The sequence below is a fragment of the Camellia sinensis genome, chromosome 1, assembly GCF_055761805.1.
Source record: "Camellia sinensis isolate YWXY chromosome 1, ASM5576180v1, whole genome shotgun sequence".
NCBI lineage: Eukaryota > Viridiplantae > Streptophyta > Magnoliopsida > Ericales > Theaceae > Camellia > Camellia sinensis.
In genome coordinates this window covers 190,227,059-190,299,147 of record NC_138961.1, presented here as the reverse complement: position 1 = coordinate 190,299,147, position 72,089 = coordinate 190,227,059, and the positions used below count along the sequence as shown (strand labels likewise).

Sequence of the window (72,089 nt, the reverse complement as noted above, 5' to 3'; positions counted from 1 at the left end):
ATTGCGTGAGTGTTGATGTTGCCATCTTTAGCATGCTTGCCATGAGGCTAACTGCTTAAGTGCCATAACTGCTTGAATGCCTGTGGATGAAGGCTAATTGTTTGAATTGGAATAATTTGAGTAATGTTTATATGCGATCACTTTTTCAAGTGGTACATATTCGAAACAATTTTGTAAACAAACATGAATCAAAATGTTTCAATTCTTGCAAAGTTAGTCTATACTTGTATGTGTGCGCATCACATGGTAATGCTAGCCTAATAAACCGGAATAAGAGCATATAATGTAGATAAGAATTATATCATGATTAGTAGAGGCCGATCTTTGATCGAGCGAGCGGGGGTGCTCAAATGCATTCATGACCTTCCCCTCCCGTACCTAAGTTCCCAAGCCGAGACAATCTTGGTGATGACGAACACATGGCCTTTGGCACAAGTCATGGGTATCCTAAATTTTTCAAAAATAAAAATATTTAGGTGGCGACTCTGTATCTGGCAAAGTAGTCCATTTTTGGCAATTTGATTCAAAATCGATTTTTCAAAAGATTTGTCAGATTTGGACTCTTTGGTGTTTATCAATTTCACATTGCACTTGTGAGATTAGATTTAGAACCGTGAGAGTCCGAACTCTAGGGCTTATATTTCGAACTTCCGAAAGGGGGGCGCGAAAAAGTCGAGCTACAGAAATATGTGAATTTGGAAGAATATCTATTGAAAGTAGGAATGTTTGTTGCAATCACAACTTTAAACTGAAATTGAAAGCCTTAGAGGCACAATAAACAAAAATCGACTTTATATTTGTGATAGGCATGATTTATAGAGCTTACAGTGAAATTTTGAAAAATTATGATTCGTAATGATTAAGTTGAAATTTTAGAGTTAAGTCATATATGTGTTGGTCCTCTTGTGTTCTTTATTCTTGTTGAGAACTTGCTAGAGTGAGTTAGAGAGTGATGAAGAGATAAAGCTAGGGATTTTGAAGAGAATTAAGGGGCATACCTTAGATTTGAGTTAAGGTATGTTAATTTACTTTCAATCTTTGTCTTTATCTCATCTTTGTCATGGAATCAAGAAGAAATGGTGAACTTTGGGCTAGGGTTTTGAGTTATGTAATGGCTAGAGTTAAATGTATGAAATTGAACCCTAATCTCTTCATCTTTGTTTGATTTGAGTTGATTCTTGTGATTGAGCCAAGGAATAACCCTAATTATTTCATGAAAACAAGATTTGTTGGAAGATCATTCATGGATATATGTATTTTGAACTTGTTTATGTAATGTATGAATATGAGAAAGAGATGAGACCATGAATCGAAAGTTGAAGCAAGATTGATAGGTTTAATGTGGAATTACCCTTGAATCATGCTAGTATATCATGTTTTTGAGTTATTTTTGCATGAATTTGGGCTTGGAATTGAGGTGGGAGAGTTTGCATTTTTGTGTCATTTTCGGACTGTCTAGGTGTGCCCAGACCGCTTATGCGGCCGTGGGCTCCGCACGAGCGGTCTATGAACCAAGCCAGGGCAAAACCGTTCTGTACGCTCAAGCGGCTTGAATTTTCGCACGTGCGGAGCCAGACCGCTCGAGCGGTTAGACCAGTCGCTCGTACGGCCAGGTAGGAGGAAAAATCTATTTTTTTTGTGTGTTGATACTCCCGACCTCCGAAATGCATTACCAACCTTATTTAAACCCTATTGGGAGTGAAATGATGACTAGAAACTCGTTGAAGAAGATTGTGAATTATGAAAGATAAGTGTACGAATTGAAGCAAATGATTTATCGAATGTATGTGTGAAATGTTTATGTAGGACGTGTGGCAGAGGAGACGCCACGAGATCAAACACACTATGAGTAATAATATTGTACATACATGTTCTTTATTGTATACCTCAAACCATGAACATTGCCAACATTGTAATTTGATCGAAATGAAGAAACTTATTTATATTATGTGACATATGCAATGTGGGCTAAAGGCCGTTTTGATATATGAATGGGTTCGAGGCCGTTTTGATATATGATTGGGCCCGAGGCCGTTTTGATATATGTTGAACTTGAGGCCATTTTGATATATGATTGGGCCCAAGGCCGTTTTGATATATGTTGGACCCGAGGCCATTTTGTTATATAATTAGGCTCGATGCTGTTTTGATATATGTTCGGCCTGAGGCCATTTTGATATATGGTTGGGTCCGAGGCCGTTTTGAAATATGATTGGGCCTAAGGCCGTTCTGTTTATACGATTATGGATATTGTGAGAATCTTATGATTATCTATTTACACTGCTTTACTGTATTGTTACTCATTGAGTTTCGCTCACCCAATGTTATGTATGCACATGTAAGTGATCTGCAGCATGGAGCACACCCCTAGAGTCAGCTTCAGGAGCTATTTTTTGGTTGGTGACCTAATCGAGTCATGCCTCCGAGATGGAGTTTTGTCTTTGACTCACATCATACCTTGGCTTTATTTTGTTTTTGCTAATGTGGTCTTGGGTTTGTAAACGATATGCACAAATTTCCTTTGATACTTATATTTTTTTTGCATGGGCATGTAAATGACGTGATTGTGTTACATTTTGCTCATATTGGCACAGCTCAATGGACTTATTCTTTTGTTGTTTACTTCCACTTTTGGCCTCTTTTCTATAATTACTTTGTATGTTATGACCCAAACTTTTAGGGGTGGGTTCAGGACATGACAACAAGGTTATGTCATGTCCATTATTTATTTATTTTTTTTTTTTTAAAGTTTATGATTAACTCTTAAAAATTTATAAAATCCCTATTTGAAATGTGGATTATGCATAAATTTATTAACAAATGAGAAAAAAAATTATAAATTCATATATAGTACATACATTACCTTTTATTTGAACTATGTTAACTATAGGCCAAATAGTCATTCTACCTAAAGTTACCTACTGTATATATATCGAGGTTTAAGTACTGTTCGTTAAAATGGTTTACTACATTTTTAATCAAATACACGATAAAAAAACTTAAGCCTATGAGTTAGAGTTAAGTTGTTTTATATACATATTCAATTCAATTTCTCGATTAAAAAAAATAATTTATTTGTTTAGTATATTAGTTCTAGGTTTTTTTAATATAAAACAATTAAAAATATATAAAAAATAAAAAATGATCTATAGTGGTAATCAAATTAAGAAAGTGGCTTTAGAGCTTGCAAAATGTTCAATTGGTTTAACCTCCAAAAAAAATTAGTAAATATAATTAACTAATATTTAATGAGACTGTTTTAGAGGTTATACCTAACAACCTAGCAAGATTGAAGTCTTATTGAAGAAGTGGGTTGAAGATTGAGGTCATTGATACTCTATTTTTAATTTTGTTCTTCAAATTTGATTGATTGAATTCTACAAAATAGATAAGGTAACTGATTTTACATAATAGATATGGTATAATTGGTAAGTTGAAAAACTAAATTATGAAATTCATCAAGACGAAATGTATTTGTATTTTATCATAAATATAATTATTATATGGGAACTAACTAATGTTAAATCAATTTTCTTTTATATTATAAGCAAAGTTTTTGTTATAATTTTTATTTATTTATGGGTAAATTATAAAAATCGTCCATGTAGTTTACATGATGTGTCAATTTGGTTCATATTGTTTCAATTTGCTCGATTTTACCCCTTAATTTAACGGATTGTGTCATTTTAGTCCAATAAATAACGATTGTTAAGTTTGGTGGATGGAAAGTCAAACTATGTGCCAATTTGGTCCCTATAGTTTACAAAACGTGTCAATTTAGTTCTTGTCAAAGTCGAGCAAATTAAAATAATAGGGACCAAATTGACACATTGTGTAAATTACATGGACTAAATTGACACATTGTGTAGACTTTCCGTTCACCAAACTTAACAACCGTTATTTGTTGAATTAACATGACACAATTTGTTAAATTAGGAGGCAAAATCGAGCAAATTGAAACAATAGGGACCAAATTGACACATCGTATAAATTATAAGGATCATTTGCATAATTTATCCTTTATTTATTATAACTCGTATAGTACAAATATTATGCTAGTTTTTTTTTTTCATTTTTATTTCAAATAGAAAAATGAGGACACGTGACATATAGAAAAATTGCCAAAATTTGAATGTTGTTCATTTTTAATAATAGTACAGATATAGATAGTATAGATAATAAACCAACACTGCTCCATTTAAGGTGTTAATCCCTAAATCATAAAGCCAATATATGCATAAAAAAATTAAGGGCAAATTACCAACACCTCCCTCGAGGTTTGACTAAAATATGAATTTCTCCCTAAGGTTTGAGAAATTACATCCTGTCCCCTGAGGTTTATATTTGCATAACAAATTGCCCCCTCATTTGCTATGTAAATATAAACCTTAGGGGACAATTTGTAATTTCCCAAATCTCAAGGGGAAATCCGTATTTTAGTCAAACCTCGAGGGGGTGCTGGTAATTTACCCTAAAAATTAACTAAATTTTAGTACATTAGTACCTGAATATCATTTTTTTTGTAAGATTATTATAAAATAAAATAAAAATTAATGTGAAAATTTAATAAGTTATTTTTATGTTTTTCAAATTATTAATTAAATTCCATCGTATTATTGATTAAATTACTATTTCCAGAAATATTCATTAGAGGGGATTGACCAATAAATCTCACATCATGAATTTGTGACCCATGTAGTCTCATATTTAATCGCTGAAAATAAATTTTTGCTGACCAAACTTTTGGTCGCCAAAGATAAAAAGTAAATTTTTATTTTTCAATCGGTGACTAAAAATATTTAGTAGCCCAAACTAACCGTACAGCGACTAAAAATTTTTTTAGTCACCAGCTGTGGCATTTTTACTGACTGAAAATTTTTTTAGTCGCCAATAATCTATATACCCCGACTAAAAAAAATTAGTAGCTAAATCTTGTATTTTTGCCCACTAATATAATTTTTGGTCGCCAATTCCACAACTTTTGGCGACTAAATTTTTTTAATTGCCAAATTTGGTCGCCAAAAGTGTATTTGCTTGTAGTGGTAGAATGACTCATTTGTCATTATTTGATAATATGAGTAACCGTATCAAATCTCTTTAATTGTTGCTGTTTGTTGGAGTATTACTATGTTTGGTTTTAGTTTTTTGAGAAATGATTTAAAAACTATGTTTTGAAAATGATTATATGTTTGGTTTTCAAAAAATTGACTATTGCAAAGAAATTCAAATTTCCCTCCACACACACACATAGAGAGAGAGAGAGAGAGAGAGAGAGAGGGGGGGTAGCCTAAATGATGTATTCAACAATAAATTAAAAAAGAAAAATTTACTGTCACATCAAAAATATTACCATATTTGTTTTATGTATATATATATATATACTATATATGTATCAAAAAATAATTTGGTATGTACCCTTTTATGTGTGCATACCCTACAATTAATTTGTGACTCTATCATAAAATTTTGTGATATCAACCACAAAATGCGTAATTTAATCACAAATTGACATAAAAAACAATTAAGTAACCAGCCTACAAAATTTTGCAACATCAAATACAAAATTATTTTTGAATTTTGTTTTGTTTTTAAATTTAAAATCCCTCCACATTGAATATTGGGTCAACGCAAAATTTAAAATCCTGTCACATTGGACTTTTCGGTCAACTTGCTAGAACCATTCAGCAACACCCAAAAAAAAAAAAAAAAAAAACAAAGCAACACAAAATAAAAGAGAGCAAGTCACATCAAAATTGTAACGTCCTAGATTTTTACTACGCGAATCCATTCCCATAACTCTTTAATTTAAGTCCATTTTCAAGATAATAAGCAAGATTAAAATAAATTAAATCAATCGAGGTTCTCTCTCATATAAATACACAATGGTGATGTGACCAACACAAATAATTTCAAGTGCCCTTGGGCATACATTGAGAAAAGAAAACTAGGAAAATGAGATGAGAGGGATTAACCCTCTTACAACAAAATGGCATCCCGCCTATAGGAAACAGGCCCTTTGGCCACATTTAATGGGACATCTTAGTCGTGAAACAAGCTCCAACTTTTTACCTGAAAAAAAAGATTAACAACATGGGATGAACAATAATGTCCAGTAGGAATCCTAATGATGCTAAACAATAGCAGTTCATAGATAGATATGATCATGAATGCTATAAGTCATAATTATATACATATAATGTGACTTTTCATATCCATATATATATATATATATATGCATAGGTATATCCTTTCTCAAAAGAATCATTCATTTAACATTTCACAAAAATTCATTTCTCCATCCATGTAGTCACCAATTTCTCTTTGAAAAGATTAAAAAAAAGATTTAAAAAAAAAAAAAACTAATCCACATCTCTAACATCATGCACGTTAATTATTTCTTCATTTTTATAATTTATCTCTGATTATTCAAATAATTCTAACTTGTTTATTTTCAAAATCAATTCACATTTAACCCTTGCACTCTCGTGCTACTCATTTACATCAAACAATATGCATATTATTCCCGAACTCAATATTCATCTCAATATGTAAATTTAACAATATCCCCAATACATATATTTATCAATAATTATCTTTACATGTATTCACATTAGCAATCAAAATTCACAATCAAATGAACAACTTAAGGACTTGTCAAGCCTCACATCACCACTGTGGTTTCACCAAACCCCACGTCTGCCTAATTTACCGGTTGCTAGCCAGAAGGAACGCATTACCTCTATATAGCACAACCTGCTTTACCAGATGCTAACCGAAAAGAACGCATTACCTCTATATAGCACATCTACCTGCTTTATCGGGTGCTAACCGGAATGAATGCACTACCTCCATATAGCACTTTCATCACTTCATCACATGACACATTATTCAAAGTTATACCTTTAAACGTTACATAAAACACGTGTATTCACTATCTTTATAGCGATCTCGGTTTTTCCCCTTGGTTGTTTAACTGTAATCCGGACTCGGTTCTGTGGTTGTGTTGTCGTCTTATTCTCGTTTCTATCATTTACTCTTAGTGTTTGAGTTTTAGGATGTATTGGGCATGTTTCGAACAGGTGGATTGAGTTTTGGTCTCTAGTGTTATTGCCCTGAATTTTGGTGTTACGCTCGAGCGGATCATTCTGCACTCGAGCGGAGTTTGGTTTTTGGTTGTCCGCTCGAGCGGGTCTTATTAAGCTCGAGCGAGGTTTACACACTTCCAGTATTTCGTGGCCCTGCAGAACTTCTACAGGTGTGTTTTCTACGCTCAAGCGGGTTTCTTGCGCTCGAGCGAGTCTTGCTCGAGCGGGATTGTTGGCGCTCGAGCGGGTGGTTCTTTTTCTGAAAAGTTCTGGGAGATGAAAATCTGCGCTCGAGCGGACTGGTTCTTCACGCTCGAGCGGATGTGTTTTGCTTTTGTTTCTTGGCGCTCGAGCGGTCATCCTTACGCTCGAGCGGTACCAGATATTTGTGCTTGACGCTCGAGCGTTCTATTCTCCGCTCGAGCTGGTCGTGCGTATATGAGTTATCCGCTGGGTGATTTTAAATCACTTTTCACTTTTCTTTCTCTCTCTTACTTTTCCAAAAAAAGCCATTTTGAGAGTTCCTCTCACTAAAACCCTAACTTCTTTCTTAGGATTGATCTAGTAGGAGTTGTTTTCTCACCTTGGGCCTTTACAAAAGTTGTGTTGATCGTCGAGGGCTATCTTTTAATCTGAAAATTTCGGGATTTGGAGCATTTTCGTTTCTTCATCTCCTTCGTTGGGACCCATCATTCGAGGTAGGGATATCCTACTCCTCCTTATGGATTTTGTCTTTAAATTTTAGCATTTTGATATGTTGGGTGTTGTTGGGTAGATTTGAGAAAGTTTGGGCCTTTTGTGTAATTTTACAAAAATTGGGGTTTTGTTTGGAATAAACCTATATGCAAGTTTGGTAAAAAGGGGAATGAGTTGGATGATGGATTGTGGATGAAAGTGGAACCTTAGAGTTGTTTTGTTAATTAAGATAATTTGCCCTAATTGTTTTAATTAATTAATGTATATAATTGATTAAAGGAAATGAGGAACTAAATTGGAAATGTTGAAATTGGGAACGTATGGGACTAAAGGGTGTAGTTAAATCACTTATTGCTGACCTAATTGAAATGTTAATATACTATCCATTTGTGCATTTATTTCCTGTTTAGAAATAATTGCTCTAGGCTACCGGTGGAGGGTAGTATTGATTGTTGTAGACAATGCATGATGATTAGGCTAACTAAAACTAATCAATCGGACGTGTCATAGAGTATGACGGTTGGTAGAATACATTAACTTTATGTATTGATTGAGTGTATATATGACCAATGTGTTTATATGCACTATGTGTAGACAGTTGATAGAATACATTAACTTTATGTATTGATTGATTATGTATATGATTCTGTGTTTATATGCATTGCTTGTGTATGGGAGGAGATGTGGGATGTACTCCACGGTTTAGGGGAAGATGGGGGATGTACCTCTAAACCGGTTAATGGTTAAGGGAAGATGGGGGATGGACCCAGGGATGCAGCTCATATGCTCTCTCATTGTAGTGATGATACAGCTCATATGCTTATCTGTTGAAGTGTTGATATAGCTCATATGCTTATCTGTTATAGTGTGATATGGCTTATATGCTTATCTATTAAAATGTTTGTTTGATTTGATATAGCACTAAAATGTATATCACCATCGTTTGTGAAGTATGGAAGTGGTCTATGTGTTATTGGTACAACACCAAAATGTGTATCCACCTTGAATTTCGAAGGTGTTCTAGTGATGAACCATAATCTCATCAAATGTTTTGGCCAGAGTACTGAGCCTTGTTTTCAAACTCAAACTTGAATAAGAAATGGAAAGTGAATTGTAACATAGACTTGACTGTCATGGAACTGTAATAAGATGTAAATGGAAGTGTAAGTATTGACCATCTATCAGTTGCTAATCTTTTAGGCATTGTTCATATTCGGTTTAGTATATTTCTACTGGGCTGTGGCTCACCCTATATGGGAACATCATTTTCAGGTATAGGTAGCATGCCATATAGCGATCCCGGGTTTACCCTTGTTGTACAGTGATCCGGACATGTGTCCGTGGATGTTGGTAGTTGTTTATTATCGTGTTTGCATCCTTTGTACTTTGTATATTTGAGTTTGGGATGTGTTGGGCAGGTTTGTTACAGGTTGGTTGTGTTTGGGAGCCTAGTGTTGCTGCCCAGATTTTTGGTCCTTCGCTCGAGCGAGGAGTTTGTCGCTCGAGCGAGAGTGGTGTTGCGTCTGGTTCTGGACCTGAGAGCTGTCTTTCTTGGCTCGAGCGAGCTTCCTTCGCTCGAGCGGTCTGGATTTTTCTTTGCTCGATCGAGAACTTCTTGGCTCGAGCGAGAGTTTTCTGCGTCTGGTCGCTCGAGCGACCAAGTCTTCGCTCGAGCGAGCGTGTTTTATATCAGCGGACAACAGCGTCTAAAACATCACTTTTTCACTTTCTTTTTGATCCAAAACCCTTAATCCGGCACCCTCTCTCTCTAAACTTGCACTCTCTCTAAGATTTGATCTCCCTAGGGTGTGAATCTAGCCTAGGGCCTTTGTTAAAAAGATAGAGGGCGTTGAGAGCTTCGATTTAATCTGAAAAAGTTTGGATTTGGAGCAAGTTGATCTTCGAGTCTTCATCTCCTTTGTGGCTTAAACTTCGAGGTAGGGATATCCTACTCCTCTCTATGGGTTTTGTCTTTAAATTTTGGCATTTTGAGAAGTTGGGCTTGGTTTGGTAATTTTGTGAAAGTTTGGGGCTTTTGTGTAATTTTACAAAAGTTGGGGTTTTATTCATAATAAACCTAGATGCATGTTTGGCATGGAGAAATGGAATTGATGTTGAATCATTGATGAAAATGGGACCTAAGGGTTGAAATGGTAATTACGAAAAATGGCCTAATTACATTGTTTAATTAATTGGGATAATTAATTGTGAGAAATGAAGAAATGAAATGTTGATTGAATATCCATTTGTGCATTTATTTTCTGTTTAGAAATAACTGCTTTGGGCTATCGGTGGAGGATAGTCGTGATTGTTGTAGACAATGCATGATGATTAGGTAAACTGAAACTAATCAATGAAATGCGTCATGGAACTTGACGGTTGATAGAATACATTAATTGTATGTAATGGGTGATTGTATATAGAACCATTGTGTTTGTATACGTTATGTGTAGAGGAGGAGATAGGGGATGTACTCCGCGGTTTAGGGGAAGATAGGGGATGTACCTCTAAACCGGATAAGTATTGGGAGAAGATAGGGGATGAACTCCGTAGACACAGCTCATATGCTTGTCTAGAGAAGTGAAGATAGAGCTCATATGCTTATCTTTGTGAAGTGTGGATACAGCTTATATGCTTATCTGTGAACGTGGGATATTGTTGTTATACATATCTGTTGAGAATGTGGATATAGCTTTTATGCTTATCTGAATGTGAGATATAGTTTTTTTATACATATCTGTGGAAATAATGATAGAGCTAGCATGCTTATCTGTTGAAAAAGGAAAAAAAAATGAAAGGTAACTTAGACTCATAAGTTGTATGACATAAATGTGTAATTTATGTGCATGTATCAGTATTGACCATCTATCAATTGCTAATATTTTAGTCATTGTCCATGGTTGGTTTAGTGTATTTCTACTGGGCTGTGGCTCACCCTATATGGGAATATCATTTTCAGGTGCAGGAAGCATGCCACCTCCAAGGACATAGCTGGGAGGCTAGTGGCGGACATACTTTTGTCGCTTAACTTTTGATGTATTACATGTAACTTCAAGCCTAGGGCTTAATGTGTAAACGAGTTAGTACTCTTTGTTGTAACCAAGTGTTAACTTGGAAAGCTGTAAGCCTGTAGGGCATTTTGTTATGATGTTAACATGTAATACTTATGTAATGAAACTCTAAGGAATAAAGGAATGTGGTTAGTTTATATGCAAATGCATGCCTTATTTGATGGGTTTAATGTTATTATTTTGAGGGCGTTACAACTTGGTATCAGAGCGTACCGGGTTCGAATACTTTGGGTACGTGGGAAGTGATTAGTATCACAATGGGTTTGTCTCGCTTGATAGAGACTTAGATGTAGTATCATTTGCTATGTGCTTAATTGATAACATGCTTATGTGATTATGTGGGTATGGGATTTAATTTCTGGGATGTTGATTGGATCCTTGAGTTTCTGGGAGTCTTGTTGGAAAAGCACTTGATCAATGCTGTTTCTAACCGGAACTCTAGTAACGTCTCGGGACTATCATTATCCGGAAATGAAATTCGTAAGTGCTTATGTGTTTATGTGCTTATGTGGAGTGAATTACAGTTGTCCATGCATTAGGACGTGAGTGTTTAGTTTCGGCACATTTATGAATGTGCTAACGTTCTGTGTAGCCTTTATTAGGATGTCAGGACAAGGAAGAGGTGCTAGGCGTGGTAGACCTACGAGGCAGGAAGTACCGTTACCGGGCGAGATTTCGGCAATGCAGGAGGGAGTTGGGCAGGCCACTGTGGCCGAGCCAGTGGGTCAGCAGGCTATGGGTGCCTTGGCCAGAGAGATAGCAGGAGCCTTGGGTATTCTTAGAGCTGGGAATCAGGCAGCTGAGACAGGACCTTCTTTCTTGAAGAGGGAGTTCTTCCGGTCTAATCAAGATGAGTTTATCGGGGATCCGAAGGAGCCACTGAAGGCTGATGAGCGGCTAGAGCAAATGAGTAAGACATTCGAGATGCTTGGCATTGAGGACGGAGCACTGAAAGTGACCTTGGCATCCTTCCAGCTGAAGGGAGATGCGGGTCAATGGTGGAAGTACGAGAAGGCTCGTGTGGGTGGTACTTGGGAGGCGTTTATAAATGCTTTTCAGGAGAGGTTTTTGTCTGCAGCAGCTAGGGAGAAGCTGAGGGATCAGTTTAGCCGGCTTAAACAGCAGGGCTTGTCAGTGGCCGAGTTTGAGGCTACTTTTACCAGTCTGTCCAGGTTTGCACCGGAACTGGTGGCGTCTGAGGAACGCCGTTGTTATGAGTTTGAGCGGAAGTTGAGGCGGGGCCTCAAGTTGAGAGTTGGTGGGTCTTACATCCGAGAGTATAGACACCTAGTTGATGCTGCTGCTCATATGGAGATTATGATGCAGGAGGAGAAGGAAGAACAGAGGGGCTCCAAGAGGAGCCAGGATAGTCAGAGTGATGGCAGGAGACAGAAGGGTTATAACCCCCAGTAGTCTCAGGGTGCAGTCTCTAGATCGACCTTTCCAGTGCCGAGTGTAGGCTCGGGGAGAGGCAGTCAGGGGGAATTCACTTGTTACAAGTGTGGCCAGCTGGGTCACAAGGTTTCAGTTTGCCCGCAGAAGGGTGGGGGTCAGAAGCTGCTTCTTCTTCAGCTAGACCGCAGAGTCAGAGTTTGGGCAGGGGGCAGCCCTTGACTTGTTATCAGTGTGGACAACCTGGGCACATGAAGAGGTTTTGCCCACAGTTGAGTGTCACTTCGGGAGCGTCTGGTTCTAGGCAGACGCAGGGTTTTCAGCCAGCTCAGTCTGTGCAGGCCTCGAGGGCCAATCCGGGAGCTTCGTCATCCCAGTCTGTGCAGCAGTCTTTTGCTCCGAGAGGTGAGCAGGTAGACCAGGGGCCTACGGGGCGCGTGTATGCTGTTACCGCGCAGGATTTAGTACCGGCTCCATTAGTAGTGAGAGGTACTTTTCTGTTTTGCAACTCGGTTGCTAGTGTATTGATAGACACGGGTGCATCTCATTCTTTTGTATCTGCTGCATCTGCATCGGTTTTGGAATTGGAGTTAGCACAGTTAGCATCTCCTATTTGTGTGGTATCGCCTGTGGGTGGTGAGTTGATCCTGAAACAGGGTGTTAGAGGATGTGATATAGAGGTCGCCGATTATAGGCTTCCTTTTCCGTTTGTTGTCATGCCCATGAAGGGTTTTGATGTTATTTTGGGTATGAACTGGTTATCGTCATACCGGGCTGTTATTGATTGCTACCGCCAGAGGGTCACGTTATGTACCTTGAGCGGGGAGTGGTTCCATTTCTTGGGAGACCGGGTTGGTAGTGTTTTGCCACCGGGGTATGATTCGCGAGGGCGAAGTGAGCTTAGTAGTCTACTTGCTAGCTTTGAGAGTGGTGAGACCCAGCATGTATTGCCGAGGGTGGTTTGTGAGTATTCGGATGTTTTTCCCGAAGACCTTGTTAGTTTGCCACCTCACCGAGAGATAGAGTTCTCTATTGATTTAGTGCCCGGCACGGCGCCGATTTCTATGGCACCTTACCGTTTTGCTCCAGCAGAGTTGGTTGAGTTGAAAGTTTAGCTCCAGGAATTGCTAGATAAGGGCTTTGTTCGCCCTAGTGTTTCGCCGTGGGGAGCACCTGCCCTCTTTGTTAAAAAGAAAGATGGTGCCTTGAGATTGTGTATTGACTACCGGAAGTTGAATCGGGCTACGGTTAAGAATAAGTATCCTATGCCCCGAATAGATGATTTGTTTGACCAGTTGAAGGGTTCCCGTTGTTTCTCTAAGATAGACTTGAGATCGGGTTACCACCAGTTGAGGGTCAGGGATGAGGATATTCCGAAAACGGCATTCCGTACGCGGTATGGCCATTATGAGTTTCTGGTGATGCCATTTGGGCTTACCAATGCACCGGCAGTCTTTATGGACTTGATGAACCGGGTTTTCCGGAAGTTCTTAGACCGATTTGTGGTTGTTTTCGTGGACGATATCCTTATCTATTCGTCTTCTGAGGAGGAGCACGAGGCACACTTGAGAGTGGTGCTTGAGTTACTTAGAGCCCATAGGCTGTATGCCAAGTTTGGGAAGTGTGAGTTCTGGCTGAGGGAATTCAAATTCTTAGGCCACGTGGTATCCGGGGAAGGGGTGTCTGTTGATACATCCAAGGTTGAGGCAGTGCAAGATTGGGCACAGCCTAAGAGTGCGTTTGAGATTCGCAGTTTTCTGGGATTAGCTGGGTATTACCGTCGGTTTGTGAAAGATTTCTCCAGGTTAGCATCACCGTTGACTAGACTGACTCGGAAGGGAGTTAAGTTTGTGTGGAGTGAAACTTGTGAAAAGTCATTCCAAGATCTGAAAGTTAGATTGACCACCGCTCCGGTGTTGATTATTCCGGAGAGAGGGTTGGGTTATGTTGTTTATTGTGATGCCTCACGAGAGGGTTTGGGTTGTGTGTTGATGCAAGAGGGGAAAGTGGTAGCTTATGGCTCACGTCAGTTGAAAATACACGAGAAGAATTATCCCACACACGACCTAGAGTTAGCAGCAGTGATTTTTGCCTTGAAAATCTGGAGGCACTACCTTTATGGTGAGAGGTTCGAGGTATTCTCGGATCATAAGAGTTTGAAGTATCTGTTTACACAGAGAGACTTGAATTTGAGGCAGAGGAGGTGGATGGAGTTCATCGAGGATTATGATTTTGAGTTGCATTATCATCCGGGAAAGGCCAATGTTGTGGCCGATGCCCTTAGTAGGAAGACCATTAGTGATGTTGCTAGTATAGCCATCCGGGAATGGGAGATGTTGGGAGCACTTGGCGAGTTTGATTTGCTACTGGGCGAATCTGTTGAGGCTGCGGCCTTGTTTTCTATTGTTGCACAGCCTACACTTGTGATTAGAGTGTTAGAGGCACAGAGAGGTGACCTTGAGGTAGAATCCCTCCGAGAGAAGATCTCCAGTGGGAAAGTTGAGAAGGGTTTGACGGTGTATCCCGACCTGAGTGTGAGATACCGAGACCATTTGTTTGTACCGGAGTCTTGCCGAGAGGAAGTACTCCGAGAGTTTCATCATTCGCGCCTTGCGGTGCATCCGGGAGGTACTAAGATGTATCAGGATTTGGGTCGCCAGTTTTGGTGGCGGGGTATGAAGAGAGATGTGGCTGTTTTCGTATCGAAGTGCCTTACTTGCCAGCAAGTGAAGGCCGAGCATCAGAGGCCATCGGGTTTGTTGCAACCCTTGCCTATTGCCGAGTGGAAGTGGGAGCATATCACTATGGACTTCGTTGTGGGTCTTCCGAGGACTCAACGGGGTAGTGATGCTATTTGGGTGGTTGTAGACCGGTTGACTACGTCGGCGCACTTTAGTCCTATGCGCGTGAGAGATTCGGTAGATCATCTTGCCGACTTGTATATTCGGGACATAGTGAGATTGCACGGGGTCCCAGTGACGATCGTCTCAGATAGAGATCCTTGTTTTACTGCTAGGTTGTGGCAGAGTTTGCAGAGTGCCTTGGGCACTAAGTTGACCTTTAGTACGGCTTATCATCCTCAGACTGACGGGCAGTCCGAGCGTACTATTCAGATCCTCGAGGATATGCTTCGGGGTTGTGTCCTTGATTTCAGTGGGACGTGGGAGAGGCACTTGCCCTTGGTAGAGTTTGCCTACAACAACAGTTTTCAGTCTAGCATCGGTATGGCACCGTTTGAGGCTTTGTATGGCCGACCGTGTAGGTCTCCAGTTTGTTGGGCCGAGGTGGGTGATGCACCTTTGTTGGGTTCGGAGTTGGTTAGGGAGACGACGGAGAAAGTTGAGCTTATCCGTAGGAGGCTTGTTACAGCCCAGAGTCGACAAAAGAGTTATGCCGACCGTAGGAGGAGACCTTTGGCATTTGAGGTAGGTGATCATGTCTTTCTGAAGATATCACCTAGGCGAGGTTTGATGAGATTTGGGAAGAGTGGGAAGTTATCCCCTCGGTTTATTGGTCCTTTTGAGATCCTTGAGAGGATAGGTGAGGTTGCTTATCGGTTAGCCTTACCACCGCAGTTGTCCGGAGTGCATGACGTGTTTCATGTGAGTATGCTTCGGAAGTATGAGCCAGATCCATCACATGTGCTGGATTGGACTGATTTAGAGGTAGATGAGGATGCCTCGTATGAGGAGAGACCGGTTCGGGTCTTGGATAGGCGGGATCAGGTCCTGCGTGGCAAGACCATTCCTTTGGTGAAAGTCTTGTGGAAACATCACGGAGTGGAGGAAGCCACTTGGGAACGTGAGTTGGGAGTCCGTGAGAAATATCCGGACTTGTTTGTTGATGTGTGATCTTGTATTTAAATTTTACATTTTGTTGAACTTAAGAGCTTTTATATATGTCTTAAGTTGTGAAACATTGAAAATGTTTTGATTATTGGAAGTATGTTTAGAACTTGCCTCATATGGAAGTTGAATGTGACACTATATGTGTTGAATATATTGTTGAAATTGGAAAGTTAGTGCATAATGTTGATGCATGTTGAAAATACATATGTTGTTTACATATTGTGATATGTCTCTTGTTAAAGGGATGGGATAACCGGTAATGGGTCGAATTGTTGAATGTTAAATTGTAACATTGTCTAAAATGAAGGAAAACTTGTTTTTGCAAACTTGTGCTTAATTTCGGGGGCGAAATTCTTTAAGGGGGGAAGGTTATAGCGATCCCGGGTTTACCCTTGTTGTACAGTGATCCGGACATGTGTCCGTGGATGTTGGTAGTTGTTTATTATCGTGTTTGCATCCTTTGTACTTTGTATATTTGAGTTTGGGATGTGTTGGGCAGGTTTGTTACAGGTTGGTTGTGTTTGGGAGCCTAGTGTTGCTGCCCAGATTTTTGGTCCTTCGCTCGAGCGAGGAGTTTGTCGCTCGAGCGAGAGTGGTGTTGCGTCTGGTTCTGGACCTGAGAGCTGTCTTTCTTGGCTCGAGCGAGCTTCCTTCGCTCGAGCGGTCTGGATTTTTCTTCGCTCGATCGAGAACTTCTTGGCTCGAGCGAGAGTTTTCTGTGTCTGGTCGCTCGAGCGACCAAGTCTTCGCTCGAGCGAGCGTGTTTTATATCAGCGGACAGCAGCGTCTAAAACATCACTTTTTCACTTTCTTTTTGATCCAAAACCCTTAATCCGGCACCCTCTCTCTCTAAACTTGCACTCTCTCTAAGATTTGATCTCCCTAGGGTGTGAATCTAGCCTAGGGCCTTTGTTAAAAAGATAGAGGGCGTTGAGAGCTTCGATTTAATCTGAAAAAGTTTGGATTTGGAGCAAGTTGATCTTCGAGTCTTCATCTCCTTTGTGGCTTAAACTTCGAGGTAGGGATATCCTACTCCTCTCTATGGGTTTTGTCTTTAAATTTTGGCATTTTGAGAAGTTGGGCTTGGTTTGGTAATTTTGTGAAAGTTTGGGGCTTTTGTGTAATTTTACAAAAGTTGGGGTTTTATTCATAATAAACCTAGATGCATGTTTGGCATGGAGAAATGGAATTGATGTTGAATCATTGATGAAAATGGGACCTAAGGGTTGAAATGGTAATTACGAAAAATGGCCTAATTACATTGTTTAATTAATTGGGATAATTAATTGTGAGAAATGAAGAAATGAAATGTTGATTGAATATCCATTTGTGCATTTATTTTCTGTTTAGAAATAACTGCTTTGGGCTATCGGTGGAGGATAGTCGTGATTGTTGTAGACAATGCATGATGATTAGGTAAACTGAAACTAATCAATGAAATGCGTCATGGAACTTGACGGTTGATAGAATACATTAATTGTATGTAATGGGTGATTGTATATAGAACCATTGTGTTTGTATACGTTATGTGTAGAGGAGGAGATAGGGGATGTACTCCGCGGTTTAGGGGAAGATAGGGGATGTACCTCTAAACCGGATAAGTATTGGGAGAAGATAGGGGATGAACTCCGTAGACACAGCTCATATGCTTGTCTAGAGAAGTGAAGTTAGAGCTCATATGCTTATCTTTGTGAAGTGTGGATACAGCTTATATGCTTATCTGTGAACGTGGGATATTGTTGTTATACATATCTGTTGAGAATGTGGATATAGCTTTTATGCTTATCTGAATGTGAGATATAGTTTTTTTATACATATCTGTGGAAATAATGATAGAGCTAGCATGCTTATCTGTTGAAAAAGGAAAAAAAAATGAAAGGTAACTTAGACTCATAAGTTGTATGACATAAATGTGTAATTTATGTGCATGTATCAGTATTGACCATCTATCAATTGCTAATATTTTAGTCATTGTCCATGGTTGGTTTAGTGTATTTCTACTGGGCTGTGGCTCACCCTATATGGGAATATCATTTTCAGGTGCAGGAAGCATGCCACCTCCAAGGACATAGCTGGGAGGCTAGTGGCGGACATACTTTTGTCGCTTAACTTTTGATGTATTACATGTAACTTCAAGCCTAGGGCTTAATGTGTAAACGAGTTAGTACTCTTTGTTGTAACCAAGTGTTAACTTGGAAAGCTGTAAGCCTGTAGGGCATTTTGTTATGATGTTAACATGTAATACTTATGTAATGAAACTCTAAGGAATAAAGGAATGTGGTTAGTTTATATGCAAATGCATGCCTTATTTGATGGGTTTAATGTTATTATTTTGAGGGCGTTACATGCCACCTTTGAGGACATAGCTTGGGAGGCTAGAGGCAGACATACTTTTGTTGCCTTATTTTCCTTGATTGTTTTATATATAGATTTAAGCCAAGGACTTAATGTGTAATTAAGTTAGCACTCTCTTTTGTAACCAAGTGTTAACTTGGAAAGCTGTAAGCCCGTAGTGCATTTACTTTTGTTGTAAACATGTAATACATTTGTAATGAAATACTCTGATGAATAGATGAATGTGGACTTTTATGTATCAATGCATGTCTCTATATGGATGGGTTTAATGTTATTATTTTGAGGGCGTGACAATCTTCCACCGATGGCCAAGGACAAAGCCTCTAAACAATAAAGACATAATTTCCGTTGATAACACAATACGATTATCAATCCATTTCCATATTTCATCTTTAGCAAGGTTTGTTTAGAGCTAACTCAACTATCATGTTATCTCAAAAATTTCATTTAGGACAATAACATTCTCATAACAATTTCCATTTTTGACTCCACTATTACCAATTATCAATAGTTTCGACATAATGCAAATCTCAAAGCCATTACATGTTTCTTTTCCTCTCCCGATCATACATTCATAGTTCACAGCTAATACATTACAAAATCTTTAATCTTTCATTGTCTCTTTATATTCCACAATTTCAATAATTCAATTTCATTAACTCAATATCCCAATAAATTTTATACAGTTATATTTCATGATAAACCATTCATTTTTCTCTTTAATCGATTTGGTTCAAATATTATAATCTCACCATTTTACCTCATTCTCAAGATTGTTAAACAAACAAATAATTAAGATTAGGGCTTTTCATCACAAACCTCATGAATATATTTAATTAGCTCAAAACTCACCAAATTAACAACAAAACAAGAAATCAAACCCAATGAACTTGAAACCCTAACTCACCTCAACATGCTTTTCAAAACTCTCAACAAAATCATTTTTTTGTGCAATAGAAAAAATATCACATAGCCACCTATAGCAAAGTATTATAAAGAATCAAGAAAATCCCTACCTTTAGAAGAGAAGAGGAGAAAAACCCAAAAATCAATCTTGCTGAAATTCAATCTCCACTAGTCGAAACGATGTTCTCAACACGCTTATCATTTTGGCCTAAAGGACTACGGTGAGAGTCTAACTCTAAATGTGGTGGATCAAGAGTTTTGTGTCTTAAAAGTAAAAAAAAAAAAAATTGAATGAGAGAAAACAACCAAGAGAGAGAGAGACAGAGAGTGTCTCTGCCAAAACAACCAAAACCAACTAAAGAAGAAGAAATAAAGAAAAGGGAGTAAGGGAAGAGGGATGGGGGTAACCAATGTGGGTTGCCTCCTTTATTGTTTCAATTTATTATGTATATATGTATATATCTATTAAAATTTTATTTTAGCATCTTAATGTTTTATAATATGAAATGATATAATTTTTTCTCATCACAAATATACATTTCATTTGGTGATACACACCATAAATATTCACAATCTTCTCATAATAACAATAGCAAGTCATTACAGATGACACATAATTTAATCAATTGGATCCAAAATGAATGAAGTTTAATAATCTAAAATAAATTTTCGATTGAGACAAGACTACAAAATATTTTAGATGGACTCAAGATGGTCCCCACTATTTATATAATTAAATAGGATCAAACAGTTAATTAAGACTTACATACATAAATCCAAATTAATATGTCATAGGTCTTAAAACCCAAAACTTCAACACCAAAATTCTGCTAATCCGTCAATCTTGGAAATTAAATACCCATCATTTAAATTCTGAATTTTATTTATTTTCAGTCTCTACAAAAATGTAGAAAGAAAACAAAAAATAACAAATCACATCAAGTCACATCTCTATTTCCCAAGTGTGCATCCGGGAAAAAAAAAAAAGTTTTAATTTTTTATTTTTGGACTTAACCAAACAAAAACTCTAAAATTTTCAAAAAAAAATGAGTTTGGAAAACTTGAACCAAACATTACTTTTGAAAAAATGCACTAAAAATGATTTTTTAGCAAACCTTCTAGATATATCTATTGTCACATCATACCAACCCCAAACGTGTCAAACTCATTTATAGTAAGAAATTCCCAATTTCATACACAGACAAAATCTTGAACAACTCATATACTGTGAACAACAAATTTCAAGCATCCATATATTGTGAACAACCCATGTTCAATGTGTGCTACAACGAACCCCAACCCGGGAACGTATGAATTTGAATGTAAACGTGAACATGAATATGAATAACCACCGTTGTCCATGTGTCCCAACCAAACCCAACCTCATGATTTGTTGCGGATGTGAATGTGAATAACACATTTCCAAAATATGTGTGTTTTATTGCTTATCATTGTGAAAGTGAGTGATATAGGCATTGTTAATTCCCGCCAACATTTTGGGGGCATAATATTGTAGGGTGTATTTTAATATTTGGACTATAAAATCCCTTCAGTGATTTTAATATTTGAATCACCATGAACTCACCCATAGACAAATCTATGTGAATCCCACAAATCAAGGAATTTGAAAACAGATAAGTGAAATTTGAATCCCTCAAATGGAGGTAACCCAAATACAAAGAAAAGGGTAAAATAGTATGAATTTGACAACCAAAAATATTAAAAGGATCTCATAAATAAGATTTACAAGAAAGAAAAATGGAACCTTCAGGTACATAGGTCACCCAAATAGGATTTACTAGTAAATTTTCCTAAATATGAAGATAATTGCAATTTTGATAAATCTGGAGTGGGCCACAGCCTATTCGTCTCTCTTTAGGTTCATCATGTACTCCTTGTCTCAAAATTAAGGGTTATTTACCAGCCGATCCCAATAATTGAAACTATTACCCATTAGGTCCTAAGTTTTTATCTCATGTACGAGGAAGTCCTGCTATATTTTTTTTTATCCTGATTTTGCCCCTGCTGTTATACTGCCAGAGCCATTGATGAATTAGTGGTGTTGGTGAATTGGTGAACATGAGAACTACTAGAGCCATTGATGAATTTGTTGGTGTTGGTGAACATGAGAACTACCTCTGTGGCCCTTGGATTTGAGAAAGATGGTGTTAGATTTGAGAGAGATTAAGAAAATCGACATGAATGGAGATGGGGTGTGTCGACATTGACAAGTTCCAGAGCCATTGATGAATTCGTTGGTGTTGGTGAACATGAGAACTATCTCTGTGACCCTTGGATTTGAGAGAGCTGATGTTAGATCTGGGAAAGATCAAGAAAATCGACATGAATGGAGATGTATTGTTTAAACCAGTGATAAATTTGTTTGAACCAGTGATAAACTAGTGATAAATTTGTTTAAACCAGTGATAAATTTATCACTGATTAATTTGTTAAAAAAATTACAAATAACAGACTTGATTTAAGAGAGAGAGAGAGGGCATCACAACAGATTTATTACTGAATTAAGTAACAAATTTACCATTCATAAATTAAGTAACAAATTTATCACTGAATTAAGTAACAAATTTATCATATCAGTTACACGTTTATAGAAGATTAACAACACCTTTCAATGCATTGATTGGACATTTTGCATCCCAAACCAGTGATGAAGGAAGATGATGGCAACGACGATGTCGAAGATGGTAGATTGGTGATGGAGGAAGATGATGGCAACCGCGATGTCGAATATGGTAGATCGCTGATGGAGGATTACGATGTTGAAACTAGTAGATGAATGATGGGAGAGGAGCAACAATGATGGCAACGAAGGAGAAAAAGATAATGGTTGGTGATGGAGGAAAAAGAGGAAATGGTGTGCCAGTGATAGAAATGAGAGAGAGAGAGAGAGAGAGAGATGTGTTTGGGTTTAGGGTAAAATCACTTAACTGAATATAAGGGGTAAAAATGAAAGACGGGCTAAATTATTTTGGGTCAAGACTTCCTAGGAATTAAGTCCGGTCTAAAGGACTGTCCTGTAACTTACCCCAAAATTAAAGAGTGGTGCTATTAGCACCCTTTGAATTTTTTTGGACCACTAATTTTTTTTGGACTTCCACTTAAAACTTTTGAAACCCTTAAAATTTCTTTTTCCCCCCAAATAATGCCAAAATCATCCTTGTAAAAACATTCCACCCATTGAATCCATACCCCCCACACCCCAAAAAACCCCCCACCAAAGCCCACGAAGAAGAAGAAGAAAAGGCAATATGATTATTGTCTCTGCTGTTTCATCCACCATTGTCTCAAAACTCACGAAGAAGAAGAGACAATATGATTATTGTCTCCGCTGTCTCATCCACCATTGTCACAGCTAGTATACTCTCTCTCTCTATATATATATATATACACACACACACAATTTCTTAGTTTTCTCATAATAATTTATTCTCTTTATTCTCTTATAGAAAAAAATTATAATAATTGGTTTAGTTTTCTCAATAAAATAGGTTCGAACCTATGAATAATGTTCGGTCACCTATTTCCGAACAAATAATAAATGTTTGGTTACCAGTTATCGAACAAATAAACAATATTCGAGTCTGTATTCCCGAATTTCAGTCATATGTTCGGGAGTTCAATCCCAAAAAAATGACTAACAAAATTTATTATTTTTACCATTTTTTTCAAGAAACTTACTTTTACAAGGCCAATCTCCTCTAAGCTCAGAACAACATCAAAGTTATGAGCCTCCTCTAAGCTTTTATTGTTGTCCTCTCATCTTATGGAGTTGTGGTTGCCAAAAAAACTTTCACTCATTGTCATTACCAAATAAGTGTAAGTAATCAAATGGTTGCCATCATTACCACCAGAATATTACTGCCAAAGGGTTTTCAAGGTTTTTGAGGGTAGGTGTAGGTTTTGAAGGTGAGATTTGGAGAAAATGGATGGGTGGTGATGGAGGTGAGTGCTCTCATAAACCCTAATTCAAGATGTAGTGGGTATGTAGGTTTAATTATGAGATAGGGTGTCCCAAAATTAATGATGTCATTTGTAGTAATTTTATTTGAGATTATTATTGTAATAAAAAAAAGAGCTAAAAATTGAAAGGTTCAAAATAATTTATAGGGTGCTAATAGCAACATTCAAATTAAAGCCCACTCAAATTTGGGGCCTAGTAATTTACAAATGAGTTAAACAGCTTAGGCCTCGTTTGGAAACATGCTATTTTAGTAACTTTTTAACTTTTTGACTAAAATATGAGATAAAAAAAACTAGTATGTTTGGAATGATTTTTTTGTTTTGTACAAAAAGATGTGCAAAAAGTAGAGAGAAAATGAAATCTTTGACTTTTTGGTATAGGTTATAGGTTTTTTGATTTTTTTAGTAACTTTTTGACTTTTAGGCTAAAACTATTGTATGCCAAACGAGGCCTTTTGGGAAGCGTCTCATTTAGCCAAAAAGCCAAAAAGTTACTAAAAAAGTCAAAAAACCAACAACTCATACCAAAAAGTCAAAGATTCTTTTCTCTCTCTACTTTTTGCACATCTTTTCGTAAAAAGCCAAAAAGTCATCACAAACATACTAGTTTTTTTTACCTCATATTTTAGACAAATAACTAAAAAGTTACTAAAAATTAACCTGTTCCTAAACGAGACCTTAGTCAAATCTGGCCAGTTACTATTCATCAGTTATTGAAGTCCCGTCTAGCAACTAGTTCTTTCATCAAAATAGTTAAAAATAATAAAATAAAATAAAAAAGCAAAAAATAAAAAACAAAAAATTCAACTCCAATAATAAAACGTTACATTATACACATTAAAAAATTACTTATTTTCTTCACATTATCCATTAAACTAAAAAATAATTTAAAACATATTAACTTCTTTAACCTCATAAAAAAATTCTAAAAAGTCATTAGGAATCGTTTGAAAATGTTTTTTTTTTGTGACATTTTAATTAAAATATGAGATAAAAAATAATAATGTGTTGAGAATAATTTTTTTACTTCCACGAAAAATATATAAAAAGTAAAGTAAAGTAAAGTGAAATTAAAGAATCTTTGATTTTTTTTTTTTTTTTTATGAGTTGAAAATTGTTTTGTTTGTTAGTGTTTTTGTCTCCAATCTTGTTCCAAACATGAGTTTAAAAAGTCAACTTTTGGATAACAAATTTTATATTATTCTCTTTTTATTATTATTATTATTTTTTTTTTTTTTTGGTATATTAAGAACTTTGACTAATTATTTTAACTGTTATTGCTCCAAAGTCATTGCATAAACCCATATTATTTTTGGGGCTTCTTCACCAAAATATATATTTTTATTATCATCAAACTTATTTAAATGGATGGTCACCATTTCAACTTACAATTAGTCCACCTGTCTGAAAAAAACACAAAAAGTTCGTGGTAGTTTCATGGAGTACATTTTGTGTTTGTTCTGTTTGTATGTGAATTCAAGGATGAATTACTTTCACTCCTTAGGTATAATCTTTTTTTCTTTTCTTTTCTTTTCTTTTTTTAAATTTGATTCTTCAAATATTATATTATATTTTTCACTTGAGTCTAAATTCTAACCAACGTTATATTTTTTTCACAGAAAAAAAAAAAAAAAAAAAACGTCAGTCAAGTCCACCCCCTAAGATATAAGCATTTTTTCATTTGGTTCTTAAAGAAATATTTTCCCAATATGGTCCATAAACTTGATATATATAAAGTGAAGGCAAGTGGTGTTGACACATTTGTGTATTATATTTAAAATTTTTTAAAATATTCCTATTTACATAGTGAAAGCTCTTGATAGTGTTGATATATTTGTGTCTCGTATTTTGAGTTTTCTCAAAATACCCATGTTATTAATATTTATATATATAAAAAGAAGCGAATAGAAAACTTGAAAAACCAAGATGATTGGTCTGGCAAACAAGTTATTACCATTTGAACAATACATAATATATATATATATATATATTTACAATAATGATAGAGACCATTAATTTTAGAGCTCTAAAAAGACTACTAATGACATAGCATTCAATAAAAAAAGAAAAAAAATACAACACCAAGGCCAAAATATCAAACCATTGGTGTAGCTGTTAAAACAGCTTATAGATTATAACTTAACAGATTATAGATTATAACTTTAATCAGAAGTTGTTAATCTGTTTGGTGTAGCTGTTGGATTATAGATTTAAGTTGCTGAGTGGTGTTTGTTAAATAAGCTGTGAAATAGCTTTTTCAATTAATTTTTATTTTTTGTTTGTTTACATTTCTCATAAAAAATAATAATAATAATTTATAGTCCATTTGAGTCTTTTTCTATTTTTAAAAAAATAAAAAATAAAAAAATTTAAGAGTATAACCATAAATTAACATGTCCACAGCAGAAGCTGATAATCAGAAGCAAGGGGTGAGCAGCTTTTCAGAATCAGTTTTTTTGAGTTAAAATAAACTGTTAGAATCAGAAGCTGTTTGAAATAAGTTTAACCAAACAGTCTAAAATAACTTTTTCAAAGCTAAAAGCCATAAGTTGGCTCTGAAAAGCTGAAACAAACACCCCCATAGTGGGGCCCACTGCCACATCATTAGTGATAGCATTAATTAGTGCTCTCACTTATTTTTCATTTTTTATCATTATTCTTATACTAATATATTCTTTTAAATTGAACACACGCGTATACCATGCATTAGTATATATATATATACACTAGCATATCACCCGTGCTATGCACGGATTATATTTACAATTATCTATATATATGTGAATTGCGATTTTTAAATGTCTTCTTTTTTTCGTTTTTTATATTATATTAAAGTTTATTATTTTAATAATAATCATATGTGTTAAACTTTTTAAGGAATTAAATGTTTTTTTTATTATATTATATTAAAGTTTAATATTTTGATAATAATCATATGTGTTGGATTTTTCAAGAAATTTTTTTTATACTTGTTCTTAATACATTAAAGTGTTATTATGAGGGATAATAATCATATGTGCTGGGACTTTTCAAGGAATTTATATGTGTTGGATTTCAAAGAATTTTTTTTATGCGTGCTCTTAATGCATTAAAGTGTTATTATGAGAGTAAGACTTGGGGATTGGGAGAAGTTAATAAATGCTAAGGTTTTTTTGTTTTTTTTTAAATCAAAAAATCAGAAAAATTAGATTGGGAGATTGGAGCTCCCACAAGGCTTGGGGTTAAAAATCTCATTTTGCTTAATATATAGTATAGATGCGAATTTTAAATATTTGTTTACTTATTTATTTTAAATGTCTTCTTTTTTTCATTTTTGATATTATTTTAAAGTTTAATATTTTGATAATAATCATATGTGTTGAACTTTTCAAGAAATTTTTTTATACTTGTTCTTAATGCATTAAAGCGTTATTATGATGGATAATAATGATATGTGTTGGGACTTTTCAAGGAATTCATATATGTTGGATTTCAAAGATTTTTTTTTTATACTTGTTCTTAATGCAATAAAGTGTTATTATGAGGATAAGACTTGGGAATTTGGAGAAGTTAATAAATGTTAAGATTTTTTTTTTAAATCAAGAAATTTAGATTGAGAAATTGGAGCTCCCACAAGGCTTGGGGTTAAAAATCCCATTTTGCTTAATATATAGTATAGATATAGATATAGATACTAGCATATCACCCGTGCTATGCGCGGATTGTGTTTACAATTATATATATATATATGTAAATTGTGATTTTTAAATGTCTTTTTTTTATTATTTTAAAATGTCTTCTTTTTTCCTTTTTTATATTACATTAAAATTTAATATTTTGATAATAATCATATGTGTTAGACTTTTCAATGAATTAAATGTCTTTTTTTTAATTATATTATATTAAAGTTTAATATTTTGATAATAATCATATGTGTTAGACTTTTCAATGAATTAAATGTCTTTTTTTTAATTATATTATATTAAAGTTTAATATTTTGATAATAATCATATGTGTTGGACTTTTTAAGAAATTTTTTTTATACTTGTTTTTAATGCATTAAAGTGTTATTATGAGGTATAATAATCATATGTGTTAGAACTTTTTAAGAAATTCATGTGATGAATTTCAAAGAATTTTTTTTTATGCTTGTTCTTAATGCATTAAAGTGTTATTATGATGGCAAGACTTGGGAGTTGGGAGAAGTTAATAAATGCTACGATTTTTTTTTTTTAAGTAAAAAAATCAGAAAATTTAAATTGGGAGATTGGAGCTCCCACAAAGTTTGGAGTTAAAAACCTCCTTTTGCTTAATATATAGTATAGATACTAGCCTATCACCCGTGCTATGCACGGGATAATTATTGATATTTATATTTGTTTTAGATTTTTTTTAATATATAAATTATGTTTTTTAAGATTTTTTATAAAAATAATTTAACAATCTTATCACTAATCATAATGTATGGGAGAAGTTGAAAAGGGTACTGCAGTAACTATACACTGATTGTATCTATAATTATTTGTTTGAGGGGATTTTAAATGCTGATCAGGGAATTTTGACCAAATCAATAAATGCAGGAATGTGGAAAGACATGTGGATTGAAAAAAGTTAATAAATGTTGATATGAGAATTTTGACCAAATCAGTTGTGTTTTTTTTTTAAATAAAAAATTTAGAAAATTCAGATTGGGATATTGAAACTCTCACAAGCCTTGGGAGTTAAAAACCCCATTTTTAAATGTCTTCTTTTTTTCCTTTTTTATATTATATTAAAGTTTAATATTTTGATAATAATCATATGTGTTGGACTTTTCAAGGAATTAAATGCCTTTTTTTTTATTATATTGTATTAAAATTTAATATTTTGATAATAATCATATGCGTTGAATTTTTCAAAAAAAAATTTATGCTTGTTCTTAATGCATTCAAGTGTTATTATGAGGGATAATAATCATATGTGTTGGGACTTTTCAAGAAATTCACGTGTGTTAGATTTCAAAGAATTTTTTTTTATGCTTGTTCTTAATGCATTAAAGTGTTATTATGATGGTAAGACTTGGGAGTTGGGAGAAGTTAATAAATGTTAAGATTTTTTTTTTTTTAAAATAAAAAAATCAAGAAATTTAGATTGGGAGATTGAAACTCTCACAAGATTTGAGATTAAAAATCCATTTTTACTTAATATATACTATAGACACATTAATCACAATTCATCACATCAAACATAAAAGTGTGACTTTACAACACCTGAACGTTCACTGCCTTTCATTTTTCTCTCATTTTTGTCTTCTTTGTGTAGCTTTCTGTCATCTCATCTCCATAACCGACTTCATCGGGACCATCTATTTACACACACCAAATACTCTTTTTGCACATCCTTTTCACTACACATACCAAAAAAATTAATTCTCAATTAGTTTACTCACTACACACACAGTTCATTCCACATCTACCCTCACACACACACACACACACCCCCGACTCCAAACCCAGCTACACACACCCATTGAAGCTGAGCTCCATCTTCAACCTTGAGGATATACACACCCATTGAAGCTTACCGTGTGCAGATACATTGAAGCATTCCATCACATAGAAGCTTACCATGTGCAACCTAGGTGTGCAAATACATTGAAGCATTTCATCCACCAAGCTGCATCTCATTGAAGAATTCCATCACATTTTCAATCCTCATTAGGTGAGTTTACTTTTGAATCATCATTCCTATTTAATTTGCAACGTAGAGTTTTGTTTTTTTCATTTTGAAAACGAACGAAGACCCACAGATCGTGAACAAACCGTTCGGAACTGGGTTTTCGAAATTGAGGAATTTGTTCGGAAGTAGGAATCTGAAATTGATGATTTATTTCAACAGTCGATTTCCGAAACTTTTTTGATTATTTCGGCAGTCAACTTCCGAATACATTAAATTCAAATAATAATCAACTTCCGAAATTAATTTTTTGTTTCAGATTTCAACTTTCGAACAGTATATATATTTTCGGATTGCAACTTCCGAATAGTGTTTTTTTTTTTTTCTCCCTTTTTTTGTGTATTATTTTTACATTTGTGGTAATCTCAATATTTTAAGCATCCATGTTAGTACCCATTGAAGCATCCATGGTAATACTTTTGAATCATTATTATTTTTTTTAATTTTATTTTGTTTGGGTATATTAATTTTTGCAGAGAATATGGATTTTGAATATCAACAACGTGTCCCACCTACTGCTTCAAATAGACGACGTCGTGAATTGGATGTTGACCATGAACGGGGACAAGGGCGTGGGCGAGGACGAGGTCAAGGTTGTGGTCGAGGTCGTGATCCAGTTTCGGTAGAATATGATATCCCCAGTGCCAGTCAAAGTAGAAGTCGAAGCCAAAGACGAGTTGAAGGTGATGATATGCCTGACATTGCTGCGGAGGATGCCTTTTTACCCGACATTGACATACAGTCGTAGGCCTAGGCCTAGGCATACAACTGATTCGTGACATGTTATTTGTGTGTTGATGAATTTTTTTTGGTGATTTTTGTAAGATGATATTGTTGTAATGGTAACTGTGGTTAACATTTTTCTTATTACAATGGAATGGCAACAATGGTATTGTAATGACATTGTAATGACATTTTATTTTTAGAATGGAATGGTAACAATGGTTGTTGATTTTGTAAGCGATATTTTCTTATTATCAAACATTTACATTTGATGAGCAATTCAAAACATAAAATCCATGTGAATTGAGTAGTGTAATCCAACACAAAATCAGCGCAAACCTGACTTCTTTCAGTTGACACATATTCCTACATGTTTTGTATAACATTACAAATTTTTAATGGCATTATAAACATAAATTTGCAATTCGAAACTGTAAATTTAGTTTGCAGTTTACAAATTTGGAATATAAAATAGGAAAACAAAATTTTACTTCATTCGGAAGTAGTTGTCTGAATTTTTTTAAAAATTTCAGAAGTTGAATGTTGTAAAGGCTAAATTTGTTCGGACAACAACTTCCGAATTTAAATACTTTGTTCGGACAACAACTTCCGAAATTAATAACTTTGTTCGGACAACAACTTCCGAAATTAAATAATTATTTCGGTTGTAGATTTCCGAACCAAATAATACAATACGACCCTGGTTATCCGAACGACGCTGGAAAAAAAAAAAGTGATGTTCATTTGGATATCCTCCACAGGCAAATCCGACTCTGCTCATTTCCAGCGCAAATCCTCTAGAACAATGATGAATGAAGAATAAGTGATGCTCTGTGAAGGTGAGTCCAACGTGATGGATGACTGACTTCAGCTTAATGAATGAGTGCTGAACTTGGAGCTTCAACGTGATAGATGTGTGTGCATTGAAACTTTTGAATTGGGTAGATGTCTAAAATAGTAATTTCATTTAAGGATAAAATTGTAATAAGATTAAATATCATTAAGTGTGTGCAAAGAGGGTATTTGGTGTGTGTAAATAGAAGCTCCCGACTTCATCTCTCTTGCCATTTTCTAAAAATATTTTTTCCCGTATGCAACCTTCATAGACCACCTTAATTTGCCACCCATCACGACCCACGCCTGACAAATTTTTAGGAATAAAAATAATTTATTTGTAAAATTTATATTTTTAAAGATAAAATAAAAGAGTTTAAAAAAGTATATATTTAATCATATTATTACATTTTCTAGACAAATTTATTTAGTTGTAGCCATCCTTTTTCCTATAACTTTAGTTGGTCCTAATAAATCCAAATCATATATTATTTTATTTTATATATTAATTTTTGAACTTAATAGTCGGGACTAAAAAAAAAAAAAAAAAAAAAGCATCCAGGTTTCACTCACTCTCTCTCAAATCCCTAATTTCTTTTTCTCTCGCAAATGCAATGGTTCTTCTCTACGGATCTCGTTGATTGCTTCTGATCTCGGCAACAATTTCATCCTCGAGGAGTCTCATAGCATCTCTCTCCACTGTGATTTCAGCATCGAGGTTCGATCGATTAATCGATTTCAGTCTCATAGATTTGGGGTTCGTTTGGTTTGAATTTCCCAAAAATTTTTGGGAAAATTTCTCTACAAATGAGTTTTCAGAAAAACTCAAACCAAACAAATTTTCTCAATTTTTTTTTCCAAAACTTGTTAACCAAACAAGTTTTCTAAACAAATCTCTCTCTAATACACATCAAATCAATCACTTTTTCCAAAATTCTCTCTCAAAATAATTTTTCAAAACATCTTTCCAAAAAAATCAAACCAAACAACTTTTCGTACTTTTTATCTCCCAAACTCATCTCCCAAAATCAAACCAAACAAGCCCTTGGTTTTTGATCTATTATTCGTATTTGTTCTTCAAAAATGCTTATTTATCGGTGTAATGTTTGTGTTGATGACTTCACTTCGTTGTGCTGATTTATGATGTGCTGGTTCGAATACACGATCACTGAAATGTAGTATTAATTTTGGTGCTGAGATTTGATGATTCTGTTAATTTTGGTGTTGATTTGATGATTTGTGATGTGCTGGTTCGAATACTACTAGTTGTTGATTCTGTTAATTTTGGTGCTGAGTTTTGAAATGTAGTATTAATTTTGGTGTTGAGATTTGATGATTCTGTTAATTTCGGCAAACTTGAGAGACGCCTCTAGGTGAAATAGTTCTTGATATTTCCTTATAGATACTTCTACGACTAATTGAGAGTCAATGTGTTTAACATTTGGCAGGCAACATTCTTGTGGCCATCTCTGATTACATTGTTGCATCTGTATGTGAAAATTTACTACCTTGAAAGTTCGACTTTTTTTTTTTCTTTTTTTTCTTGTGATTTATCTTGCAAAACTGTATGTTGAACATATTGACTCTCAATTGGTAGCAAAAGTATCTAGTTTAAGCAAATCCATAAAAATATTATTTCTCTTGTCAAATAATTTTGCTGCAATTGATGATTTTAAATTTTTTTTTTTTAATTCCCGACCCTACCACAGTTACCCTTAAAAACTTTTTAATAGAGTTAAAAAAAAAGAAAAAAAAAAAAACATGAAATGCAAATGGATAAGGCAATCAGACGATCCACATCAACCTAACAGGCGATGACTTTTATACTTAAGATGCCTAATTTTTTTTGTGAGTTTTTTTTTTTTCCCTTCTTTTTTGGTGGATATGAAAAAAAGGGTTAAGGTGGTATTGAATTTTCTGATGGTTAAGTAAAAATTGAGTCAGAAGTCAAAATTTATAGACTGAAACTTGCAATTTCTTACACAATATTGAAGGAACATATTGAAAAAAAAGTAATGGAAAAGAATAAAGACGACAAAGACAACTATACATTTAGAGTCATGACAAAAATTTATAGCAAGTTATGACTTTTAAAACCAAAATTTGAAGTTTTGTTTGAAGATTCTAAGTCTGCATCATCTTCATTGAACCAAGTTATTATTACATTGTGAATTTCCATGCAGAGTTTTGACTTATGTGCCTAAAGTGGTGTATTGTTCAATGGGTTTTTTGTTTGTTCATCACCTTTTCAAAGCCTAATCTTATGGTGGTTTGCGAATCATTATGGCTATGTGGAAAAAAATAAGGAAAAGAAAAGAATTTGTAAGACAATTTTCTATGTTGTTTTGTGGTTGCCGTGGAAAATTTAATTTTCAACAATTTTTAGAAAAAAAAAAGAGAAGAAGAAAAAGAAGCATGATTTAGTTGATTTTATTGAGGTGAGAGAGTAGCATTTTGGGTAAAAATAGCTAGTTAATGATATCAATGTCTACTTACTCTGTGAATGATTTTTTAAGATGCATGGAAGGAATCAAATCAAATATTTTATAGATGCGAATGGATAAGGCAATCAGATGATCCAATCAAATGAAAACAAGGAAAGTTATAATTCTATTCTTCATCTATAAAATAATGGGAATGAAAACAAGGGAAGTTATAATTCTAAAATGGTATGAAGGATCTCGAGTGGTCTTGTTGGCTGTGTGTCTGTCCTAGATAATCTGCTAATTCATATACTTCTTAATTTATAATATTATTATTAATATGGAGCACACTGTTCTTTTACTGCTTTTAATGCCATGAAGTCTGTCAAATATTTTGTTTGAAATGCTTCATTTGTAAATTTCACTCTTTTGTTGTTTGTGTTTGCATGGTTTATTCTAGCTTACATGTATGCTGCTGGTGGTATTATGTTTAACCAAATTAAATATGTTCATCTTTTTCGGACAATCTTTACCAAAGCAAGTATACAAATTACTTATAGTTAGTTGTCCATCTGAAGTGCAATTATTCACTTATCAAAAAAAAAAAAAAAAATTGTAATTAAAGATATTCAGATAGCTAAAAGTCACCTGTCACGTGTGTTGCCTTTTACCAGCGTTTTATTCTTTGTCGTCTCAACTTTACATGCATATCTGGCTTCTTTGATTACGTCACACTTACTAGTGATGATTTGATTGATAATGTTCACAACATCAATGTAAATTGTGTCTATTTTATATTAATTTTTTTAAAATTTTTGTAACAAGTTGATTTAGTTTAATCTTTGTTAACTCTTGAATATTGGCAGTGAGTGTGATTGCTGCAGATATTACAATTGGCACATTAAATTGCAATTTATCAAATTAATCTATCATTGGATAATTTTTAATTGGTATGCAGGTTCTGCAAGCTTGTGTCGATTTGAAGCTTGGAAGCTCTCTGTTAGATTTTGAATGTCATTTCAACGAAACCATTGAGAAGAAGATACGATGAGTTGAGTTGTTTTGTTATGTAGGTAGATATAACTCCAATTACAATCTGTTCAGTGAATAGTTGAATGCTACAAACAATACTTATGGCACTAGCTTTATAAATTAGAAATGATACTTTTGAAATCTCTGTCAGTTTATGATATACAATCAAGATATTACATACTAATGAATCAGAACATGGTATTTGTTTGTTATTAAAATATCTTCTTTTGATTAAGCCTCTTTGAATGTGATGAACATTTTTTTTTTTATGTAGTTGAATTTTAATTTAGAGATGAACAGATGGTTTGGTGATATATTTAATGTTTTCTGTTTGGTTGTTGAAAAATCAAGAAAGGAATATAAGTTGATATTCAAACTAGTATTTTTAGAGTAATTGTTATAAAATCAAAAAGCCAAAGAAAAAAAAAATTATCAAACTTTTAGAGACCAATTTTAGTTGTCTCAAAAAAATTATAATATTTACACACCACTTTCATTTGTCCCAAAAATTAAAACTTTTAGAAACTAATTTCTATTGTCTCAAAAATTAATCTTTTGTCTCTATAACTACTTCTTTTGCGCTGATTAAACTTTTAGAAACAAATTTTTGTTGTCTCAAAATCAAAACTTTTTACAACTACATATTTTTGTCTCTAAAAATCTATTTATTAGTAACAAATGTAAAATTTTGTCTGTAAAAATTATTTTTTGACTTTTTCAAACAGACCATTTGGGACAAATTTCATGACAGAAAAAATTAATTGACTAAATTTTTTCCCAACAAATATTACACTTTTAAGAATATAATAAATTTACCCTTAAAAAATTACTTCCTTGTAGTGTTATCTCAAATTCTCATCATTCTCGTGGCATTTACTGAAGCCACTGCCACTAGTTACTTTTTACGGCCTACTTTATTCCCCTAAAACTCTCATTCATTTCTTTTAGATTCAATTTGTTTTCAGAGGTAGAATGAAAGAAATTGATGATAAAAAAATTATTAGTGAAGGGATTAATTAAATTTATATTTGTTTTGAAAATAGTTGTTAGTATAGGATTTGTTAAATTATTTTTATATAAAATAATAAAATAAATAAAAAAAATACAAAAACATTAAACATTAATGTTTTAAAAAAAATACCCAATATGTAAAAAAAATTTAAAAAATAAAAATAAGATAAAAAATTTCCAGAAAAAAATAAAATAAATAAAATAATAATTTTTACTTAACAAAAAATTCAAAAGATTAAACATTAATGTTTTAAAAAAATGCCTGACATGTAAAAAATAAAATAAAAAATAAATAAAAATAAAAAATTTCTAGTCCGCCGGACTATTTTTCTAATACCAAGTCCTAGAGGCCCATTCGAATCCCCTTGAGAAGGCCCATCCTAATCCGGAGCTCACTATCAATTCCCTCCCCATCTCTTAAAACAAACACAATATTAATGAGTCTTACCTCACTACCAATCCCAATCCCCCCTCTAACTCTTTAAACAAATGGAGCCTTAGGGGTGTCTGTTGGGAGGGATTAAAAAGAGACTAAAAGCACTGTTTTGACTTGAATCTATTGGAGGGAGATGTTCATCGTTTGGTGCAACTTTAGTTCGTCGGGCATGGAGTCCGACCCGGACTCTATATTTCTCATACGAGGGACTAGATAATCCTAGGGGGGGTGTGATTATTTCTAGGGGATTGGTATCTCATAGGACCAATGTGTAAAATATCTATTTTACCCTCATGCTATTACTTAGTAAACAATTGAAAAAGGGTAAAGTAGTCTTTTGAACATTTATAAATTAAAAATTAAATTTAATTAAAAATAATAAATTAAAAATTATATGGCCTTAAAAATTTAAAATTTTTTTAGTGTTGTTAAATTAAATGATAAAAAATTAAAAATTAAAAATATTTATAAATTAAATTTTTTTAGTGTTGTTATTACAATTTCCCCTAACCTTTTGAACATTTATAAATTATAAATTACAAAATTAAAATTATATATTAAATAAAAATTATAAATTAAATTTAATTAAAAATTATGGTCTTATAAATTAAATTTTTTTAGCGTCGTTAAATTATAAATTATAAGGGTAAAATAGTCTTTTGAACATTTATTCTTATTCAGTTCATCCAATCAAACATTGGACTCAATAAAATAGTTCAATTCAGATATTTAATCGCCATAATTAAACAAACATAAGATATAAATCCAATCTAACCAAATAGTTTGGGGACAATGTATCATAGGATTAATAATTTAGTGAATTACAATCCTTCCTTATCTAATCCGTCCGAACAAACACACATGTACTCTACGTCAGACCATCACCAATACTCCCGACCAACCTCTTTCTCACTTCCCTTCCCTTACATTATAAGCCACCACTGCTATTCACTTTGTTAGTTTCAGTTTTCAAAATTCACTTTTTAAAAAATTTTACTTTTTTACTTTTTTGTATTTTTTGTTTTTACTAAATTTTTTTAATATTTTAAACAATTTTTTTTAATTTCTAGATACACCTAATATAAATACACTTAAAAAGTATAAAATTTGTGAAAAAAATCTTTAAAAAATTCACTAAGTACCAAAAATACAAAAAAAAAAAATAAAATAAAAATTCAATAAAAACACAAAAAAATAAAATAAAAATTCAGTACATTTTTCATATTTTTATCTATTTATTAATTTTTAAAAATATTTGTTGATAAATATTATACTATCTAGATACATCTAAATAATGTGCATCTAAAAAAGTAAAAAAATTACTTAAAATTTTAAAAATATTTACTAAAAACCAAAAAATCACAAAAAATAAAAAAACTCAATTTTTTAAAAACTAAAACAAAACACACTAATTGTTTTTCACAATCACAACTCAACTAATTTTTTGTTCAACAAGTAGACCTTGGGTTGGTTTTGAAAATGTCTTTTACAAATTGTCCTTTACTCCACTAAGGATTGTTTTGAAAGTTAACAATTTTGGTGGTACTACATACACTAATTATTATATTAATTATTATACCAATTGAGAGGGTAATTTATGATCTGGGGTTGGGCCGAGATATTGACCGATCAGGTTGAGAGCCCAGCAGCGCATTGGGCCGAGATGACCCACTGTTCGCCCAGAGAAGGGGAGCCAAAACTTGGGCCGGGCAGAGTTTGGACCGAGTGTGAGCCACCCCGGACCGTACAGAAATTGCCCGGCCGGGAAGCGACCGGTCAGACCGGGATGTTCTTTCCGAGGATGGCCAAAGCCGGATTGACCGAGTGACCGGCGTCCAGGAAGGCATGGACAACCGAGGAAGTTGAGTGGCCGGTGCCCGGAAAGGCATGGTCAGCCGAGGAGACTGTATGGTCGGCAGGAAGGCCGATCGAAGTATCCGGGCTAGGCTCGGCCGGGATGCCGCTTAGCCCGGTCCTCCGTGTTTCTATCCGGTTAGGCGCTTGAGGTATGAAGCATGGTATGACCGAGGAAGGGCAGCTCGGCTGCCGAGCTCCAGCTGTACTGACAGGCAGTTGAGAGCAGGTGATGAATGGCATGGTTTATGCTGACAGATGTGATAGCAGAGCCACGTGTCAGGAGATGACAGGGAGTGGATATGGGGCTCAGAAGGTATATAAACATGTCTGCGCCCCCCATACATGAAGGACGAACATATCTGTAAGAAATCCTTACACTAAAACACTCTCTCCCTTCTCTCTATTCCCTCTAAGGTGTGTGCTAACTTGACCGTCGGAGGGTTTTTCCGGCTACACACCGCCGGGTAGCTCACCATTATTTGCTCGCAGGTGATCGGACATCGACGGAGCTCGGAAGAAAGGAATACGGGAACGCCGGAATATTTGCACCCCGTACACCAATGTATATTATAGTATTATTATTGATCTCATCCATTATACAAATTATAAATACCCAAAACTTCTAAAATTATACTATATCATCTGTTAGTACACTAATTAATATACCAATTAGTACATATAATATTATTACAATTATTTTAGTTAATTTTTTAATATGTATAAAAAAGTTAGAAAAAATAGTTGATTTTCTTTGCAGTGATTTTTTTTTTTTTTTTCAACTATTTTAGTATGTTTCCAAACTTGCCCTAAAAATAAAAATAAATAATAAATAAATAAAAAGTAGAGAAAGTGTATTAACTTTTTAGTGACTTTTTGACTACTTTTAATCATTTTCAAATCAAGGCCTTTGATTCAGATACATACCATTGCATATATATTTTTCATTTTTTTTTAGGGGTTGTTTGGGATGATCTAAATAAATGTACTTTTTAACTTTTTACAAAATATGGGTTAGGTTTGGGTTGTGTTTGAAGTGATGTGTTAGAGGTGGTGTGACTTAAATAAGATGATGTGACTTAAAAAGGATAGTGACTTTTTTACTTTTTGAATTTTTTAAGAGTTGTTGAAGCTGATTTTTGAGATTTGATGGATTGGGAGAGAAAAATGCCTGGGAGCACTAAAAATGGGACACTAGAAGGACCACTAATGATGTGGCAGTGGGTTCCGCCCACTTTCTATGCGTTGTTTCTTTTTTTTTTTATCTTTTTTTTTTTACCATTCCTAATGCATTAGTGCTATTAGTGGTGTATTTTTTAGTGGTCTAAATCATTGTTGTTTTGGAGATGAGTCTTGGGATGGGTATGGTTTTGAGATTGTGTTGTATTTGAAGTGGAATTTAGAGTTTAAAGTGTGAAAGGGTCTAAAATGAGAAAATCTAATTTTGTAAGGACCATACTTGGAAAACTAGTTTTTTCAATTTCAAAACTATTATCTAAAAAGTTGTTTTGAATATGACTTATAAATTATATTTTTTATTTATTATGAAAATACGTATAAAAAAATTGAGAAGTGATGTAACTTTAGATGAGCCAATAAATTAATCAGTTGCTTTTTTTTAGATATTGCCAAAAGAGAGTTATATATTGGACCTATGAGAATATTTTATTTAAGGGTTTGATTTCTCTAAAATTGGTCATCTTAATTTGAGAAAATGCTTGGATTTTGTAGATCTATTTTTAGACCGATTTTAGTGATTTAAATCGTGTGCTTTGTATAATTCATCAAGTAGAATATTCAGGCAAGAAATCAAATTGTTAGCTGTATATTTAAATCAAATTTATATTTTAAAAAAAGATAGCTATTCGTGAAATTATACATGTCATTCATTTTTTAAAAACAAATATGATTAAAACATATAATTATTGATGTCCAATAATATTAATTTTTTACATAAATATTCTATTTAACGAATTTTAAAAAGTGAACGGTTCAAATTATCGAATTCAATTCTACATTAGGCTTACCAAACCCAACTGCTCTTGTGCCCATAGAAAATAAATAAATAAAAACAAATTGATGGAACCAAAAAAAAAAAAAAAAAAACTACGTAAGTTTTGAATTTGAAATTTTACTTTTCCAGGGCCCATTCACCTTATAATTACGACAACTAACTTAAGTTTTGTATTTTAATGTAGTTGTTTCGTTATTACAATATTCAAAATTTAAGTAAAAATTGGAGCAAAAATGATTCAAATGAAATTTGAATAAATTTAAAGAGTGAAAATATAATTTGGTTCATATATTTTTCTTCTTTGATTGTCCATAAACCTGTTCTCAGCCATTAGATTAGGGGAATGGTTTCTGTCCAGTCCTTAATCGGACTGGATCGTGCTGTTAGGCCCGTGGAAGCCCACTACGGGTCCCGTTTTGATAATCTGAATCGTTTAATGTGCAGAATTCGTCGAGTACTATACGCTTAAAAAAAATCACGTTGATCGGATATCGATAGCTATGTGATCAAACATATTTTTGTCAACCATTAATTTATTTACCGTACATTTTTTTTATACAAAACTGATTTGATCACATACATATCGATATCTGATTAATGTGATTTTTTGTAGGCATATAGTACTCGACGAGTTCTACACATTGAACGGTTCAGATTATCAAAACGGGGCCCGTGATGGGCCCTTGGGCCCAACAACACGGTCCAATCCGATTAAAGACTGGACAGAAGCCATGCCCTAGATTAGCCCCCTGTGTCCAATTTTTTAGAAAAAAATTACAGATCAGTGGGGATTAGAAAAAAATATTTATAAATGGTGAAAAAAATTTATGATATAATTATTCATATTTTTTATTTTTTTATAAATAAATTTTTTAATTCCCCCAATTTTTTTAAGAGTGAAAATAAGAGGATTTATATTCTAAGGGTATCGAGAGGTATTTCAAAAAAATATTATTGATAGATGAAAAATTTAATGTTGCGTTTGATAGAGCTTTGTAACTATGATTTGAGAGTATGAGTTGTATTTTGAATTTGTGAGGTTTGGAATTATGATTTGAGTGTGAAAAATTTGTTTGGTACAGAGTTTTGAAAATAATGTTAAAAAGAGTTTTGATTTGAGTGGGGAATTGTTAATGTGAGATTTGATATTTGATACAAAAATTTACAACTCATAACTAAACATAGAACTCAAAATTATTTTAAAGCACATAAAAAAATTTAAAAAATTCAGAAAATGTTTTTTTCGATTTTATAAAAATTAACATATCAATTGCACAAAAAAATAAAAAAAGAATCACTATTCTGGTCAATCGGCTGGACGACCGGTTAGGCAAAATTTGCAAAAAAAAAATTATGAAAATCGCGCCTAAAACAGAGTTCTTTGCAGAGTTTTGGAAAACTGATTCCAAAACTCCTTCCAAACATCATACTCAAATATAGATGTAGAATTATGTTTTCAAAACACAATCAAACGGAGTGTTTTACGAAAAAATTGAAAAACTAAATTATTTTTTTGTACAAATTGAAAATTTTATATCTATAAATGAGCATGATGATAGAATATTGATGTGCAAAATTGAAAAAAAAAAACATAAAAATGAAAAAACTAATGTTCATAATTTTAAAATTGTAAAAAATTGATAATATTCTCGATTTTATCGGATAATTGAATTAAATCAACAAGTAGAAGGGCAAAAACAATCTCATACTCTGTTTTTTCCCCCTCAATTAGCAAAACAATTATCTAGAACATTATTATGCAAAATTGATATTATTTTTAGTTTTAAAAATAAGAAAAACTGATAATATTCTCAGTTTTACTAAATAGGACTTATTGGTTAAAAAAATTTTAGATAGGACATGAATTATCATAACATTTGTAAATAAGACTTTTAGGTAATTAACTCTTATTATTTATCCTATAAGGGGTGTTTGGAAAATAGGTTAGCTATTAACATAGCCAATAAAATAAAATATGATAAAATAGTCAAAAAGATAAAATATTGTATTTAAATCATAATCATTTTATTTTTTTTCTCTCAACTATTAAGGGCTATTTGGGGAAGATGGTTATATCAGCTTTTTAGTTAAAAGCTGATTAAAAACGGATTGTAATCAACTTTTTGTGAGAGAGAGAAGTGAGTTATAATCTGAGAAGTGGATTATAACCCACTTCCCAAAAGACCCCTAAATCAACTATAAAAAAAAAATCAACCAACTTCTCAAATATAATTTTTTTAAACAAACTAATATAATTAAAAAAAATTAAACAACCAATTAAAATAACCAACAGTTGAAATCCAATTACTTTATTTGTTATAATTAAAAATCTATATCTATACTATATATTAAGCAAAAGGGATTTTTAACGCCAAGTCTTGTGGGAGTTTCAATCTCCCAATCTAAATTTCTTGATTTTTTAATTTAAAAAAAAAAATCTTAGCATTTATTAACTTCTCCTAACTCTCAAGTCTTATCCTCATAATAACACTTTAATACATTAAGAACAAGCATAAATTTTTTTTTTGAAATCCAACACATATGAATTCCTTGAAAAGTCTCAATACATATGATTATTATCCTTCATAATAACACTTTAATGCATTAAGAACAAGCATAAAATTTTTTTCTTAAAAAGTCTAACATATATAATTATTATCAAAATATTAAACTTTAATATAATATAATAAAAAAAAGACATTTAATTCATTGAAAAGTCCAACACATATGATTATTATCAAAATATTAAACTTTAATATAATATAAAAAAGGAAAAAAAGAAGACATTTAAAAAAAAATTATTTAAAAATCACAATTCACATATATAAATAATTATAAACACAATCCGTATATAAAAATGTAAGTGTTACCAAACGGCACCTACTTATTTGTTATAATTAAAAATTAAGAGAAAAAAAAAGGTTAAAATTATAATTTATCCTAAAATATAGCTACCTGTTTTGACGATTCAACGCTGACGTTCAGCATCTTCTCTCCACCTCAAAATTTATTAACAAAGACGGCTACAGCAACTCCTCCTTCCGCCTACTCTTCTACCCCTCTGTCTCTCGCTCTCTCTATCTGTCTCTCTCTCACATCGTTTCAAAGTAAAAAAAACATTAGAATATAAAGAAGGAAGACTGTTTCCACTTCTATAATTCATTCCTATTCACTTTTTCGTCAACTTCCAATTCGAAGATTCCACTATTCGCTTCCTTTTCTTTGGTTCTAGTTCAATTTTGGTGGCTACGACGGTGCTAATTCATATCAATTGAGAAATTTTGAATCACTAATCGAACCTTCAGCTCTGATTTCTGTGAAAGATATAGACACAGATATATGTATAAGTAATATCATATATATACATATATGTAATGGCGGCATCAGGCGGAGCTAGGGACGCTGCACGGCAGCTGAGGGCGGCTGCGGAGGCGGCGATTGAGTCGATCGGGTTGGGATACGACCTTGCCTTGGATTTGAGGCTCAAGTACTGCAAAAAACACTCCGATGCCGATTCGCGCCTCATCACCATCGATCACGATGATAAGGTTCGTGATATCGCCATTCCCGGAGGTATTTTGGTCCAAAATGTCTCCAAATCCATCAAGTGCGATAAAGGCGAAAGGATGCGATTCAGCTCCGACGTTCTCTCTTTCCAACAGGTATATGTAATTGTGTATCATAACTGTCAAGAGTGTTTTTGTGATTACATATATGGATGGAATTTGTAGGTTTGAGTTTGGTCAAACTTGCACAGCCACACCTGGAGTTAATTTATGTGAATTTGGATATGTATCGAGTAGTTATGTAAATTTGCTTAATCGAATAATATTGGCATGTGCATTTATATAATTGCTTATTGGTCTAATTTTGTGAAATCCTCTTGCTTGTTATGTGTAGTTTTGAGAAACCGGTGATCGAGTTACCTAATTGATTTTCCTTGCTTCCTTAAGTTAGCAGCTATATGGCTAGTGTTTTAATGGATGTTTTGCATTTACCATAATTCGTGTGTTAAAAGTTTTCTTGTTTATGCTATGAAATTATATTTTCCGAATACTATGATGATGAAATAATGATATTGTATAGAGGATGCTAATTTTCAACTAGTTTGAAATCTTCCTTTGTGCTTGAAAGTTGCATTCACCTACTAACACCTAACTTTTGCTTAGCAGGGAAGAAAAGAAAAAAAAAACACATTCATGAACATTTGCTATAAAATCCTAGCAATGTTAGAAATTGATATGTAAATGCTTTGTTATAGTTGGGAGTAGATTCATGGGCATGAATTTTTTATGAAATGTAATTTGGTTCACATAAATTTCTCAACTTTTTTGTGCATCTTTAACCTGCGTGTAATTTTTCTTCTTCTAGATGTCAGAGCAGTTTAACCAGGAACTCTCCCTTTCTGGTAAAATTCCAACGGGCCATTTCAATGCTGCATTTGAATTTAGTGGTTGTTGGCAGAAGGATGCTGCCAACACTAAAACTCTTGCTTTTGATGGGGTCTTCATAACACTCTATAGCATTGTGCTAGAAAAATCCCAAGTAACACTACGGGATCACATTAAAGAAGCTGTGCCATCATCATGGGATCCTGCTGCATTGGCAAGGTAAGTAAACGGAAAATGCATTGGCCAAATCCTGTTTAATGCTTAAGATTGAAGTTCTCCTTAATGGGTGTACTATGGTGCTTTCTGTGACCTAAGAAACACGGACACTTTTAAGAAGGTAACGTATCCCTGTCGTGTTTGTGTTGGATACTGATACTCTTTGGACACTTACTCGACACGTATCCGATACTCTTTGAAGCGTGCCCTATTTTTTAATTTTTTTTAAAGACTCAGAGACTCTTTGGACACTTGGAGGACACACGTGTCTATCACTTAAACATACGTGTCTATCGATTAGACACATGTGAAACTAATTATAAGTTTGAACAAAAGAACTTAAGATACAATAAAACAAAAACCATATAAATTTATAGGAATCAGTGTCATATTGCATTTTTTATTCTTTGAATGACATATTCATATATATAATATTTAATAAATATATAAAATTATATATTCTTATGTGTCCCCCATGTGTCGTGTTCTGTATTTTTTGAAAATTAGCGCGTTCGTGTCGTATCCGTATCGTGTTGCGTGTCTGTGTCAATGCTTCTTAGCTCGTGACAATCTCTTAATTCACAATGTTGAACTAGCTTAATTAGTTATATACTTCTCATTTTTGGTCATTTTACACGGTAACTTGCTCAAGAAAGCTTTCAAGTTCTACTAGAAAATTGTGTAGCAACCTAAAGTGCTATAAATGTGTTGGTATTAGCTACTTATTCTTTTTTGCAAGTTACTTTCTTAATGTTTAAGATGTGCTGCTTCTTTTAGCTTGAAGTTTGGATTACTTAATTAGAGAAACTTGCTTCTGTTATCTGGTAATAACAGAAGAATGAAAGAATTGAATGGCTTAGTCTAGAATGGAGACTAGCCTGTGTATATATACTAATAAAGATTTACAAGATAGGAAATAACATAAAAAGGAAACAAAATCAAGGCCTAAATAATGGTCATAAAATAAGCCCTAATTGATTCTAATTAATTCTAATTCCAAGGAAACAAAATCAAGGCCTACACATTGGCCATAAAATAAGCCCTAATTGATTATAATTAATTCTAATTCCAACACTCCCCCTTAAGTGGGTGTGAAGACATTCAGCCTAAGAAGCACGGATACAGATACGGGTATGATACCATACGGATATGGCGATACAGCAAAATATGAAAAACTGGGATACGGGTACGGCGGGGATACGTTTGTAAAAAATATTATTTTTATAATTTTTAGTACTAATGTAGTATGTATCAAAATAAAACCTAAAGCAAAAGAGGAGCATGATCATCTTCTTTCATGGGTGTACCACTTGTTGAACCTAAACTTTCCGTACCCGAACTCATTTCCTAAAAAATTATAAATTTGGTAAAGAAATAAAACAAAACATTAATGCAGTTATCTTTTGGCATGAACATCAAAAAAAAAAAAAAAAATTCAGCAATTCAATAAAATTTCAGCAATTCCAACAGTATATCATCACCCATAACAACCATAATGCAATTCAAATTAAGGGGGAAAAAATTTACCCTTTCAATGATCAAAATAAAATACCTCACAAGGCTCCTTGATGTTGTTGTCTTTTGAGGAAATAAAAAGTGGGTACTAGTAGCTTGGCTTAGCTGCAAAAAAAAAAAAGAAAAAAAAAGAAAGAAATTCAAAGGGGTTAGACGGAGAGACAGAGAGTGAGTGAGATTGAGATTGAGATTGAGCTAAAGGGAGAGAGAGAGATCGAGAGAGAGAGAGAGAGGGACTGAGATCGAGTGACACTGACAGAAAAGTGAGAGAGTGAGAGCGAGCGAGCAAGAGAGGACAAACCTTGGTCGACGACAACGACTCAGAGTTGCTGCTGTTCGCGAATCGCAATAGAGACGACGACGCTGTTACTGCTGTTCGAGTTGTTGCTGAGCTAGGGTTTGTTTGTTTGATTTTTATTTTATTTTATTTTAGATTGCTTTTGTTAATTTACACTCTGACCCCATTACAAGTTTTTAAAATTATTTTTTTGCCCCCCGTATCCCCGAAGTATCCCAAGCGTATCCTTGAAGTATCCTTATGTATCCCAAATGTATCCGAAATTCAAAAAAATTTTAAAAAAAATTGGGATACTTCTTTGCTGTATCTAATTCGTATCTTGTCGTATCAGACGTGTATTCGTAGCCGATACGCATACGGGGGCCATTTCGGAGTATCCGTGCTTCATAGCATTTAGCAAACCCAGCTTGACAATAGATGATTGAAGTAATGTTGGACCAACAGACTTTGTGAACATATCAGCTAGTTGCTCCAAAGAAGAGACAAATGGACTCACAATGCCAGTCTGAATTTTTTCTCAAATGAAATGCATGTCAACCTCAATGTGTTTTCTTCTGCTTGTGAATACTGAATCAGTTGATAACATAATAGCATTGTCACAAAACAAAGGAGAGGAAGCATCCTCGGTAAATCCTAACTCTGCAAGAATGGAGCGAAGCCACAAAACTTCACATGTACCTTGTGCCATTGCCCGATACTCAGCTTCAACAGAAGACCTCAAAACAACAGCTTGTTTCTTACTTTTCCATGATATAAGGTGATCACCATAAAAAGTACAGAAACCAGACGTTGATCGTCTATCAGTTTAGATCCTGCATAGTCTGCATCAGTGAAACAAGAGTCCTGATTGGGATCAGCTGTGAAAAATAATCCTAAACCAAGAGAAGTCTTCAAATACCGCAAATATGATGAACCGCATCAAGATGCTCCGTACGAGGTGCATGCATAAATTGACTTACAACACTAACTGCAAATGTCAAATCAAGTCTAGTGTTAGTCAAGTATATGAGACGGCTAACTAGGCGTTGATACATGCCTGGATCCTTTAGTAATTCGATAGACTCTAATGTAAGCTTGAGGTTAGGATCCATAGGAGTAGAAGCTGGCTTACACCCTAGCATCCCAGTGTCTTGAAGAAGATCAAGAACATACTTCATTTGGGACGACGAAATCCCTCGACGTGAGCGAGCAACTTTAATACCTAGAAAGTATTTGAGAGGACCGAAATCCTTAATATCAAATGTTCGACTCAAATCCTTCTTTACTTGAGTTATGCCAACTGAATCATCACCTGTAAGAATGATAGCATCAACATAAACAAGCAAAATAATACATTGATCAGTGGGAGTTTTGCGAATAAAGCAAATATGATCTGAGTGGCACTGAACAAATCCCATGGATAAAATAACAGAACTAAAGCGACTGACTGAACCAAGTCCAAGGAGACTGTTTAAGCCTATATAAGGACTTGCGTAGTCGACACACTTTCCCTGCATACTCCCCCGCAGCTCGAAAATCGAGTGGAGGATCCATGTAAATAGTCTCAAGTAAGTCCCCATGTACAAAGGCATTCTTGACACCCAACTGATACAGAGGCCAAGAATGTGAGGTAGCAAGAGAGATAAGGAGCCAAACAAAGGTAAGCTTAGCGACCAGTGCAAAGGTAGTCCCAAAATCCTTGCGAGGTACCTGAGCAAAGCCCTTGGCAACCAACCGTTCTTTGTAGCGGTCCACAATACCATCAGCAAGATACTTAATAGTAAACACTTATTTACAGCCAACAATCTTTTCACCAGATGGAAGAGAGACGGGCTACCAAGTCTGATTCTGTTCCAAGGCTGCCATCTCTGTTTGCATAGCAGCCACCCAATTGGGATTCTGAAGAGCTTCTGACACAGAACAAGGAATAGTTTCCAACTCGAGCTTGCCAAGGAAGGAACGATAGGCAAGGGAGACACTGTAATAAGAAAGATACTGGGAAATAGGATGATTAGTTCTACAAAGATAACCAAGACGATTAGGGGGATGTCTATTATGAGGAGGGTTGCGACAAGCAGTAGTAATCAAAGGAGAGCAATTACTTGACCCATGTATCGGAGAGGCTGTTAGCAGGGGACTAGAACGACGAGAATATACTTGCAATGGAGGGAGAGAAGAAGGAGGAGCAACATCAGCTTCAACCTTAGGAGAGACAACCTCAACCTCATGAAAAATGGCAAGAGGCTGAACATCAGAGTCCACAAATGGGATAGGAGTAAAAGAGGAATCTCGCACAGAAGGGCGAGTACCCAAAAAAAAGTCTCCTCATGGAAAGTCACATGACAAGAATGATAGTACCTACGAGTGCTAGGATCATAACATTGATACGCTTTGGATATAGTAGAATACCCTACTAAGATACATCTAATGGCCTTATCATCTAGCTTAGTATGAGTAGGACTCCAGTTTTGAACAAAACAAGTGCACCCAAAACCCCGAGATAGGAGAGGAAAGAGAGTTTTAGTAGGGTGTAAGGGTTGGAGAGAGGCAAGACCATGCAAGACACGACTACGAGTACGATTAATAAGATAAACTGCAGTAAGAACAACATTATGCCAGTAAGACTTAGGTACATTCATTCCCCTGAGAAGACAACGAACCACAGACATAATGTGACAATTTTTCCGTTCAGCAATCACATTTTATTCAGGAGTATTAGGACAAGTAAGTTGTTGAAGTATACCAGCCTGATTAAGATGAGAATGGAAATCATCAGAGATGTATTCCCCACCATTATCAGATTGGATATTTCGAACAACAGTGTAAAATTGGGTTTTAACCATTTGAAGAAATTGAGCAACTATGGGAAAGACATCAGATTTATGTTTAATAAGATAAACCTAAGCACAACGAGTGTGGTTATCTATAAAGGTCACATAATGTCTATGGCCAGACAAAGCAGTAACAGGTGAAGCGCCCCAAACATCAGAATGAATAAGATCAAACATAGAAGGAGCATGATGCATACGAGGAATATAAGCAGTACGGGTATGTTTAGCTAACTCACACACATCATATTGAAACTTTTGAGTCTTACAAGCTTTATTAAAATTTGAAAATAGTAAACATAAATACTAAAAATTTGTATGACCCAGATAAGCATGCCACAATGCTAAAGTCTTAAAAGAAAAAACATAGGAGGATAATTCTTCAGATAACACAGAAGCAGAAAATTAGAAAGAAGCGGTTGATGTGGTAGATCTCCAAATTAGTATAAATCATCACGCTCATATCTCCTGCCGAAATCCTCTTCGAACTCAGGTCTTGTAACAAGCAAGAATCTAATAAGAAAATGACAGCAGAATGAAAAGCCTTGGCAAGCTGACTCACAAACAAAAGATTATACGCAAAATTAGGGACATGTAGGACAGAGAAAAGAGTAATATCAGGAGATAGAGTAACACCACCCTGATGATGAAAAGAGGTAGTAGAACCATCAGCAAGACAAATAGTTTGGGTGGTAGCAAGAACTGGAGAAGAGTGGTAGGAAAGCTCACTGGTCATGTAGTCATTAGCCCCAAAATCTAGAACCCAAGTAGGACGTGCAGAGCGAACATGGAAAGCAATAGGAGTACTCGTAGCCAAAGTGGCATCCGTAGATAATGGCCTTGAAGATATTTTAGAACCAAGCTGAGCCTGAAGCTGACCAATCTGAGTCTGAAGGAGATGCAAATCTGGAGTAGTGGAACTTGGAATAGTCTTCACAACAGCAGCAGTGCAGGAGGAGCCGAATGGACGAACATGTGAAAAACGTTGTCTCAACTCAGGATGAGTTTGAAACAGCAAGCCTTGACATGGCCCGGTTCTCCACAATGATGACAAATTACCTTCCTAGTAGAAGAATGAGACCCAGTGTGTGTAGCAAGAGCCATTTGATCAGAGGAGACAAGAGGCTCCGGGACTGGAGTAGAAGCAGGCAGAACCAACCAACGACGGTGCTCATCACTATCAAAAATAGCAAAGGCCTCATAAAGGGAAGGCAGAGGAAATGTGTTTAAAATCTAGATACAAAGAGACTTGCTCAGAGTTTAAACCCATCAAGAACTGATATGTATGCTGTTGAGCAAGTGTCTTGGTCATAAGTGAAGCAGCCTTAGCTGGAAGATCAGTGAAAGGCTCATATTGAGCTAACTCTTCCCAATGTGCCTGAAAATACCCAAAAAATTCAGCCACAGAAATATGTAAAGCAGACTGAGAAGCACAAGCAATATCCTGATAAACTTCAAAGATGCGAACATTATTACGAGCATGAGCATACATTTGAGATAAGGCGCGCCATAAACTAGAAACGGTATCATAGTATAAGAACATATGATAAATCCGGTCCTCCATGGAATTGAACATCCATCCTAAGATAGTGTAGTTGTCAATATCCCATTGATAGTGTGTAGAATCTGTAGCGTCTAGCTGAGTAGTGGTAGATGAAAGCCAATGAGCTTTCCCCTTTCCCCCCAAATGGAGTTTAAGGAAACGACTCCAGGCAGCGAAAAGTTTCCCATTCAACGCCACACTTGTAATACGATGAACCGGAATATGGTGTGAGAGGGAAAAAATAGGATTCACTGGAACGGGTTTAACAGGAACCATGGGAGAAACATCAAACTCAGTCATGGTGGCTAGAGAAACAGGTGATGTGTATAGTTAACAATCCAGAACAATACACAAATCACAGAATAATTGCTATCGAACAACCCGGTCGAACACTAACAAAAATAACGAAGAAAAAGATGCTTATTGCATCAACACCAAGTCCCGAAATAGGGACAAAACCTACCGAACTGCCCTAGAAGGGCTGTTGGCTGGAAATAAGACTGCCAAACAGCCTAGGGATGGCTGTCGGCTGTAACTTAGGTGACAGGTGGCTTGGGCGAAGGAAGAAGAAGGGCCGACTGGTGAGGAGAGGGATGGGTAAGGACCGGAAGAGAGAGAGAGAGGGGCTGTCAGAGCGTAGTGGTGGCTGTCGAAGGGTTTGGGCAAGGGTGGAAGTCAAACGGCTGAGATGGAAGTAGAGAGAAAAGGGTTAGGGTTAGGGTTAGGGTTAAGGTTAGGGTTTGGCTCTGATACTAAGAAGAATGAAAGAATTGAATGGCTTAGTCTGGAATGGAAACTAGCCTGTGTATATATACTGATAGAGATTTACAAGGTAGGAAATAACATAAAAAGGAAACAAAATCAAGGCTTAAACAATGGCCATAAAATATGCCTTAATTGATTCTAATTAATTCTAATTCCAAGGAAACAAAATCAAGGCCTAAAGAATGGCCATAAAATAAGCCCTAATTGATTCTAATTAATTCTAATTCCAATTGTAACAAATATCTAGAGTTTGTAGTATAAGAAGTAGGGATACAGACATGCAACATGGCACAAATACAACATGGACACTCCAACACAATAATTTTTAAAAAAATGGAAGACATAACATGTAACGACGTGTGCCAAATATGTACTTTAATATATTTTATTTAGGGAGAATAAAAAATGCAACATGATGCTAATTCTTGAAGTGTAAAGAATGAGAGATTAATAGCTACCAATCAACATTATTTTTTCTTTTTATCATTGGATCAAAGTTTTTTTCTTCAAACTTATAATGTGTTTCATCCATGTCTAACCGATCAATACATGTGTTTTCCAAGTGTCTGGATCTACAAATGTGTTTTGACACGTGTCGGGAAATGTTCTACAAGTGTTGATGTCTGGCACCGACACACCTCGTTCTTAGAACGTTTGTGCCTCTTAGGTTGTACTCTTAAGGTGTATTTCACTTTATAGGTTAAACAATTCCTGTGACTTAACCAAAAAGCATATATAGTCGCAATTATTTTTTGATTGAATTTTAATCTTTTTGAAAGATTAAAGAAATCAAGATTCTTTGTTTAAAGAATTTTGTTGTTGCATTAGGTATAGAAAATAGAAGATATCAATCTATCAATCAATCAATAATACATAAATTTTTTACATGGTATCAGAGCAAGGTTGAGAAGCTAATAATTCTGCTTCACCGGCGGGCGGCAGCCTCGCCTTGGCCGCCCGCCGGATCTCTACACATATCTTGAAATTTCTTCGAGTCCACCACCTTCAATAAACCCAACTGAGACTACTCTGGCCTCAAGAGGATCTGTCACTAGAAAACCTTTAACTTTCATCCCTGTGGTCCGAAACCCCGATGGTTGCATCACCCGGGTCTTCCATTTCCGAAGTTCCATTGAAAGGCTCTGAAGGTCAGTGGCGAGAGAGCGCTGCACATTTTTCCTAATATTAGAGGCCTCAGAAGGCCCACCAGCAGAGAGTATCTGTAATCTCTTCTCAGACTTTTTTTAAAAGAACGGTAATCTCTTGAGTAAGAGACTCAATCCTGCGTTGATCTTCTTTTCCATCTCCAAATGAGGGTATTAAAGCCTTGGTATGAGCCTTGGCTAGTTCAGCAATTTTCACCCGCACACGTTGCACATTTGCTGATATTTCTTCAGATACATCCACCCAAGCTGGAGGTAGATCCACTGTAAGCGCACCTTGACCGGAGCTTCCTGGATCTTCAGTATTGAGGACGAGCTTCTGGACTTTGATTTCTCTCATTGGGTTCAACAGCTTTTTCTCCGAAGCCATTGTGAATCCTGTGAAGCAGAGCAGAGGGTTTGGAGAGAGAGAAAGAGTAAACTCTACTTACAAGTCATTATTTGCTGTTTTTTTTTTTTTTTTAATCAAAGTGGTCTTACAATTCCAGCTAACACGCACCTCTCTCTCACCCACGGCACTCCAAGCAGACACACTCACACACACACCCACTTTTCTTTTCTTTTAATATAATATATTTCCACTACCCTTCTTTTTACGTTATTTCCCACTTTTCTATTAAAATAATGAATCATAAAAAAAAAAAAAAAAAAAAAAAAAAAAACCATGTGCTGGTTCCTTCTTTCCACTTTCTTTTATTTTAATATATATATATATATATATGTTTCTTTTAATATCCTACTCCCACTCTGTCCACTTTTGCATATAACCCATACTTTTTCTTTCCTCCTTCATATATTATTGTTATTATTATTATTATTATTCTTATTAACAAAAAAAAAAAAAAAACAAAAAAAAAAAAAAAAAAAAAAAAAACCAAACAAAATTCTCATCCGGGTTTGCACAACTCATTTGTTTTATTCATATCAGGGGATCAACCCCGATCACCATTTTACACCAACACAAAAAAAAACAAAAAAAAAAAAACAAAACACAACCAACCAAAACAACAACAACCGGCCACCAATCGACCTCACCTCCTCGCCTATTCCGCCGGTCTTTTTTTCTTGCCTCCGTCCTGGGCGGCCCTTGACGGTGTTGCCTCCGTGTTTCCCACTCCACTGGGTACGATCACTCCACCCTGCTCCTCCACTACAGCATATGGCGGACCTCCAAATCGGAACATCACGGTGGCCTTCCGCTTCAGCTCCTTGTTTTCTGCCCTTAGCACGCTTATCTCTGCTCGCGCATCCTTATACATGCGTTGGAGCAGAGCCAGTTGGGCGTTTAAATGCTGCACCTCATTTGTTCTACTCTGCAGCCGGTTCGACAAATTTGTGACCGCAGTCATGGTTTCCACGCATGACTTCAGAGTATACTGATTAGCCTCAATATCAGTTTGCACCGCCATTTTTTGCTCCACCGACCGCATCGGAAAGTTCAATGGAGCAAAACCAGAGGTGTTTGGTTGAGGTTCACTGGCCACCGCACCAGTTATTTCTCTTGTGGGCTCGTTCAGTTCTGGAAAGAGCGTAAGCAGGTTCTGGGTAGCTGGACGGGAAGAAGAGGCCATGTTTTGGGTTGCTAAGTGTTTCCGAGCAGGGTTTACAGAGTATTTCAGACTGCCAAAATTCAGAGGTTTCAAACTGGTTTGCACAGCCTCTGCCTTCGTCTTGGTTATATAGCCAAGGCAGCCACGCGCATCGTGCGCCTCTTGACGCCCGACAAACTGGCACGCCTTTTCATGGCACATCTTTTGATAAAGTGGACACGCCTTTTGATGGCACGCCTTTTGATGAATTGGGCACGCCTTTTGATGGCACGCCTTTTGACAAAATTAGGCACACCTTTTGAGGATGCGACTTTTTAAGGGTCCGACAAGACTCTGTAAACTGTCCCGACATTGATTCCGGTTAGCTCCTTTATGGGTCCGACAAGACTCTGTAAACTGTCCCGACATTGATTCCGGTTAGCTCCTTTATGGGTCCGGCAAGACTCTGTAAACTGTCCCGACATAGATTCCGGTTAGTTTCTACAAGGGTCCGACAAGACTCCGTAAACTGTCTTCTACAACGGTCCGACATGACCCCATAAACTGTCTTCTACAACGGTCCGACATGACCCCATAAACTGTCTTCTACAACGGTCCGACACCACCATCCAGTGTCCTCTACACCGTTATGACACCCCCATACAGTGTCCTCTACAACGTTATGACACCACCATCCAGTGTCTTCACCAATGGTCTGACACGACCATACAGTGTCTCCTATCCTTTATTATTTTTATGTATTTTCCTGTTTTGTTCCTCTCTCCAAACTCAAGTTGGTTAGTTTCTATCCTCCTTGAGTTTGCGGGGGCTGTTAGAATTTACCTACACCTACCACCACCTACTACCACACCTACTACACCTACCACCAATTTACCCTCACCTACTCCTCACCTACTACCCAAACCCTCTCCTATATAATGAGCCACTCTGATTTGTAATAGAAGATATCAATCTATCAATCAATCAATAATACATAAATTTTTTACAGAATGCATACAACCGAGCCACACACAATGTTAATATGACTATTGGGGCTTGGCTTCACAAAGCCTTTTATGCAAATATATTTTTTGTCTAGGGCCATGCTATTAACTCATAGGATATCATTACTCTTTTCGCTTACTAAAAAAATCTTTTCACATCATTGATTTCATTTTCTTTTTCTCCACCCATCTTTTCCTCTATTGCTCCTTGTCCTTTGGCATAAGTCCATTGTTCACTTAGTTGCATGAAGTGGACAACTAAGAAAGGAACATGTTCATAAATGGATATAGTTGGGATGAGAATGCCTAGATGGATGTGTGGTAAGATTAAGATAGATAGAATTAGAAATGAATATATTCGTGAAATGATAAGAGTAGCACCAAATTGAAGATTAGTTGAGAGAGAACAAGCTAAAATGTTTTGCCCATGTACAATGGAGACCTATATATGCAATAGTAAGGAAGAGTTCTATTATCACCATAAATGACAATGTTAGGGGGAAAGGAAGACCTAAGCTGACATGGGATGTCATAGTAAAAAAGATATAAATTTATTTAATTTAATTCTGTTTATAGCCACTGACACGGCAGAATGACAAAAACAGATTCATACAACCGACCCGACTTGATTGGGACTCAAGGCTTAGTTTGGTTTGGTACTAGTCATCAGCCATCGCTGCTAGTAACAAAATATCATAGTTGGTTGTCTTCTCTCTCAGTTTTTGTTGCCTCTAGCTTTTCTTGAATGCATTCAATTTACGTCCATCTAGGCTACCTCTAGCCCAAGCACTGTCACAGCAAGCAATCAGCTCCAGTTCATTTTTTTAATATATATATATATATGTCTTTTGTTTTGGTAATAATTTTCTGTGCATTTCCAGGTTCATTGAGAAGTTTGGTACCCATGTTATCGTTGGTATCAAGATGGGAGGAAAGGATATTGTATATGTGAAGCAGCAACATTCGTCACCTCTGCAACCTGCTGATGTACAGAAAAGATTAAAGGATGTGGCAGACAAGACGTTTAGTGATGTAACTGGACAGTATGGTACCGAGCCTCGAAAGGTATATGCGTAGGAAATGGTTTGCAACTGTCTAAGCTTTTCTATATGCTATATCGAATTTTTATATATGCCTATATGTAGAAATATAGACATATATATATGTTAGATAGCTTGATATACTTTGTTGGGTCCATTTCCTAACAGTTTAGGCTTTTGGGAAAATTGTTAACTTAAAATGGTATCAAAGCCTTGGTTGAATGAGATCTTGGGGTTCAAGTCTCTCTATTGACATTTGGTATTTGGTCCCAGTTTGATTTATTCTCTATGAAGCACGGACAAGAACACGTGACACGACACGGACACGCGAACACGCAAATTTTCAAAAAATGGAGGACACGACATGCTGGGGACACGTTCAATATATATATAATTAAATTTATTTATTATATATCATAAAATTATAAAAAAAATCATTGAAAGGTAATGACAAATACAAAATAACACTATTAAAATTGGTTCCTATAATAAAATTAATAAACACATATCATTAAAATTAACAAAACTAATCAGCAAGAAAAAAGGATTATAATTAAATAACAGAGGCAGAGAGAGAGAAAAGAAAAAATAAAATAAAAAAAAATAAGAGAGAAAGAGAGAGAGTAAAGAAAAAAAAGAAAAGTCGAAGAGAGAGAGAGAGAGAGAGAGAGAGAGAGAGAGAGCAATTGAGAGAGATGAGAGAGAAGATCGAAGAAGATTTGAACGAAGAAGAAGATCAAAGTTGTACCTTGGATAACAGCAAGAGTAGCGACGATTGACCACCAACCAGCGACGAGCGACGACTGACCAGCGACAAGCGACCAGGTGTGCCTGACTAGCCTTTCTCTTAGTCTCTTCTGTTCTCTCTATTCGATAACTAGGTTACAAATTGATTTGTTTGCTTTAATTTTTGTTTTTTACAAATTAACCCCAACTTGAAGTCTCATAAATTATGATTTGCACCCCGCGGTGTCCCGAACGTGTCCATTACGTGTTTGGCTGCAAAAAAAAAAAAAAATGGACACCTTCTACTGTGTGTCGGACATGTGTCCACCACATGTTCGATGCCTGTCCATGTCCGACATTGATACGCAGCCCTCAGAGAGGTGTCCGTGCTTCATAGTTTCTTCTTCTCTGTTTGGCTGTTTGCTTCTCCTTTTGTTTGGTTCTCTGTTTGTCTTTCCACGTGCAAGATAGGGTTGCACGTGAGGGAGAGTGTTATATAGCTTGATATACTTTGTTGGGCCCATTTCCTAATAGCTTAGACTTTTGGAAAAATTGATAACTTAACATTATATAACATATTTATATGTCTATATCTAGTAATCTATAACGAATTGAATATAATTTTAGGAAATAGAGGATAAGTGAGAAAAAAATGGTGGCTTGAAGATATGAAACAACTTTCCTTGTGTTAGATTGTGCAGACATAGGAAGAAAGATTGGAAAAGGATCTTGTATGGTATAAGAGTTTGATGCAAGGAAAAATGCCTTCAGTGTGTTTTCTGATTGTAGAATAACTATCAAGTTGAAGCAAAAATTGTATGAGCGGGTTAGAAGGTATGCTCTATAAAATTGGGGAATTTTGGTTAACAAAATCCTTTTTCATATAGAGGGTTAAAAACTCGCATTGGTACTTTCTAAAAAAAATTTATTTTTATTTTTTATAACTCGGTATCTGACCCATTGGACCAACCAATCCAGAAGACTAATCCCACCGTCCACTAGCAGGGGGCCCAATCAAAGCCGGGGCTTTGCCCTGTATGGACTGGCCCCAAGAAATTGTTTGCATCTAGGAGGTTTTGAATCTGAAATCTTAGAGGGAGCACACCCCTAGGCCCCAATCCTTGGCCTCACCACGCCAACCCCTTGGGGTTACATTGGTACTTCTTAACTTAGTGATCAGCACCTGAAGGTAGAAATTTTTTACTTGCAAAGTGACAATGCAGTTGCAGTTTTTACTTAATATTGTTATAAGTGAGCTCCAGCTTGGCATTGTTTTTATTCGATAGAAAGTTTCCTTTAGCTCATCTGTCATCTCTAATTTGTTGTTGAGGTAGATCGTCTTGTTTGTGGATATGGCATTGCGATGTCTGAGTTATTCTTCCGAGATTTGATTCATTGATTACTTCATGGACTACATTAAAATGGAATATAAAGTATACCGTGGGAATTCGTTGCAACTTCTTATGTCTCTTTTGTATTTTAAATATACCATGGGCAGGTGTTGCAACCTTTACTTACATCTCTTTTCTTTTTTAGCATGAGATCAAGGATGATGGGCTGAACTTCATGGACAACAGTAGCTTTAGTTCTTACTCTTCACAAGAGGTAAGATTAATTGCAAAGTCAATATTTAAGTTTATTCCTCAGCTTCTCCCCGAATTTGATCCCATGTTCATGTGAGATATTGAGACTTGTGTTACTGTGATTCATGCATGAATGTGCTATTATATGTGTGGTCAAAGTTTTAAATGACCAGTATACCTGAGTTTGCTTTCTTGAGCCTAAATATCTACTTATTTTAATTGCAGGATATTACATTCATCTGGAAGAGGAGAGGTGGAAATAATTATAAAAAATTACCCCAAGATAAGTGGTGTCAGACTGTCCAACTCGAACCTGATGTGATCTCAATGACCTTCATTCCAATCTCCTCATTATTGAGTGGACTTCATGGGAGTGGATTCTTGAGCCATGCTATTAATCTCTATCTACGTTGTGAGCAAGAAAATTTATTTTCTTTATTCCATAGTGTTACCATCATTACTATTATCGTTATTTTCTTATTGGGTTTTTCAATTAAAAGATTGAGTTAGCCTCCCATGCTGCATTGCAACGTAATTTGATGCTTTCCATGTTGGCTGGGTTTTGTAGTATAAAATTTGTCAAAAGAACAAATAAGAAAGTCCACATATATAAATCAAGATGCAGGTTTTTCCCCTTTAAATTAACTAGGAACAAGCAATATATACACATACAAATATATTACATATTAGGAGCAAGTAATTTAGTGGTGTAAGGTTCAATAGGACCATTTGCATAATTCATGACATATGATATCCAGTATGATAATTAGTCTAGCTTGATTGTTTTTTTGATCGGCAAGAAAATTTTATTTTAAAAAAATAAAAAAATAAAAATGAGAAAGATATGCAAGAAAGTTCAAGGAGTAAAAGATGTCCTCCAAGGAAAACAAACAAAACAAAATCACAAATCACATATAACCAATCCCTAGAAATCAAAAACAAAGGAACCCCTCTAAAACGGGATGACACCAAAGCCCAAAAAAAAGACCAATGACATATCTTATTCCATAATCATCCTCCATCTTCAAACTTGTCCTCAATGATGTTTGTATTTCTCTCCGACCAAATAACCCAAATCATAGTTCAAATGGCACAAGTCCGTAAAACTTGGGCCCTCTTTGTTAGAAGGAAAACCCCTATTGTCAATAAAAAGCATCCAAACACATAGAAGGCCCTATATGTTGGATGCTCCAATGAACCTATGGTAACTCAATGAAAAGGCTAAATTTAAGCTTGTTAACTTTGACATGTTTGTTTCAACTTTAAAATAGTATATATTGATTTTGGCACAACAAAAGTTTACTTAAAAAAAGCACCTAAACCCAACATTTAAAAGTTAGTTTTTTGAGTTTGTTCTACATTTTTAAGTAGAAAAAACAAATAAATTGAACCTGAAAATTGGAACCAAATACCCTACCTTTTTGAAGTACAATAGCTTAAGCACATGAATTCAAAATTTAAGCTGCAAATAAGTGGAAACAAACAGGGCCTTTGTAGCTCCTAAAGTTCTTCATTTTTTTTTTCCTTTTTTTTTTTTGGAGACTGGTTTGGCTTGGGTTTAAAGGCAACCATCTCAAGATGAATCATGGATGGTGATGAGGTCTCATGACTGATGATAATACATTTTAAAATTGTTGACAGCTGCAAGTGTCATAGCTAGTTAATGAGTGATAATGGAATCAATTAGTATTGATGAATGTAAACAGTGAGATGTGGAGTTTCATGGTTACCAGAGGGGATGATGATGTGATGGCAAGCTATCCAAGATACAAAAAATGATTCATCTTAGACATCTCCTGTCTATTAGGTTTCATCATTATCATAACTACACCTGATCAATGGTATCTAATCATTTTTATGCAATCAATAAATGTTAGCTGTCCTGCTTGATCCCCGCAATGCTATCAGTTTATCCTCTTGGAAAAGGAATTTTGTTTTTCAATGACACTGTTTTGAATGAAATATGTTGGTTGATCAACTAATATTAAGAAGTGAATCCCCTATTGGTGCATCAAGTGGTAAGCAAGCTTCAATAGGGCCATGTTTTTCTTCATTGTTATTAGAATTGATTACTTAGGTCTCATTGCCAAACAGTTCAGGCAGGGTTCCTTCTTCTCCTTCTTCCATAACCTGAGCTCGGAGAAGGAAGAGATAAGAGGGCTTCTCAGTCCACTGACGTGGTGGCAGGCAGTAGATCTCCCATATTCTTTGAACAAAAGAAAATTGACACATTTTTAACTTCCAGCAATTCTTCAACTGCAGCCTTTAGTTTATTGTTCTTCTATCACCTGAAAAAATTGGTATTTTTTGGTTCCATTCTTTGTTTTTGTAATGGGAAAGTATAGTTATATCTGCCTATGTTTTTTTATGCTTGAGTACATTCTCTGCTTGTTTGTAATGCGAGTTTGACTTATTACTGTTACTTCTTCAGTATAGCTAGTTATATCCAAGAGATGTTTATGTTGTTTTTCTGTGTGTTGTTCAGAGTAAATGATCACCTTATTCTTACTACTTGTATTCCCTTTTCAAAATACTTGTTAATTTCATACTCCAATTTTTGTTTTTATTTAAGTTCCTAGTCGTACTGCAAAATTCAAATTCCATTGACATTGTCTTTGCTTCTAATATATTTTCAACCTTTGGTCTCTGACTGCAGACAAACCTCCAATTGAAGAACTTTATCAGTTCTTGGAGTTTCAACTTCCAAAGCAGTGGGCACCAGTATATGGTGAGCTTGCCCTTGGTCCTGAGAGAGAGCAGCAAAGTGGTGCATCTTTACAGTTCAGCTTTATGGGTCCGAAGCTCTATGTTAACACGACTCTGGTAATGTTCCTAATAATTTAAACTGTTAATTTTGTTCTTTCTTCGGTTGGTTTATGTTTTTATTGACAAAGATGGTATGTGAATTGATCATCATGATCTATTCGGAGTCCTCAATTATAGTGCTTACGTTTTCCACTTCCTTTGAGATTTAAATCTTCTTCCTTAATTTTTAAAATTTTCATTTAGGAGTAAAGATAGATGAAGCGCAATGTTGTTGACTGAAGAGAAGTGTTATATAGCTTGGCATTAGCTTGGTGTTTTGAATCATCTTTAAGTTTTGCATGCCAAGACATGGACTCAAGGGTATCTTATGTTGCTAATTTAATAAAACTTGAGCTAGGCTAGGTTAAGCTGGAAGAAGTCAGGTTTATTTGGCTTGAGCCTTGAATTGATCCCATTTCTTACCAAGGCTGTCTTCAACCTAGAGTTTAGTGTATTCCATGAATACTTCAATGTCCTTGAGGCCATGCTTTTTGTAACAAACCTGAGCTTGTCAACAATGATCAGCTCATTGTGGCCAAAATTTTATGGTTCTTTAACTTGTGTTGTGTGGCATAACAGGTGTCTTGGGCCTACTACTTACTTTGGGGGGCCATTACAGGCAAGGATGTGAATCCCATTATGTAGCAATTGTTACCGGCCATTATGGGCTGTGAGCTGACCACATATTATGCACAACATTTTTCTTCTTTCTAGTATTGATATTGTTGTTGAACTTTTTTTTATTTTGAGAGATCAGGGGATTTGAACCCACTGTCCACTCCATATTAACCCTCTAGTTATCTCTATGCCAGTTGATTATGTGCGTCATTTTGACTTTTTATTGAAGAGATCTTTATCATTATATATATACCGTTTGTCTACTTTTGAGAGTTAGGATCAGCAAGAGGGGGTTGGTCTATTCGCATCCTTTGAACAGGAGCCTCTATTCACTAGAATATTTCTCTCAGAAAGAGAACCTATTGTAAGGCAATAAGTGAACCTCTATTCACTAGAATATTTCTCAGAAAGAGAACCTATTAAAAAGCAATAAGTGAAGCACACTTTTTATACACTTCTAGGCTCTCTTATTTCTCACTACGTGATGGACTGTCATAAACATGTGTAGGCAATCATTTGTCAAGATGAAGTATTGACTCTGGTTGAACTAATGAATAATTTTAGTGTTTATGAATGTACTGAAATTTTAGCAGAACCAATCATTTATGCTGAAGGTTTATTTCATAATTCATTAGAGAGATGCATGGCGTTATTAATGATTTATCCTATTTCATCATATTATTTCGATGTTAATCGTCATAGATAGATAAACAGCGTCAGTTGATGAAAACAGAGTTTGTACATCTTTGATGATCCAAACAGGGAAATAATTGGAATAACTTCTGCATAAATTTCAGAGCTAAAAAAAATTGTGCTGGCCATCTAATATAATCCCAATATGGAAATCATGTTAGTTTCCAAGGCATCTTTTCGGTTTCTTTGTTCATATTTCACCACTGTATTTGCATGAACTTCTTTGTGCTGGTATACATAGATGACAGTGGTCATATAGTTCACAATGGTGACCTATTTTTGCTTGATGCCAGCTGGAATATATTCAAACAATGATTTTGCTTGCATCTTCTTCCATGTTTGGTTAATGAGTATTTCAAAAACTAATAGATGCGATTGGAGGTAAAGAATAATTTAGTTTTTCATGCCAGACTGCCTAACTAGTTTGTTTTGTCTTGTATACCAGCAAATGCCGTGCAATTTTTAGTTTGGATGAGTTTTAGGTCATGTCGTCCCCAAAGAAGGATCAACAAAATACATTATATGAATGTATGATTATGCTACCTATTTATTGATTATTATCATGATGACGAATTTGAATTCCATGACAGGTAGATGTGGGAAGGAGGCCAGTCACGGGGCTTCGACTCTATTTGGAAGGGAAAAAAAGCAACTGCTTAGCGATCCATTTGCAGCATCTTTCCTCTCTACCAAAGAGCTTCGAACTTCAGGAAGAGCTGAACGGCAACAACTCCAGTAACTCAAACAACCGTAGGTACTACGAAAAGGTCAAGTGGAAGAGCTTCTCTCACGTATGCACCGCCCCGGTTGAATCCGACGAGGACCTTTCCATTGTAACCGGGGCCCAGTTCGAAGTAAGGGAATCCGGATTAAAAAAGGTTCTCTTTTTAGGTCTCCATTTTTCTAAGGTTATTGGCGCTGTAGTCGTGAAGGCACCTACTTGGGATGGATCTCTGGCTCTGGCTCAAAAGTCCGGAATTATATCAACCCTGATGAGCACACATTTCTCAACGCCTGCTCAAAAACCACCTCCTCGCCCATCTGACATAAACATAAACTCCGCTCTGTATCCTGACGGCCCACCCACTGCGGCACAGGTGCCTAAACTTCTGAGGTTTATCGACACGAAAGAGATGACGAGAGGTCCTCAAGACCCACCTGGGTACTGGGTTGTGTCCGGAGCGAGACTTGTGGTTGACAAGGGTAAGATATCTCTCCATGTTAAGTATTCTCTATTGACTGTGGCTTTGCCTGATGAAGAAGTGCAATTGCAGTACTAGAAAGATTAATTGGTACAAAATTGGAGAACTGGACTGTTGAAAACAAACATTACAGGAGGTGCGTGAGAGAAAATTCATTTCTTTTACAATAGTTGCTAAAAACAAAAATTTCTTTTACAAATTGTGTTCAAGAATTTGTCAGAAATGTAAGTGGGAGATTTGCTGTAGTGTTTGTATAGTGAATTTTTTTGTGTGAAAATTGCTCTTTATTCTTGTGCACATCATTCATGCTGTTGCGACTATTATGTTGTGTTAGATTTGTAAAAGGGATTTGCGGAGGCGAAAGAAAACGGTAGGAATTTGTGAAAAGTAAAAAAAAATTAAATTGTGTTGTGATTGGATGTTGGATTTGTGGAAGGAACAAAAAATCGGAAGAATTTGTGAAAAATTTTCGTTGGTATTTTCCCTTTCCTTGTCTCTCTGTTTTTATTTTTCAAGAAAAATTTCACAAAATAAGTTTAATTTGGTTGGAAGGAATGACATACTCTTTTGGGCCCACTGATAGTTTCATGCAGGATGCATTGCCTCTAACTTCATTAATTTTTTTTTATTTATTATTTAGATAACCTCATTTTAGGTCATAAACCTAAAAAATTAAGCAACACCTAAGTTCTAATCACATCTAGTCGAACTTGTGTTACACGTCTGGGAATAAATCTTTCAACACTCCACGTTCAAATTGTAACCAAATACATAATAAAAAAAATTAAAATATTTAAAAATATATTTGTATAATAAAAAAATATTTAAAATAAAAATTATATATTTAAAATAAAAATAAATTTTTAATATTTGAAAAATATTTTAAAAAAAATACAACACACAAATGTATGAAATATAGTGCACATTAAAATAAATAAATAAATATTTACCCTAAAAAAATAAAATTAAGAAATCTTTTAAATAATTTAAAAAAAATAAATTCAAAAAATTTCAAAATACTACTAAAAACTCAAAAAAATTTTTACAACTCATAACTGAACAAATTTTTTATTTTCAAAACTCAACTCAAAACGCATAACTTAAAACACAATTCCACACTCAAATTATGATTCTAAAAATAATTTTAAAAAAATAAAAAAAAATATTTTTTGATTTGTTTTTTTTTAAATAGAGTTTTGAAAATAGTTTGGTTTTGAGTTTTGAATTGAATTTTGAATTATGTGTTTGGTTATGAGTTTTGAAAATAATTTTTAAATTGAGTCTTGAGTAGTTTTGAGTTGTATGTTTGATTATAAATTTTAAATTTTTTTGATTGAAATCACAATTTCAAAAGAGCACCAAACGTAACCTTAATTTTTATTTTGATGGTATTTTCCTTTTGCTTCTCTCTCTGTTTTTATTTTTCAAGAAAAATTTCACAAAACAAGTTTAATTTGGTTAGAAGGAATTCTCTCACAGATGACAGATACTCTTTTGGGCCTCTAACTTCATTAAATTTTTATTTTATTTTATTTAAATAACCTCATTTTAGGGCATAAACCTAAAGAATCAAGCTACACCTTCTAATCACATCTAGAGCTCGATTGGGATGCTAGGATTTGAGATTTTTTGATTAAATAGTCAAAAAAAAAAAAAAAAAAATTTAGTTTAATAAGATAAAAAATCACATCAAATTTATAATTATTACATTCTTTATTGCACAAAAAATTAAAAAATTCTTTCCAAATAAGACTTTAACTCTAAATTAAAATAATCAAAAAATTAAAAAATCAACTCACTCTCCAAACCCATCCTTAGCCGAACTTGTGTTACACGTCTGGGAATAAATCCACACATGATCTAGTCAAACTTGTGTTGCACGTCTGGGAATAAATCCATTGAGCAACGAGACGAGGCAAAAATAAAGGTGGTACGTCTTTGTCAAGCTAGGGCATCTGTTTTTATGCATGCGGATATGACTTTTGCTTTGTGAATTTACTTAGCTAAAGCATTCATCATGTGCATGTACATGTACAACACATCTTTTTAATTCACCAAGCAAGAATGGAGAAGGAAAAAAAAAAAAAAGGTTGATGACCAAAAGCTGCCATAAATCACTGGTCTGAATTGCCACCTAAAAAAGACGTCCCAGAGGAAATAAATTGTTAGTCAGAAGTCACGAGTGGGGGACCAAATAAAGATATACTTGTACTGATATGCCACTAACGTATATAGTGCGTCTAGTTCTTTTATCTTCATAATTAAACGTTATATTTCAAGAATGCGACTAAGAAGAAACTACTACTAATATGTTTAATGTGTCTGACTTTTTGTCCCTTCGTAATTACACGCAAACTAGTACTAATATGAAGGTGTTTGGCCAGATTTTTTTTTTTTTATTGATTTTTTTCACTAAAAGATAAAAATTTTATAAAATCAAAAAAAAATAAATTCAAATAAAATATTACATCCAATCTCATAATTATTTTACTTTTTCTCTTACAAATATCACATCCAACCACAAAAAAATTCAACTATCTTTTCAAACACCAAAATTTTTTTATTCAATAATATTCTACAACTAAAAAAACTTACATAAAAACCCACTTTCTAAACACCCACTATGTTTAATGGCCTATTTTGAAAAGATAGTAAAAAGTGACTTTTTGACTTTTAATCAAGTTTTTGACTTTTTTAAGACAAAAAGTTGCTTTTGACTTTTTTAATTAATATTTATTTATGATGTCAAATCACAATAAAATGACCAAACTACTCCCATTTATTTAAAATATTTATAATTTCACCTATGTAATACATTTTAACCCATGAGGGGTAGAATTGTAATTTCACCATTGGCTAAAAACTAACTTCCCAAATGAAAAAAATGACAAAAAAAATCAACTTTTAACTTTTACTACAAACCTAAAAACCCCAATGTGTCTGACCTTTTTCTCTCCATAATTAAACGCGATAACATGATTAAAAGTAGAATTAAGAAATTAAACTAGAAGTGACACTTATTAATTATAATATTGAATTTTTTTATAAAAATATTTTATATAAATTTTTACGATTGATTTCAAGAAAGATAAAAAAAAATTTATTATTTGTAACTAGTATATTATGGGCAATATAAAAAAAAAAGTCATGGATATAAGTTTTAAAATAAATTATATAATGATAAAGTAATTTTTATACACAAAATTTGATTAAAATTTTAATATAACAGTAACATCACGTCATCATTAACATGTAATTTTACCAACCAATAGTAAAGAAACATAAACTCCACATGTCAAGTATAACTAACAATCCAATAAATTTTATATCTTCATTAAGATTAATCATGTTTGTATCTAAATAATGATAGATATCACAATTATATTGAAATTTTCATAGATAATAATATGACTTATCATATTCTCTTTATTTTCAATTAAAATAATCATTATTGTTTTTATAATTTTAAAAATATTATTGAGATTTCACTCTGATTAATATTTTTATAAATTTTATTATTAAAAATATTTTTTTATATTTGAATTTTTTTTTTTCAAAACCCAGGGCACATGACCCCCGAGTAGGAATGGCAACGGGGCGGGGCGGGGCCGGGGATCACCCTCCTCGTCCCCGATCCCCGATGGCAGAACTTCCCCCCGTCCCCGTTCCCATCCCCATCCCCATCCCCGACGGGGAACCAACTACCGCCCCCACTCCCGCCCCGTAACGGGGATCGAGTTTCCCCGACCCCGAAAATCCCCGGCCAAAAATACAACATCATCAAAAGAAAAAAAAAAAATCAACATCTCAACAAGAGATCATCACCACCAACAGATCTGAAAAAAAAATCAAAACAACAGATCTTCATCACCAACAGATCTGAAAGCAACATCTTCATCACCAATAGATGATCTTCATCACCACCAACAGATCTGAAACCAACGGATCCATGTGAGAGAGAGAGAGAGAGAGGGAGAGAGATACCGTGTAGAGAGAAGAGAGGGGGGTCGGGGCTCGCCGTTGGTGAGAGAGAGGGCGGTCGGGGCTCGCCGTCGGTGAGAGAGAGGGGGATCGGGGCTCGCCGTTGGTGAGAAAGAGGGAGGTCGGGGCTCGCCGTCGGTGAGAGAGAGGGGGTCCGGGGCTAGAGAAAACAACGGGAGAGTGAGAGAGAGTTGAGATGAGAGTGACAGAGGGAGAGATATATCAGAGTTAAAGAGAGTGAGTGAGAGGATACGGGTTTAGTTATATATATATATATAAGGGATATAAAAGTAATTTTACTTTGGGGGGAATTCGGGGATAGGGTCGGGGATCGGGCCGGGCCGGGCCGGGGCTTAAACACTGATCACCGTCCCCGGCCCGAAACAGATCGGGGATTGATTTTCAGGTACCGTATTCTCCCCGTCAGGGGTATTTTTCGGGGAAAAACCGCTTAAATCAGGGTCGGGGTCGGGGATCCCCGTCGGGTCGGTTTTAAATTGCCATCCCTACCCCCGAGCCCTCTATGCCACTGACTGAAAGTCTCTCTATTTTAAGAGCGTGAATAAAAAGAAATTAAAAGAGCAAGTCGAGGAAAAAAAGTTGGTCGGAGGGAATTTTTGTTTTTTTTCAAACATGGACAAAAAAGCTAGCCACCAACCCTCACGTGGCAGTCTTTATTTTACGGGCGAGCAATGATTCATACTCCCTTAAAAGTCTCATCCCTACCACCCCACACACACGTGGAGGTTGGGAATTAGGAGATCAGGAAAAAAAAAAAAAAAAAATTTAGCCAATCAAATGCAAAGGGGGTGAAGGGGGTCTCAACCTTTATTGTTCACGGGCAAGGAGGTGGCAAGATTACATAGTTAGCCTATTTTCTTAGGGTTGAGAGAGGTCATTTGTTTTAGAGTTAGGGCTGATTTGACAACTCTCATACAATTTAAAAAGTTAAAAAGTTATATAAAAAATAAAAAAGATATTACTATTCATAAATAAAAAATATTAAAAAAATATTATATATATGTTTTTATAATACAAATCAGTGACAACCGTCCTTGTGATTGAAACCAGACCATTATACACTTTTTTTGGGGCAAAAAAAAAATTCCATAGGTAAAGTTACAAAGTTTGATGGTAATATTGGGCCATTGGGGGCCCACTAAGGGTTCCGTTTTGATAATTCGAACAGTTCAATATGTAGAATTCGTCGAGTAATATATGTCTGTAAAAAATCACATTGATCAGATATCGTTAACTATATGATCAAATCAGTTTTGTATAAACAAAACGGATGGTGTGATAATTAACTTTTGAAAAAAAAAACTAATCCTATCATATAGTTATCGATATCCGATCAACGTAATTTTTTATAAGCATATAATACTCGACGAGTTGTATATATTGAACGGTTCGGATTATCAAAACGGAACCCTTAGTGGCCCCCACGGACCGACCATCATTGCCCAAACACTTTGGCCCGAATGAGGCAATTATTTTCTGTGCAGACATGCTGGGGCAACCGCAGGGCAGCCGTACGACCAATCAAATTTCTTCCACTATACACTTTATTTATACAATTTTTTATTACACATTTTTTAGTAAAAAGACAAAAAGCTAACACAAACATCCATCTTTTTTTCCTCAACTTTTTAGTTCAAAAAGACAAAAAGTGCACTTATTTAGGACACCCCAAACAACCCTTTAGATCTCGTTTGGCAAGTTAATATTTTAGTCAAAAGGTTATTAAAAAAGTCAAAAAGCCTATAACCTATATTAAAAAGTTAAAGATTTCATTTTCTCTCTATTTTTTGCACATCTTTTCGTAAAAAGTCAAAAAATCATCCCAAACATACTAATTTTTTTTAAATCATATTTTAGCCAAAAAGTCAAAAAGTTATTAAAATAGTTTATTCCTAAACAAGGCCTTAGTTAGCCTATTTTCTTAGGGGTGTAAGAGGTCATTTGTTTTAGACTTGAGGTCATTCTTGACTTTTGATTTATGTCTCACTGCCTTTGTTTTGTATATAAGAATATCTCCAATAAACTCTTTCAATAAGACGGCTAACTATTATCATATTTTAATCGCATCAACATGGTAGATATTATAATAATTATTTTAACAAAATTTTTCAAGATTAATTTATATTTGAAGAGTTTTGGATGGCTCTTTAAACAATTTGTGTATATATATATATATATAATAAAGAGTATCGTTTGACATAGGCGGGCCGAAAAGCTTTTGGCCCACCACTTAGGGCCCAATTCACGGTTTAAACATTAAAGTCCAACGCCATTGAAAACCTAACATTGCACTAGGAACCAATGGCATCTAAACATTTGTCAAGAGGAGAACCAGCCACGTAAGCAGACAAAGATCCTGCAGAGTTATTGTACCACACATCAGCCATTAATGAGGCTCCTGTAGCATTAAATGCGATAATCCCTTCACGGTAACCCGTCTCCAGCAGCGCCCAAAGACCGACTCGCTGGGGGGCCACCACCGATATACCCCCCCGACAACCTGCACAACCTAAGTGAGACAATGATCGGGCCCCCACCACAACCCCAAGCACAAAGCAATCCTACCCCCCCGGTCGGAGAGATTAGAGTCATTGCTGGCGGTTTTGCATGTGGAGGTCATCCCGTTCCGCCTAGCGAGCCAAACTCAGGAAAATCAGACAAGGCTTTGATAAAGAAGTCACGACATTGGATCGCCCCCTCAAACACCCCAAGCAGTGGACTAAACCCATCACCTTTACGGAGGTTGACTGCACAGGCATCCGTTACCCCCACGATGACCCTCTCGTCATCTCTGCTCTCATATCCAATTATAAAGTCAGATGGGTGCTTGTCGACAACGGCAGCTCTTCAGACATCATTTTCCTGAACGCCTATCGTCAGCTCAAGGTTGGAGAAGAAAAATTGTCCCCTCACCCCCCACTAGTTGGTTTCACTGGCGACCGGGTGACCTCTATAGGCTCCATCGATCTCCCCATCACCATCGGAGAATATCCCTGGCTGACTACAAAGCTACTCACCTTTCTCGTCGTCAACTGTCCTTCTGCTTATAACATAATCCTCGGACGAACGGCCCTCAACGCTTTCCAAGCTATTACCTCCACATACCATCTAGCCATGAAATTTCTGACCGATCTTGGGTCGGCACAGTGAGGGGTGAGCAGACCATGGCCAGGGAATGCTACGTTGCCTCACTAAAGGAAGTCAAGATGAGGGAGACTATGGTCATCGAAGGTCTCGATGTTAGAGACAAGGAAGAGTTAGTCAGAGGGGAACGAGTAGAGGAACTTGTCGATGTACCTATCGATCATACCAACTCAGCTAGAACAGCCAGGATTGGCAGTCAACTATCCTCTCAGGCCAAGGCCGATCTCACAGCTCTCTTAGCCGAGCACAACGATATCTTTGCCTGAACCCACTCAGATATGCTAGGTATTGATCCTTCTTTCATCACTCATCGCCTCAGTATTGAGCCCCACTTCCGACCTTTCCGACAGAAACAACGTATTTTTCACCCGAAACGCAATACCCTCATCGCCTCTGAGGTGGACAAACTACTGAAGGCTTAGTTCATCAAGAACATGGACTACCACAAGTGGCTATCCAATGTAGTTTTGGTCTGCAAACACAATGGTAAATGGTGCCTCTGCATCGATTGCTGTGACCTCAACCGGGCCTGTCCAAAAGATAGCTATCCTCTTCCCTGGATAGATCTGCTGGTTGATGCAACTGCCGAACATTAGATGCTTAGCTTCGTGGATACCTTTTTTGGCTACAATCAAATCCTGATGCACCCGGTCGACCAAGAACACACCTCCTTCATCACAGACAGAGGGACTTATCACTATCATGTTATGCCATTTGGCTTGAAAAATGCTGGTGCAACTTACCAACGCCTGGTTAATGCCGTCTTTCAACACCAGATAGGTCGGAACATGGAAGTCTACGTTGATGACGTGCTAGTCAAGAGTAAACTCTCCTCTGATCACTTGACTGACCTGCGAGAGACTTTTAGAACCTTACGCAAATATTAGATGAAACTGAATCCGGAGAAGTATGCCTTCGACGTAGGATCTGGAAAGTTCTTGGGCTTTATGGTTAGCTAACGGGGCATTGAGGCTAACCCCGAAAAGATTAAGGCCTTGATTGAAATGCGATCTTCCAGAACGGTCAAGGAGGCTTTGAGATTGAATTGAGAAACGACATTAACCAAGCTTGTCGAAGGACTTTGGTCAAGGAGGCTCACAGGCAGAGTCGCCGCCCCCAACCGCTTTATCTCCCGGGCAATCGACAAGTGTCTTCTATTTTTCAAAGTCCTCCGACAAGCTTTCGAGTGGAGCACCAAATTCGAGAAGGCTTTTCAACAATTGAAGCAGTACTTGGCCAACCCTCCCCTTCTCTCTCAAGCACTGCTAGGCGAAACCCTCTTCCTCTACTTAGTTGTGTCAAACACTGCGGTCAATGCTGCCTTCATCAGGGAAGACGACTCAGTACAACGTCCAGTTTACTACATTAGCTGCACTCTTAGGGGGGCCGAACAGAACTACCCTCTGCTAGAAAAAATGGGGGGCCTTGGTGATTGCCTCCAAACGCCTGCGACCTTATTTCCAAGCCCACTCCATAGTGGTTCTCACTGATTAACCTCTAAGAAAGGTCATGCAACAACCAGAATCGTCAGGCAGACTTATGCAATGGTCCGTAAAGCTCAGTCAATTTGAAATCTCTTACTGACCTCGAACAGCGATCAAAGGTCAGGCTGTCGCCGATTTTATTTTGGAATTCACCAATCTCCCTCCAAACGTGCCCCTTCCACCAGCACACTTCACCACTGATGTAG

At 35.4% G+C, this 72,089-nt stretch overlaps 1 protein-coding gene, 1 long non-coding RNA gene and 1 pseudogene across 3 annotated transcripts; 2 read left to right on the top strand and 1 right to left on the bottom strand.

Moving 5' to 3' along the window:
* Positions 1-31,071: 31,071 nt before the first annotated feature.
* Positions 31,072-34,258, top strand: LOC114265196 (uncharacterized). The gene is made up of 2 exons (XR_003630216.2): positions 31,072-31,303; positions 33,967-34,258. It is a non-coding gene; the product is annotated as an uncharacterized LOC114265196 (long non-coding RNA).
* An 8,044-nt stretch (positions 34,259-42,302) lies between these two features.
* On the top strand, positions 42,303-63,530 carry LOC114265195 (MACPF domain-containing protein At4g24290). The gene is made up of 7 exons (XM_028205968.2): positions 42,303-43,017; positions 43,727-43,965; positions 55,468-55,651; positions 57,889-57,957; positions 58,161-58,347; positions 60,592-60,758; positions 62,642-63,530. Exons 1-7 carry the CDS (start codon positions 42,730-42,732, stop codon positions 63,329-63,331), a joined length of 1,824 nt encoding a protein of 607 aa, XP_028061769.2. The 5' UTR covers positions 42,303-42,729; the 3' UTR covers positions 63,332-63,530.
* LOC114312391 (tlg2p-like protein a pseudogene) lies at positions 51,731-53,032 on the bottom strand (annotated as a pseudogene). The gene has a single exon (XR_014365915.1). The product of XR_014365915.1 is annotated as a tlg2p-like protein a pseudogene (transcript).
* Positions 63,531-72,089: the final 8,559 nt, after the last annotated feature.

Excerpts from the sequence above, each read along its gene's own strand:
- LOC114265195 (XM_028205968.2), top strand. The coding sequence starts at position 42,730 with ATGGCGGCATCAGGCGGAGCTAGGGACGCTGCACGGCAGCTGAGGGCG. Across the intron at positions 55,652-57,888 it reads ATGGTACCGAGCCTCGAAAG|CATGAGATCAAGGATGATGG; the intron begins GTATATGCGTAG and ends TTTCTTTTTTAG. Across the intron at positions 60,759-62,641 it reads TCTATGTTAACACGACTCTG|GTAGATGTGGGAAGGAGGCC; the intron begins GTAATGTTCCTA and ends ATTCCATGACAG.